Source organism: Nuphar pumila, chromosome 8 (assembly GCF_984573655.1).
Source record: "Nuphar pumila chromosome 8, dmNupPumi1.hap1.1, whole genome shotgun sequence".
In the NCBI taxonomy this organism is placed as follows: domain Eukaryota; kingdom Viridiplantae; phylum Streptophyta; class Magnoliopsida; order Nymphaeales; family Nymphaeaceae; genus Nuphar; species Nuphar pumila.
Genome location: NC_143256.1, coordinates 12269835 through 12341923, shown reverse-complemented (window position 1 = coordinate 12341923; position 72089 = coordinate 12269835). Strand labels below are relative to the sequence as shown.

Genomic DNA, 72089 nt, shown 5'->3' with positions numbered 1-72089 from the left:
GTGTAATCACCATGGTGTTTTCTTTTTAATAAATTTTGATTTACTTGAAAAAAATACAGGTTTTAAGCTATATTAGATTGGCTAAGCTTGTCATTCGTTTATTTCAAATAATAAACAAATACAAGGATGTCTATCATGAATTCTATCTGAGGGCGTTTGAACCTGAATGTATATAGTTCAGCACGCCATCTCTTACACCTTAAGATTCCCTTAAAAAATTCCATCAGATAAACCCTTAAAAACTCCAACATGTAACATGATAGAGATGATTTATTTTAAAAAACAAGAGAGAGAGAATCAAATGAGGCTCAACCGTCTTCATTTCGATTAGCACGACATCATTGAATAATCAGTCAACTGCTAGAATATTTCTTTTTATTCTTTTCTAGGAAAACAACCGTTAGAATCGTGAATAAATAAAAACAATATTGTGGGAACACAAATACAGTAATCAAGGGTATATAGGGAAGGGCGTAACAGTTGACGCCCTTCCGTCGAACGAATATCGGACAAGCTTAGCACGCCCGATTGCATTTTTTTTAGATTTATGGTCTTTAGCGACGGTTTTGAAAGGGCCGGTTGAGAACTGCTGCTAAAAGTCTGTTTTGTTAAATCATAGCATGCCGCTGGTGCGTGTCCAATAACAGTGGACTCTCTCTCTCTCTCTCTCTCTCTATATATATATATATATATATATATATATATAGGAAAATGCATAGCTACTTGAAGAATAGGTGCTGAACCCGTGCTTAATCATGCTGACCATCTATTGCACGCGCAATGATGAACTTTCACCATGAAAAAATGATAAAAAAATCGACTTTTTGCACCAAATAATGCTTTAGTGGGGTTTTTGATGGTCCACAAGGACACACACTGCATTTTGAAAATGGTTTTTAGCGGCATTATTATACGCCATTAAAGGTCCCAATGGAACTGAGATGTTTAGCGGTGCTGTAAAAGCGGAGTACTGTAAAAGCGCATACTCCTTTTCATCCATTTTGTATAAAAAAAGGCTACACTCGCAGCAGGTGTTCAAACACCTATTGATTAAGCAGCTACACATCTCTCTCTCTCTCTCTCTCTCTCTCTCTCTATATATATATATATATATATATATATATATATATATATATATATATATATATATAGAGAGAGAGAGAGAGAGAGAGAGAGAACTGAACATATTAGGCCCCATTTCATATTATGCCTCATTCTGCCATATAGGTTTTAGGTATTTTATGATAGATCTAAACCATTAGATGTGTTTAGCATGATCAATTTAGTAAAAATAGACTCTTGGAACATGTTTTTTTTTATGAAAAAACATCATTTTATGATCCGGGAAAACTGGTACCTTCATAGCCATTGATTTTGGATCACCGGAAAAACCTGTATATATGTCAGATTTCAGCGATCCAAAAGCTGGTTCCCAGTAAACAAAACCTATATATCACATCTACGGTGTTAGACGTGAAAAAAAAGCTTAAAACTATGATTTTTGAAGGTGTCCAACGAGACCTAATGAAAAAGGGGCCTAAAGAATTCATTACTCATATATATATATATATATATATATATATAGAGAGAGAGAGAGAGAGAGAGAGATTTGATTTTTCTAGTGCAACTTTTGTATCAGTAAAAGTCTTTACTGACACAATTGTTGTACCAATAAAAGCCTCACCGGTAAAGATTTTACTTGCGCAATTTACATTCACCAGTGAAAATCCTTTTAACTTGTGAAAAGCTTATTTTTAACTGGCACTATTTTTGCAACGGTGAAAACTGGTCACTGTCACAAATTCAGCCCCAGTTAAACATTTTCACTGGCGTTGTGTTTGCACCAATGAAAACATTTTACTGGAGCAAATTCAGTGCCACAGAAAATATGCTTCAATGTGAAAACATTTTCACTGGTGCTGTGTTTGCACCAGTGAAAACTTTTCACTGGCGCTGAATTTGTGCCAGTGAATTGGTTTTACTGGCATATACAAAAATTAGCATATACAAACCTTCCACAAGTTCCATAAGTTTTAAAAAGAGGCCAATCCAAGTTACATAAAATAGCATCATGATAAATTGCAATAACAATTTAAAAACCAAATGCTTGAAGAGGATGTGACTCACACCTCACCTTGAATTGTTATTCCTAACAGTCTTAGCATTGCCAAATGCTTATAGAACAGGATATGACTGCAAATAACAATTTAAAAACCAAAAGAAACCTTGTGTGAGAAAATTTTCTGAAGTAAGCAACCACCAACTGAAGCAATAATTCATCTTCAAAGATGTAAATCCTAGTAAAATTCTAATTGTTAGAAAATAAAATGGAGAGGTTCACATATCCAGTACTTGTTGCTCCACGGTCCTTCCATCTGAGACAGACCTCCCACCTATAAATGCAAGATAACGTATAAGCATCTTTGTGCTTTCTGTTTTCCCTGCACCACTCTCACCACTAAAAAGAATAGCCTAGCATTTCCCCTCCTTTGACAGTTTTCTCAGGAATTCAGTAAGATTTTTATTGCTGCCCTATTACTAAATAAAGAATTAATAAACCAACCTCCACAATAAGCAAATGCAATTTACAATTGATAATCTAAAAATATAAATTGGAGGGAGAGAGAGGAAAACCACATCCTTAGGAAGAGGATGGTAGAGAATGTCAAATGAAACCTTTTGCTATTTGCTTAGTGAAATTGCATTTTAGTTGAATTGGACAAAGCAAGCTCAAGATGTACGTTTCACTCAATAGATGATTCCACAACTAGACCATAGTGACAAATATCTCAAGATTTATGAAAATCTCATTATAATATTGGGAGAAATTGCTTGAAAATTTAAAAGGGCAACTTCTCGCAAGATTTTCAAAATATCACAAGATTTTTGAAAAAACATAAATAAAGCGATTTAAATGTGATATTTATATTTTAAACGGCTATTTATCATGAAAAACCTATGTATTTTTATTTTTAAATATTTTTATTAATATTTTCTTATAAAAAATATTTTTTATATTTTTTAATTTATTTTTTATTGTCGATATTTTGCCAAAAAATGCAAGATTTATAAAAAAATTTCAATTTCTCATGAGTTTTTGGAAAATGAGATTTTGCCAAAAAAAAAAAATTGTCACTATGCTCACAACCAACCAAAAAATATCATGGGCCCGACTCACGTGGTTGTGGTTATCAAATCGTTATAAAGGTAGGGGTGGTGGCAATTCCTTATCGCCAAACTCAACAGGTTGTGGAGGTGGGAGAAACTCTAACCATGTGGTCTGCTAACTGTGTGGGAAGGTTGGATACAATGCTCAACAACATTATAATCTGTCTAAGTATGCTTAGCCACTGTCAGATTTGGTTCAAATCAAGCATACTATGTTTCAACACAATGATAATCAATCTCACGTTGATGATACAAAGTGGTACCTAGACATAGGGGCAACATGTAGCACCCCGATCTGGGACCTCGAGAGGTTGAGTCCTGTTGGTATTACTTCTCAGAGGGAAAGCATACAGAGTTCACACAGAGAAAACATGGCTAAATTTTTTTCATTCTTTTTCCAATAACCTACTTTCTTTCATAAAGTTTACCATTCATAATAAAAGAAAATCACAAATATATGAGTGTTCAATGACAAGAAAATAAAAACTATCATGTAATCTACTGAATTTGTCGATCACGTCCTGCCTGCGCTAGTATGCTTGAAACCTACAATTGTAATTATACAAAGGGTGAGTCTACAACCTAATAAGAAATAATTATAAATAAATAATAACTTTAAATTACAACTGTAGTGAGCTCTAAGCCCTTAGTCTAAGTTTAGTTTTTTATACACCGCACAAGGTTTGCATGTTTTAATTTTTTCTCTTTAAACTATCTCAAATACTCACTCACACCAAATTAAAACACTAGATTAGCTATACCAGTCATAGCCATTTATGGGTGTATTAACCCATGTAAAATACCCCAATTTTATATGTTGGTCAGACTGTAAACCATACACTCCCAGTGATTCTTGAATCATCATGCACTAGAGTGAAACAAAAAGGAGTCCCCATCGATAGCTAGCCGGGAGGTCAGGCTCAAACTTAATATCTGCATGACTCATACTACATCCTAACCATGATGTCTTTCAATCATTCATGGTTGTCTAGAGTTCCAAACACTGTGTGAATATAACCCTAAGTCATATCTTAAGTTTATACATTGAACAATATTCTCAAGCTTGTATTTTACTCATTCTCTCATGAGTGATATCACAAAATGATCACGACAGATCTTACTCTCAATGTCATAATGACATTAGGGTTCACACTTATCTCATACTAAGCACACAATGATGTAGAGTTCCAACATCGTTAAATCACCAGTGACCCACTCTCCATGGTGGTTGCACTCTAACCGTGAATCAGATAGCTCATTCCACAGGTTGTCACTTTCAGAATTTAAGAGATTATGCATGTTAATCTCAATGTAAAAGTCACATGATATGACTAGAATAAAGAGACAAGTCTAATCACAATCTTATCATGATACATGTTATTTGTAAATTATAACATAGATATGTTATCACAAAAACAATATCTTTCTAATATGCATGACATATCACTACTAACATGTGTATGTAATCATCTCATTGCAATCATTTCATGCATGATCATTTTATGCATATCATGTTCACACTTAAGAGTTATATTTTTAATCATGTTAATAGACAACATCAACAATAACATGCAATGCAAAAAAGTTTATTCACAACTAAAATTACTTATAATATCCCTTATCTTGAATACAAATGTTATGCTCTGGTCACAATCGAGTCTCAAGAGGCTCTAGCAATAGGATCTGACCATCACATAAGCATATTCGTATTAATATACATAACTTCTTATATTTTGATAAAATTACCAAAATACCCCTCATGAGTTGACTCGTCAGACCTTAATTTTTATGCTTCTGATTTGACCAGAACCATAAGACATGGAGGTTTCTCTACGGTATGAGTCCAACGTACTAAACTTTACTCAATTCTGAGTTCAAAGTTATACCCATTTTACTTAATCAGATCTTGGGTACACACAAGGATAATTTAGTCATTTCAACTCTTATGATCTGACCTGACTCATCCTAAGTCAAAACAGGTTCAGTCTGAGCTTAGAGTACTAGGTTTACTGAACTTAGTCTCAACCCATCTGGGTTTGGTTTAAAACTCAATTGGATTATCAAAATTCATAATTACTCACACTCTAGATCCATTTCTGATTTGGATCCCAAAACTATCAGACCGGATCTAGACCCAGTTCTGATCAAGATCTAGAATTGATTTATCCAGTTTAGATCTAAATCCAACTCTGATCTAGATCCAAAACTATCAAACTGGATCCAGACCTAGTTCTGATCTAGATCCAACACTGATCCGAACCAGATCCAATTCTGTTATGGATCTAGATATGTCAGACAGAATCCAAATTTGGATTTATCTGGATCCATTTTTATTTGGATCGGTTTAGACTGACTGGACCCAGATTCGGTTTGGTTCAGATCAGACCAAATTCATACCGAGAACCGAGACCCAGTCAGATGCAACTCGGTCTGGTTCACACCCAGATTGGTTCAGTTTGACTGAATTGGTTTGAACCGGTTTGACCTGAACCAATTTTTTTTTCTTACCCGGTTTGGTCTGGGCCGCACCCAAACCAACCCTGTCTGTCGTCCCATATAAAAAAATAGGGCGAAAGGTGTACAACCCCTTTCGTCTTTCCTTTCTTCTCAGACGCAAAGGGGTCGACTGCCAGAGCTGGCCCTCTTTCTCTCTTTCTCTCTGTTGCAGAGGGGCCGACCACCGGCGCTGGTCGGTCGACCCTCTCTCTCTCTCTCTCGACATTTGAGTCCCTTTTTTTTCTCACCTGTTACTTGCCGGCAGCCATGACTGCCAACCCTCTTTTTGATAAAAAAAACACAAGGATGAAGAAGAGTTTTACTTGCATCATCAGCCGAATTTTGGTATGCTCTCCCTCCCTGTTGTTCCTCATTTTCCCTTTTTTTTCTTTACGCCTCTCTCCCTCTGTCGCTCACTTGCTTGATCGATGGTGAGGGAGGCGTACCATAAGGGCGTTTTGTAGCCCTCATGGTGGTTGAGAATAAAGCTCACCCCACCCGTCGATCATGGGAGGTGAAGTTTATCCTCATCCCCCACCCGTCGATCATGGTGGGTGAGGTTTATCCTCATCCCCCCTAACGGTTACAGGGAAGGCAGTTCCTGCAAATAGGGAACCATCTTCACTGATCTTTTAATTTTTTTTTTTAATTTCTCCACACCCACCCCCCCCCCCCCACCCCCCACACGATTTCATCTGGAGTAGTTTTATACTACACATCATGATTTAAACAACTTGCCTCTAAAGGTCGAAGATGGTTAAGGTTTGGGTATCAAGCATGTTGGCTCATCTATTTATTTAATGTATATTCTTCATCTACGATAATCAGAAATCTTTTATATGTGCAAAACTTTACTAAAGATAATAATGCTTTGTTTGAATTTCATCTAGATTGGTGTTATGTGAAGAACAAGGTCACAGGGAAGGTGCTTCTTCGGGGACAAAGTGATGGAGGTCTTTATCGCATGCAATTTAAGTCCAGGCAGCACGAGTGTTCACATTGGGGAGAAGGTGTCTATTGATCAATGACACCAGTGGTTAGGTCATCCTTCTTTACATATAGTTTAGCAACTCATTGATAGATTTGATTTACCAATAGAACATGTTGCTGAGAATAAAGTTTGTGAGGCAAAGGGAAAAACCATAATCTCCCTTTCAATAACTTTATTAGTATTGTCTCCTGACATTATTTACTCTGATGTTTAGGGTCCTGTACCCGTTTTGAGTTTTAAACAGTATTGTTACTATGTTATTTTTATTGACAGTCTCTCAAAGAATGTATGACTATATCTTCTTAAACACAAATAATATGTTTTAAAAACCTTTCAATTCTTTAAAGGTCATTGTTGAAAAAATGTTGTTGGGAAAATTGTTATTTTTTTTCTTTGATTGGGGAGGAGAGTTTCAAAGTTTATCTAAGATGAATAGGGCATAGAGCACTGAATTTGTGCCGACATACACATGAGGAAAACTGTGTTGCTGAGTGTAAACACTGTCATATACTTGATTATAGATTGGCTCTCATGAGTCAAGCTAATATCCCAGCTCATTTTTTGTCGTTTGCTTTTGCTACGACTGCCTATTTAATAAATCATACCCCCAACGAAAATATTGAAGTACAAGTATCCATTTTAGACCCTTTTTTATATCAAACCAGAATATAAATTTCTCAAGATTTTTCTTTGATCATGTTATCCTTGTCTTGTCTTCATGAATACAGAGGACACAAGTTGGATTACAGAAGTGAAAAATGTTATTTTTATTAATATGTCCCACATGGTTATTATTGTATGAATCTAAAGAACAGAAATTTTGTTATATCATGACATGTTGTCTTTGATGAACTGAATTTCCCTTTCAAGTAAAATTGTCATAGTGAGCAGTATATGGTTCAAAATTGGACTACGGTCCACTAGAGTCTACTTGTTGCGGTGTCATACCTAGTCAGGGACAATTTAGTCGAAGTGCAACCACCCAGTATTGTTGAATCTATTACCTAAACAAAAGCTTTAGCTATGATGATGATTCTATCAACCATTCCACTAACAATTCTTGTTGCAATGATTTGGCCAGTGATCATGAAGTTGTGTCTCAAGTTCAATCTCTTATGAAGTCATCGTATAGTCACTGGATTCAAAGATGGAACTTTGAAACCAAAAACATATTTGTCAACTAAGTACCTCATTCCTGAAGCTTTGTTGGCCATTTGTTTGCAAGATGATGAAAATATTACTTTTAATGAGGTTTTCCAAGATCTGGTGCCATGCAAGTCGAGTATGATGGGGTAATGAAAAACCATACTTGGGCCTTAGTCGATCTCCGCCAAAGATAATAAACATGTTATGGGGTGTAAGTGAATATTCAAGATTAAATGAAGAGTGTTACTCTTAAGAGTTAAGAGATACAAAGCTCATTTTGTTGCTAAGGGCTATAGTCAGAAAGAGAGCTTTGGCTACTTTGAGACATTTAATCCAGTTGTCAAGCCCACTACTATTATATTGGTTTTGTCAGTAATGGTTGGTTAGTGAAGCAACTGGATGTTCAAAAACGCTTTCTTACATGAATATTTGTTTGAAGAACTTTATGTAGTATAACCACCTGGTTTCGAAAACAGTAAACATCCTCGTTATCTTTGTAAACTCCAGATAGCTCTGTATGGTATGAAACAAGCCCACAGAGCATGGTTTTCTCACTTAAGCAATTATCTTCAAAAACCTGGATTTGTTGGTGCTAAAACATATACTTCTTTATTTGTATACCAGAATGGTTCTTACATAGTTTATATTTTAATTTATGTGAATGATATCGTAGTCACTTGAAATTCAGAAGAGTTCATTCAAAATCTCATTTCAAAACTTGGGATTGATTTTTCTTTGAATGATTTGGGTTCTCTACATTATTTTCTTGGAATTGAAGCATCTTCTGGTAAAAAAGATTTGATATTATCACATCTTGTGCTTTTGGAACGGGCCCAAGTGGTCTACTCTGTCCAGGGCCTGTACTGCGGTTTCAGGGTCAGGGTGGGCAACCCGATACACCTATGAGGGGATTTTTTGTCCTGGCCCTACTGCCAATTGATATGCGTTTGACACATTTCGAACCATGCCTGTTTGCTGGTAAGCCCTGGCGTATCATGTGCAATTACACTCTACAAGAAAAATGTGAAGCCCCATTTCATTGGGCAGCGCTTGTTTCTGGACCTTACAAAACATGCCAAGCGCCAGTTAAAGTCCGTGGGCTGGCTCTATGAATTGAACAGGTGTCATGAATCCGTGCCGCGTACATCACAATTTTTGTGCAATGCTATTGTACCTGATCCGCAAAGTGCGCGTGGGGGACCTTCCTGACCAAAACGGTATTCTTGGTATTGACAAAGTCGCCTGACTTCAGCCAAATCGGAGGACAGCCATGTGTTTGCATTGGACACGCTTTTGAGTTCATGACGTACATGCCTTCCAACGGTTGGACAAGAAAGCTTGTTGGCAGTATCAGGTCACCAAGACATTGGCATCTTCGTAACGCCATGCATCACATACATGACTTCTATTTTATTGTTCTCGTGCAGGGTGGACAACGTTTGCTTGAACGGAATCACATACGATGCACTTATAAAATATCAGTTAAAATAAGGAAGACATATGCAGGAAGTGACACCAGTCCCGAGCTCCTGATCTACCCTTCTTTAGACAAAAAAAAGAAATAACAGGAGTTGTGATACAGAAGTGAATAGATTTGAACAGGGAATGTAGAGGGAGCAGAACCAGCACTCAGTCCAAACACTTGAAAGGACACATGAAAACAGCAAAATTCATTGTGCACAGTGATTTTTAGTTTTTTCAAGCAATGATTCTCCCTGATAATTTGCATGGGCTGCACCATGAAGTAGCTCCAATCCAAACTAAATTATCAGGGAAACTTTAGGCTTAAAACAAACGATGAAAGTGACTTTTGAAAGAAAGCTTCTTAATTCTAGACGTGGCAAAAAGTTTTTTCTTTTTTTTGAAGCAAAAAGTTGGATTCAATCTCACCCACTTGACATGGAAGCATTTTTGGTTAGAAAGTATGAGGGCTTGCTGCACGTTAATACCAGTAAACAAACATAAACTCACGTTCACTTTTCATGTGGCCTATGCGTTATTCAGAACTAAGAAGAAACAAAAACTGGTAAGTTAAAAGTAGTGGCTACCAACAAGGAAAAAGGAGAACACGTTGCTTCCACTTCCCCAATCCGAGTCTGGGTGTAACGTAATTGCCAAAATAAATGTGACGCCCCATCTTGTTGCACAATGCGTGTTGATGGCCGAGACCAGTTACGATCACATTGTATATAACTAAAGGCTGGTTATATTCAATCCCCACCACACATCTGAATCATGAGATACGTAAGAGTGGGGCCACCCACAACTTTATATATATATATATATATATATATATATATATATATATATATATATATATATATATATATATATATATATATATATATATATATATATATATATATGAGGGTAACTGCAAGGTTTCATACATCTCATTGATGGCCCCACAGACCATGCAAAGGGCTCAGTTTTGTGGGGCCCACAATCTGAATAGGGCACATATTGTACAATCGTTAGGTTATGTTCAATCCCCACCACACGTTGCACTTGAGGACCGTGAGATGTTTGAGAATGAGCCTAATTCCTACCACCATTCAGTGAGATGTTCCGTGGTGATGAAAATGGTGATGAAAATAGACAGTATGAGGGTAACTGCTCTCTTGGTGGGCGGGTCACATTTTTTTGTGGAATATGTTTGCACTGGATCCATCTATTTCGAGGGTGAATTAGGTGCAATCACCGAAGCAGGTTATATGTTACCCCCCCTGAACAGGGCATCTCATGCTCGGGGGTCCCAAAAAGCACCACGTATTTAAGCATGTGTGTCTCGTATCCCCATGTTTGTCAACATTAATTAGCGTTGGAGTTTGATGCGCTTGCAAAGACTTAAGTACCCACTCCTCCATTGGTGCAAAAAAAAAATGACGATTCTAGAAAACGGAGTGGTTGTAAAGACTTAAGTGCCCCAAAGATGATTATTTAAGACCCAGTCTCTGCACTGCAGGATTATCCGAGAAAGAAATCTCCCCTGGAGGAGGCCATGAACATCAACCCTCTCACTCTCCCGCTCCCTTCTCTTTCTGCTTCTATGCACATCCAGCAGAAGATCCTACATTGCTCCATCAAGCACCGACTGACCTGCACATTGACTGTTGTGGAGCCTGATTCAGAGTTTTTACCCTTACAGGAGAAGGATTTGGGGGCTCCTCCCAGCGTGGGTAGCATCATTCAACTTGATGAGTTGTGGATCCTGATTTAGAGTTTTTACCCTTACAAGAGAGGGGTCTGGGAGCTCCTCCCAGCGTGGGTAGCACCATTTAACGTGAAGAGTTGTGGAGCCTGATTCAGAGTTTTTACCCTTACAGAAGAGGGGTCTGAGGGCTCCTCCTAGCGTGGGTAGCATCATTTAACTTGATGAGTTGTGGAGCTTGATTTAGAGTTTTTGACCTTACAGGAAGAGGGTTTGGGGGCTCCTCCCAGCGTGAATAACATCATTCAACTTGATGAGTTGTGGAGCCTGATTCTGAGTTTTTGCCCTTACAGGAGGGGGGTTTGGGGGCTCCTCCCAGCGTTGGTAGCATCGTTCAACTTGATGAGTTATGGAGCCTAATTCATAGTTTTTGCCCTTACAGAAGAGGGTTTGGGGGCTCCTCCCAGCGTGGGTAGCATCATTCAACTTGATGAGTTGTAGAGCCTGATTTAAAGTTTTTGCCCTTACAGGAGGGGGTGTCCGGGGGCTCCCCCCCGGACCAAATTTTTTTGGGGCCTTTTTTATTTTCTTTCCCTCTTTTAACTATCGAAAAAGAGCAATAAAGCGTTTTGTTTAATCATGGGGCTCATGTTTCCTTCGGTTGTTTCTTGCTCGAGGTTTTCGTAACACCCCTTCCCACGATTTTTCTATTTTTTTTTTCTGTTTCTTTCACACGATTTTTTCAATGACTCCCCTACAATGATTTTTAGTATTGTCGGGTCTCCAACGAGCCCCACAACGATTTATAGTGTTATCCGGTCTTTCAACAACGATTTGTAGTGTTTTCTGTAAATCAGTATAACGATTTGTAGTGTTTTTGGGTTGCACAATATAGAATAATAGGGGTCTGGTTTTTAGTTAAAATGGAGAATGAAATGACCATAGAAATCACTGAAAATTTACAGTACTAAACTCGACTCAATAACAAAGACACCACTTTTTACGGATTTGGAATATGACCTCTGGTTAGGGAGATATGACCCTAACAAGTTGGTCCAAATTCGGGTAGCGATTTACAGCGATTTGCTTATTGAATAACACTACAAATTGCTATAGTGATTTGTGGAAGACACTATAAATCGCTGTGGGGCTCGATGGAGACCCAAAAACACTACAAATTGCTATAGTGATTTGCAAAAGACACTACAAATCGCCGTTGAAATACCAAATAACACTATAAATGGCTGTGGCGCTTGTTGGAGACCCGAAAACACTACAAATCGCTGTAGGAAGGCCCGACAATACTACAAATCATTGTTGGAAGGCCGGATAACACTATAAATCGTTGTTGGGCTCGTTGGAGACCCGAAAATACTATAAATCACTGTAGGAAGGCCCGACAATACTACAAATCGTTGTTGGAAGACCAGACAAAACTATAAATCGCTGTGGGGCTCGTTGGAGACCTGACAACACTAAAAATCATTGTAGGAGAGTCATTGAAAAAATCGTGGGAAGGGGTGTTATGAAAACCTCGAGCAAGAAACAACCGAAGGAAACATGAGCCCCACGATTAAACAAAACGCTTTATTGCTCTTTTTCGATAGTTAAAAGAGGGAAAGAAAATAAAAAAATTATACAAGGCCCCAAAAAAATTTGGTTCGGGGGGCGCTGTCTCCTAAGCCCCTCGCCAGGGGCGCCCCCTCTGGACCCCCACCCGCGGTCAGCAGGGGGGCAGACCCCCGGACCCCCCTCCTTTAAGGTCAAAAACTCTAAATTAGGCTCCACAACTCATCAAGTTGAATGATGCTACCCACGCTGGGAGGATCCCCCAAACCCCCTCCTGTAAGGACAAAAACTATGAATCAGACTCCACAACTCATCAAGTTGAACGATGCTACCCATGCTGGGAGGAGCCCTCAAACCCCCCTCTTGTAAGGGCAAAAACTCTGAATCAGGCTCCACAACTCATCAATTTGAATGATGCTATCCACGCTGGGAGGAGCCCCCAAACCCTCCTCCTGTAAGGGCAAAATCTTTGAATCAAGCTCCACAACTCATCAAGTTGAATGATGCTACTTACGCTGGGAGGTGCCCTGAGACCCCTCTTCTGTAAGGGTAAAAACTCTGAATCAGGCTCCACAACTCTTCACGTTGAATGATGCTACCAACGCTGGAAGGAGCCCCCAGACCCCTCTTTTGTAAGGGTAAAAACTCTGAATCAGGATCCACAACTCATCAAGTTGAATAATGCTACCCATGCTGGGAGGAGCCCCCAAACCCCCTCCTGTAAGGGCAAAAACTATGAATCAGGCTCCATAACTCATCAAGTTGAACGATGCTACAGTCAGTGTGTAGGTCAGTCGATGTTTGATGGAGCAATGTAGGATCGTCTGTTGGATGTGCACAAAAGTAGAAAGAGAAGGGAGAGAGGGTTGATGTTCATGGCCTTCTCCAGGGGGAACTCTTTGCCTCCCTTGATTTCTTCTCTAGAGAGAGAGAGAGAGGGTTTTACAGTGTTTTACGGAGAAGGAAGAAGAAGAAGATGACGATGAAAAGTTCAAACAGACATTTTTGATGGCTCAGGTTCGTTTCGCCGGATGACCATCGGATCGCCGGCTCACCATTGGATCGTCAGCTCACCATCGTTTCGCCAAATCACCATCAGCGAAACAATTAAGGTTCGTTTTGCTGTGTAGACTTTGAAGAGTCATCATCCTCGACTTTCTGGATGGAGGACATGTTTGTCCTTTTTTTGAACCGTTTGTTTTTTCTTTTTTGAATGAAGGACATTTTTGTCATTTTCTCAAACTGTCGTTTTATGAGAAGAATAGCAAGACAGGGTACTTAAGTCTTTGCAACCACACCAGACTCCAATGCTAAGTGATGTCAACATACACGGAAATACGAGCCCCATGTGCTTGTATACGTGGTTCTCATTCAGACCCCCGAACACAGACGTGAGATTCAGTGAATCATCGGGGGAGAACATACACCACCCTCCCATTGAACACTTTGAGTTTGCTCCTACAACTGACCTGTGGGGTACATCCTGTCAGTTGGAGAGAGGATCAGGTGCAGCTCCACACCAAAGTGTAATGTGATTGCACATTCTTTCTTGGATTAGTCCCGTCTTATGTTTTCCTATCAAAGGAAGAATATAAACAAACATTTTATAAAGAAGCAGAAAAAGAAATTACCTAAGGGCCTCACTCATCTGGTAGGGGCGACTTGTGAAAGCCACCAAGTTGACGGGATGCCACAAGTTTGAAATCCATGGTGGCATCCCTTGCCGCCAAGTCGAAGCTGGTGTGTTCTTAGGTGGGAAGGGGTAGACACCGGGCTGAATAGCTTGTAGGTTGTTGGGAATCATGTGCAGTTCAGGTTGGGCTTGCACTACATTTTGCAGTCTGGGCCCGATTGATCTCGGGTTGGGCCCATGTGCAAAATGCACAGGGCTCGACAGACTTGGCCTGACCCGAGCCTGATTTTAAATGGGTCAGGCTAGGCTTGGGCCAGCTTGATGTTCACCCCTAGGCAGTGGAGACCTCAAGGGTTGTTGAGATGTTGAGATCTGCCTCTTGAAGATAAGGATAAGGCTCAACCTCATCCATATGTACATTGGGAAACCATCCAAGATTGTGTATCAACTCGATTTTTAGAAAGGTAGTTTTGTATAGAAATTGTTCTTATTTGTACATCCTTAAATCTATTTGTTATTGTTCTCTGAATAAATCAATTATCGAGTTTTATTCTCTCAGGTCTGGTTCTCCTTTTCTCATGGTATCAGAGTTGAGGTCTACCTAAGGCATATTATCTCTACTCTGATCGAATTTTGAGGTTGGTTGTTGTATCCCGAGGATATCGTGCAATAGCCCCCCTACAATGGTCTTCTTCCAGTATTTGGCTGCCATGTAGCCAGTTCAACATCATCTGCATGATTGTGTAGCAAATCAGAATCATGTAGTCGATTCCCTGCAATGGCCTTCTTCTTGTGTTCGGCTATCATAACCAGTTCAATGTCATCTATGCAACCAATGCCACAGAACATAAGCTAAGTCTCTTTCTTGCTCTTTTTTTTTGGGTTTACATGGAGAGTTCTCCTCTTGATGAGTCTCTAAGACCATTTTACTTGCAATATCCCAACAGTCCTAAGATTGTTCTCATGACTCATTCCTTTGATGGAGACAATTATGCTACCTAGAGTCGCTATGATAATGATTGAGTGTCAAGAATAAAATAGTTTTTATAGATGGTTCTATTTCAATACCCAAAAATGGATCACCAGATGTAACGTCCCTAAAAAATCAAACCTTTTTAAAATTTTCTCAAACCCCAAATTTTGAGAAAAATTTAAAACTTTTTATTTATATAAACAATTCACATGGTCCTCAAAAGTAATATGCCAATAAGTTTGTCTATGGTCACATTCCAACTGTTCTAAATAATAGACAGCCCACCTGAGCACAAACACGAGTGTATATTAGCCTCCTAGTATCAGATCCAGTACAAAATCATCTATAGACACAACTTGATTAAGACTATTACTTTAAGGGTTTCTCTCATGTGAAAAAAAGAAATGCAGAAGACAAAATGTTTCAAGAATTAAGATAATTGAAAAGTTACATCAAAATTTAAAGTTTTAAAACATATGCAAGACATAATAGGAATGAAATGACATAATTTAAAAATATTCTCATTCCAAAAGATTACACTTCTTTAAATATAAGGATTCAGACAAAAAGTAAAATTTACACAAGTTTTTAACTCTCTCGAAGCTTTCACCTGATCCCTCTAGGACTCGTACTAGGTATGAGTAAAGCTTTCAACCATGTAGCAACCTGCGCTTCACTTCAATCCTCTATGAGGTTATCTGTAAATATTGTATGGCATTAACCACACGCTCGTAGAAAACCAAAACTAAACTTGAAGAATGCAATTCAAGTTAAAATGATGCAATCAAGTGAAATTCTCATCATTTTAGAAATGAGAGTCAAGGAAATTCACAACATAATAAGAACATGATATTTAATCACATAAACCAACATGCATTGCATGGCATTCATAATCACATCACTTGCATGCATGAAAACTCAAAATCATTCTCATTTTAATTCATGATATTCAATTTTATAATCATTCATATACATGATAACCATTTGCATAAATGAATGAAACTAACAATTTATAGCATACTCCAAAGTGAAGTAAAAGTGTAATCTATTATACAATATCATTATTCACTTTCTTTAAAACCCCAAAAAAATATGCTCATGTCTAACTTATGACTAAGGCATGCATTATTTTAAATACATATTCACATATCACTTATCAGAATATTTATTAACTTTGCAATTCAAATATCAAAATAGAATAAGTTCTATCTTGACCCTTCTTGTGTGCCTCGCACACACAAGCACCTCATATGCATCAACCAAGCCCTTAACTTATAACAATAGGTCAAATCATATGACCAAGCATAAACATATCTTTTTTATTCACATGTAACAAAATTCATATGCAATAATCATGCAAACTTAAAAGTCTTTACATATTCACAATGTATGATTATGAATATGAAAACAGTTATCCTAAAAATCTAATTAAAACACATCTGGTACAAAAGAGTGTATAGACATCCAGAAATAATCATAGGAGTATTCATTATTTTATGTATTTTTTATTTCCCTTCTATGACTTAACTAGGTCTTTTTCGAGCGATTCAACCCTGCAGTGCAGTGGTTGGAGGAACGGATCTATGGTCTCAGGTCTTAGCTTACGCCAAACCAAAATCGTCGATAAAAAATCAGACATGCATCCCTAACTCTGCAGAGCTGTGGTACTACTACCTAGGACTCATTGGTAGACCTATGTCCTAACATTCATGGGACGGGGACAAAAGGAGCCTTCAGCCCTCGAAACACATGTCCCAATGAGGCTTTTACTGTCCTTCCCTCTCCTAGGAGGACACACGATCAGAATGGATCCGGCTAACTTAGAGAGCCCAACCTTGCTGATGCCTCAAATGGTCCCATAGTTAAGGGTTATCTTCATTATTAAGTCATAGGCTAGAGCCAAGCATTATATACTCACAAGATAACCCTCTTATGCCCTCATGCATGAATCCAAAAGTCTGCCACTTGCATACTTAAAATTATATGCTCTCATGCATGATATCAAAATTTATGCCACTCGCATAATTCAAATTTACATGATCTCATGCATAATATAAAAATTTATGCCACTTGCATAATTCAAATTTATATGCTCATAAATGTTTATAACAAATTTGTATTTACTTTCATGCGTGACCCTATCATGTCATGATTTACTATACATGCTCACATGCATGATTCAATTTTTTAACATGATTGCATGCATGCTTTAATCTCATTCATGCTCAATATAAAATATAATCACATAAATTATTATGCATGCATAGATAACTCAATATTTTTATGTGCAAAACCATCACATCATATTTACACTCATTATAAGGACATTTAAAAAGAGGAAATCACATTCATAACCATGATACATTCATTTTAAGCATATTTTTATGATATAATTTCACATGAAAGGCATAATCAATTCAAAAATAATTTCATGCAAGCATGGATACAGTCACGTCAAATATGACAATATATTTAATCATTAATACCACAACAATGTCAAACATGTACCTACAACAAACACACTCCAATATCCCGCTAACTACAACCATGTCCAACATGGTCTATAAATTAAAAAAATAAGAGCATTTCTATTCTCATGCCCAGCATGATCTCCAAGCTCTAGCAGAACAATCCTAGATATTCATAACTAAGTGAGTGTGTGAGCAGAAGAGTGTTGCATTTAAGAAAGTAATTAACCTGTGGTGTGCTTGCACCACTTATTTACCATGGGTATTTACCCGATTTGCATACTTTTGCATTTTACTTATTTCTTTTTGCATGACATTTTTAGCCGCATGCGATGCTTAGCACTAAGCATCACGTGATAGCTCCACTACGCATCTGCCAGTCACAATTATATAGGCAATACAAAATAATTTTACTAATTTCTAACATTGTGCCCATGGTGTGAATTTAATGTACGTACAAACAAATTTTGAGATTCTATCATACAACATGAATAACATCCTATAAATTTTAGTTTAAAAATCCTACCTTTTCGATGCGATGAAAAGTAAAATAAAATTGGGGGTCCTGAAAGTCCAGTGCAAGTGCTATACGACACAATCTACTCATCCCTCTCACAAGGAGAGAGCGTTACAATTGAACAAACAATAATAAATCCTAAATATGATTTCACTCATGAGCGATAAGAATCAAAACACAAATCGGTAACCTAATTTGTGAAAACCTCAAGGTGACACACTAACAAGTTCAAAGTAAGTTTGGATAGCACCCTATGGTTCCTGGTAAAACCCAAGCCATAATGTAAACAACTTAAATGGCAAAACAACTCCAAACTACTCATGTATAAGAGTCCACATGTACCAAATAATCAATGCGTAAAGGTCTATTATCATGTGAATAAAATGTACACTTGATAGTCTAGTTGAACATTCTTTTTTCATGATGTTAAACATTTTTTTGAAGAAAAGAAAGTTCATTATCAACATAGTTGTGTGTCTACTTCCCAAAAAAATGGGGTGGTTGAAGAAAAATGTAGGCACTTGCTGGAAGTAGCAAGGGCTCTAATGTTTCAATCAAACTTACCGTTTAAGTTTTGAGGAGACTGCATGTTAAAGATAACTTATCTCATAAACCAAATTCTCACTCTACATCTTGGAGGGAAAACCCCTTATGGGATTTTGTTCAATCAAAAGCTGACATATCAACATCTCAAAGTTTTTGGATGTCTATGCTATGCAAATAACACAGACTCAAATCCAAATTTGATCCAAGAGCTAAAAGATGTGTTTTCAATGGTTATTCGTTTAGACAAAAAACTTATAAGGTGTTTGATTTAAAGTCCAACTCGGTGTTTTCGAGTCACGATGTCATTTTTTCTTACCATACAATAAATGAGGGTCGCCAATGAAGTTGTGTTACCAATCTCTGCATCTATGTATGAACCTTCCATTAAGCATGGGCTTGAAAATCGCCAAACACCTAATTTTGTTCCTAACAACTTTACTCCCATAGTTGAAAACAAGAACCTTGTCCCAGAACCACCCATTATCGAAAGTACGTTTTGGCGCTATGTTAGAGAAACATGACCATCAGTTTTGCTGAGAGACTTTTACTGTACAACCACTCAATCCAAATCCAAATCCAATTTGGTCTTCACTTTAAGCCAAAGAATAAAAAATACATATTTTCCCTTGATTAATTTTGTATCATTCCAAAAATTCTTACCTTCTTATCATAAGTTTCTCTTAGCCATATTTGCTATCAATGGGCTTATATCTTTCCAATAAGTTGCTCACGAGTCTTGATGGCAAGATGTCGTGAGTACAGAAATACAAGCGCTGGAATAGAACAATACCTGGTCCATTATTTTCTCTACCTAATGGCGTAAAACTGATAGGATGTAAATGAATATACAAAATGAAATACATGTTTGATGGGTTCATTGAACAATATAAGTCGAGACTAGTGGAAAATGACTACTCCCAACAAGAAAGGCTCAATTTTCATGAGACTTTCACTCTAGTGGCAAAGTTAGTTTCTGTCAGGTGTTTTCTTTCCATTGCTACAGTAAAAAAATTAGACTATTCATCAAATGAATGTTCATATTGCATTCCTTCATAGAGATCTTGACAAAAATATATGCATGGAACTGTCTTTGGGGATTGCCAAACTGGGGGAACATCTAGTCTGCAGACTGAATAAGGCATTATACTGACTCAAGCAAGCTCCTACAAATTGGTTTTCAAAATTCTCCACCACTCTCGTTTAATATGAATTTTCACAACAAGGCTTATTACTCCTTATTCATGTTTTTCAAAGATAATGTATTTGCAGCAGTGTTGGTTTATGTGGACGATCTTGTGATAATCGAGAATGATGCTACAACCATCACATAATTGAAGGAATATTTGAGTCAAAATTTTTGCATGAAAGACCTAGGACCATTGAAATATTTTCTAGGTATTGAGGTTTCAAGGTCTTAGGCTGGTATATATCTGACTCAAAGGAAGTATGCACTTGATATTTCGGATGAAACAAGGCTGTTAGGAGCTAAGTTAGTTGAGTTCCCTACGGAACAGAGGTTGACATTGACTTCTATTGATGGTGAAGAGTTGCATGATCCATCAATATACAAAAGATTGGTTGGACGTCTGATATATCTGACCATCACTCATCCTGACATCATATATGTCATTCATATGTTAAATAAGTTCATGCAGACACCGAAAAAACCTCATCTAGAGGCAACAGTGATTCGATACTTGAAGAAAAGATCTGGTCAAGGAATTTTCTTGTCAGCTACATGGAAACTTTGTATTAGAGGGTATTGTGACTCAGATTGGGTTGGTTGTTTTGAGTCTCAAAAATCAATCACAGGCTATTGTATTTTCTTGGGAGATAGTGCAGTATCATGGAAAATACAAAAGTGAAATACTATTTCATGGTCATCCACAAAGGCAAAATATCGTGCAATGGCAGATGCCACGTGTGAAATAACCTGGCTATCATATCTCTTTAAAGATCTTCGAGTTGAGTTAGCATTTTCTACTGATCTTATGTGTGATAATTAGATGGCAATCTACTTTGCTGCCAATCCGGTGTTCCATGAAAGTATAAAACAGATTAACATCAATTGTCATCTTGTTTGAGAAAAACTGGTTGAAGAGACCATTAAATCAAAATTCATTCAATCAAATGACCAAATTGTTGATCTTTTCACAAAAGCTTTGGGAAAAGAGCAATTCTCAGATTTGATAAACAAACTAAGAGTTTTGGATCTTCACTCTATGGTTTGAGGGAGAGTGTTGAAATGTCGTTAAGATTTGCTTCTTGAAGATAAGGATAAGGTTCAACCTCATCCATATGTACAATAAGAAACTATCCAAGATTGTGTATCATCCTGATGTTTAGAAAGGTTGTTTTGTATAGAAACTATTCTTGTCTGTAAATCCCTAAATCAGAGGGAACCAAGTATATTTATTTGTTTCTCTTCTTTGAATAAATCAATTATCGAGTTTTCTTCTCTCAGGTTTGGATCTCCTCTTCTCAAGGGTTTTACCAACTGAAGGCCTACTGTCAGACCCTCAATAAACTGGGTGCAGCACACACGGCATGCAGCGCACACGGCATGCACAACGCGTGACATGTGCAGCACGCGGCGTGCGCGGCATGCGCAGTGCACGGCATGAGCAGTGCATGGCATACGCGACATGTGGGGCATGCGCAACACGCGACATGCGACATGCGGCATGCACGACATGTGTGTCATGCACGGCATGCATGGCATGCACGGCCTGCGTGGCATGCGCGGCGTGCGTGGCATGCATGGCGTGTGCGGCATGCATGACATGCGTGACTCAGACTACGAGGTGGCATGCAGAATGAGGTGTGACAAGTGATGGTTGATGGCGTGTGGCAAGGAGTCGCCCGCGTTCGCCAAGGGGGTGCAATCCAAGTGACGGTTGATGGCATGGGGCGAGGAGGCACCTGTGTTCACCAAGGGGTGCGACCCAAATGATGCGATGCTTGGAGGCATGTCTCTTATAAACTATAAAGATGTAACATCTGGGCATTGCAAGGGATGCAAGTTGGACCAGTGAGATTGTATTGTATGTGTGAATAATACAAGTGTTGGGATTCTTTGCATTCGGCCTGTGTCAAAGAAAGTCTTCCGTTGCTGAGAGGTTGAACAAGGTCGTGGCGATCTCGTGCCGGCGCAAGGCAAATTTCAAAGGTGAAGTTTGAACTTGTGACAATCGGACTCAGAGACAGGTTAGCCTATCATGTCGAATAAGACTGCGGAAAGGATAATAATCTTGGAGGAGCGACTGGATGCATGGGGCACTTGGTTGATGCTTTTGGATACCCGAGTTACTGAAGTTGATGTCTGCATGAGATCTTGGGAGGAAAGATTTGAGAAGTCTCACGGGGAGACTTCATTTCTTACCATGATTCAAAATGATGTCAAGTCCATGGGGGACAAAGTAGGCCTTTGAAAATTGGCTCTACTTAGTAATTCGGCAGGCACTGAGATGAGAAAGATCAAAGTGCTAGAACCCAAGGCATTTACGCGTGTGCATAATGCCAAAGAGTTGGAAAACTTCTTGTGGGATATGGACCATTACTTCAAAAGCATCAAGACACCAGACGCTGAGAAGGTTGCTATTATCAGTATGTACTTGGCTGAGGATGCTAAACTTTGGTGGCGCACTCGGTCTTGGGAAACTGGATGTCCAACCATTCCCTCGTGGGAGGACCTTGTTCGAGAAATAAAAGAGCAGTTCCTGCCTAGCAATACAACATGGGTGGCAAGGAATGCTTTGAGAAACTTGAAGCAGGTTGGTTCTGTTTGGGAATATGTCAAGCAATTCTCTTCGCTCATGCTTGCTGTCAAGAATATGTCTGAGGAGGACAAAATCTTCAACTTCATGTCTAGGCTGCAGGGTTGGGCTCAGACTGAGTTAAGAAGACAAGGAGTGAAAGATCTCCAGGCGGCAGTAGCAACGACTGATGCGCTTGTCGACTATAAAGTCACATCATCTGGTTCGAATGACCAAGATGTCAAGGGCAAGTCCAAGGGAAATGATAAAGGTAAGGGCAAGTTTGAAAAGAAGCCCAAAGAAGATGGGGGCTTTAAAAAGACGGATGAAGGTGGGAAGAACGCTTCTGACTGCTACATCTGTGAAGGGCCTCATTTTGCTCGAGACTGCCCAAGGAAAGAGAAACTAAATTCTTTGGTGGGCGAGGAAGGACCCACAAAGCAAGTCCATGTGAATCCTCTCCAACTTCTCAATACGTTGAGAAAGAAGATTGTGCGGAATGAGTTAATCTATGTGGAGGCAAAGATTAATGGAAAACCAGTAAAGGCTATGGTCGATACTGGGGCGACCCATAACTTCATTTCTGCAGAAGAGGTGAAGGCGTTCGGCTTGCCATTGTCCAAGGACGGAAGTCGAGTGAAGGCAGTTAACACCAAAGCGTTGCAGATCAATGGCATTGCCCATGTCCAATTGCAAGTTGGGGAATGGGTTGGCGGTTGCAGTCTGATGGCAATGCAATTTGACGACTTCCAGGTTATATTGGGGATGGAATTCTTGGCAAGGAATGCGGTCATTGTCATGCCGCATCTAAAGAGCATCCTCATCACAGGGATGGGGGTGCCTTGTCTTGTTCGGGGCTTGGAAGAAAATTCAGTTGTGGGCTTGGTGTCAGCTCTACAACTCAGGGATGGAGTCCGAAAAGGGCTTCCTACCTATGTTGCAACCTTGATAGAAGATGGTGGATTGAATAGTATGGAACAATCAGGAGAAGTGAACGATATTCTGCGGGACTATGCAGATGTGATGCCGAATGAGTTGCCAAAGAAGTTCCTCAAGAAGCGAGATATTGATCTGGTTTCAGGGGCACTTCCACCATCCCAGATGCCTTACAAGATGCCTCCTCCACATTTAGTTGAGTTGCGGTGGCAATTTGATCAGTTGCTAGATTCTGGATTGCTAAGGCTAAGCATGGCACCATATGAGGCGTCTGTGTTGTTTCAGAAAAAACAAAATGGATCCCTTCGAATGTGTGTGGATTACCATACTCTCAATAAGGTAACCATCAAAAATAAGTATCTGGTGCTTAATGTTAAAGATTTGTTTGATCGCTTGGGGAAGGCACGGTACTTTTCAAAGATGGATTTAGGGTCAGGATATTATAAAGTCAGAATAGCTGAGGGTGATGAACCAAAGACTACCTATGTGACTCGGTATGGGTCTTTTGAGTTCCTTGTAATGCTCTTTGGGCTGACAAATGCTCCTGCAACTTTCTACACTCTAATGAACAATGTCTTTCAGGAATACCTTGATGTGTTCATAGTAGTGTATCTTGATGACATTGTGGTTTATAGCCAGTCTCTTGAGGAGCATAAGATGCACTTGAAAATGGTTCTGACCAAACTACAAGAGAATGAACTCTATCTTAAGCAGGAGAAATGTGAGTTTGCAAGTAAGAAAATTCACTTTCTTGGGCACATTATCGGAGAAGGCACAGTAAAGATGGATCCATGAAAGATTCAGGCCATTACGGACTGGCCCGAACCAAAGAAGGTCTTGGAACTGCGGTCGCTCCTTGGCTTTACAAACTACTATCATAAATTCATGAAGAGTTACTCTAAAAAGATGGTGGCGCTTACTGAGTTGCTCAAAAAAGACAAGACCTGGGATTGGTCTGCTGAATGCTAGGAGGCATTCACTAAGTTGAAGAGGGTGGTAACGTCAGAACCCATCCTTCGTTTGCCAAATTTTGGGAAGGCTTTTGAAGTCCACACCGATGCATCAGACTTTGCAATAAAAGGGGTGTTGGTCTAGGAGGGACACCCATTTGCCTTTGAAAGTCGAAAACTCAATAATACAAAGTGGAGGTACTTTGTTCATGAGAAGGAGATGACGACGATGATATATTGCCTACGAACATGGGGACACTACTTGTTGGGCTCCAAGTTCATAGTTTGGATAGACAATGTTGCTACAAGTTGTTTTGCGACTCAAAAGAAGTTGATGCCTAAACAGGCTAGATGGCAAGACTTCTTGGCAGAGTTCAACTTTGAGTTGCAGTATAAGCCAGGGAAATAAAACTTAGTTGCTGATGCCTTAAGCCGCAAGGAGGAACCTGAGGTGGTTGTCACTTCAATCACTCAAGTATCTGGAGATATCTTGTAGAGTTTTAAGGAAGAAACTCAAAAGGATCCAGTCACTATCCGCTTGTTGAAGCAAGTGGAGGAGGGTGTGACAGGGCAGTTTTGGATAGAGGATAGTGTTCTCTATGCTAAAGGAAGGCAACCCTATGTGCCTAACGGTGGCGGCTTGCGAAAGTTGTTACTAAAGGAGGCACATGACGCTCCTTGGATGAGGCATCCCGAACAGGAGCGCACGATGGCTCTCCTATCATCGAGTTATTACTGGCCGAGGATGGAAGAAGACATTGACTTATATGTCAGAACTTGTCTTGTATGCCAACAAGACAAGACAGAGAGGAAAAAGGTTGCTGGGTTGCTGGAGCCCCTACCAACGCCGACCAGACCATGGGAAAGCATATCGATGGATTTCGTCTCTGGATTGCCCAAGGTGGAAGGGTTTACATCGATTATGGTTGTGGTGGACAAGTTTTCAAAGTATGCAACGTTCATTCCTGCTCCAAAAGATTGCACAATGGAGATTACTGCATAATTATTTTTGAAACATATTATGAAGTATTAGGGATTGCCGCTGAACATTGTGAGTGATCGTGATGTGCGATTCACAGGAAAATTTTGGACTACCTTGTTTGAGATGATGGGCTCTACACTCCACTTCTCGACAAGTAATCATCCACAAACAGACGACTAGACGAAACATGTTAATGCTATGTTGGAGGAATATCTCAGGCATTATGTGCTGGCCAACCAGCAAAATTGGGTGGATTTGCTGAACATTTCTTAATTTTGCTACTATCTGCAACAGACCTCGACGACGGGTCAGAGTCCCTTTGAGTTGGCAACGGGACGATAACCTTTCACTCCTCATGAGGTAGTGAAGCAGAAGGACCAAGGTCACTGTCCTGCGGCATACCGGTTCGCAAGAATGCGACATGAGAGGATAGAAGAGGCATAAGATTGCTTGGAAAGAGCAAAGAGGCAAATAAAAAAGTGGGCAGACGAGAAGCGTCGACCACTTGAGTTCCAAGTTGGGGAAAGAGTATGGCTGAAACTCACTCCTCAGATTTGGAAAAAGATCCTAAGGAAGACGGCACACAAATGGCTCATTGCTCAGTATGACAAACCTTTCAAGGTAACCAAACGGATTGGACGCTCGGCTTACAGGCTGGAACTTCCAAAAAGGATTAAAGTACATCCAGTGTTCAACGTTAGTTTTCTAAAGGAGTACCATGAAGACTTGGAGGAACCCTCGCGGATGGTGCCACAACGTGCTCCACCAAATATACGAACACAGTTTCGGAAGCAAGCTGAGTTCATCATGGACCGAAGGGTGGAGGGTCAAAGCAAGAAGAACCGGAGGACTTACTTCCTAGTCAAATGGAAAGGACTGTCGATAGAGGAAGCAACGTAGGAGAATGACATTACTTTATGGCAGTTTGAGGATTTGATCCAAGCCTACTTAAAGAAGATGAACCCGACGAGGACGTCAGATTCAACTGGTGGGGAAGGCTTGTCAGACCCTCAATAAACTAGGCACGACACGCACGACGTGCGCGGCATGCGCAACATGCGGTGTGCGCGGCATATGCGACATGCGGGGCATGCACGGTGTGCATGACTCAGACTCTGAGGTGGCATGCGGAATGAGGCACGACAAGTGACAGTTGATGGCGTGTGGCAAGGAGGCACCCGCGTTTGCCAAAGGGTTGCGATCCAAGTGACGGTTGATGGCATTGGGCGAAGAGGCACCTGTGTTCACCAAGGGGTGCGACCCAAATGCTGCGATGCTTGGAGGCATGTCACTTGTAAACTATAAAGATGTAACGTCTGGGCATTGCAAGGGATGCAAGTCAAACCAGTGAGATTGTATTATATGTGTGAATAATACAAGTGTTGGGATTCTTTGCATTTGACTTGTGTCAAAGAAAGTCTTCCGTTGTTGAGAGGCTGAACAAGTTCATGGCGATCTCGTGCCGGCGCAAGGCAAATTTCAAATGTGAAGTTTGAACTTGTGACACCTACCATTGTGCGGTGCAAACAATAGATCGTAGAAGGAGAAAAATGAAAGGAGATCTTGAAGCTGCTAAGAAATCCGGTCTTACATTTATCGATGTGGATATGTGCGTCCCAGCATGTCTTGAGTTTCTTTTTCTTTTTTGTTGTTAACCTCTGGAACAATGGTTGTTTCATGTTCCAGCAAGCATGCTAAAAGTCAGTGTAATTTACATTGCAGGTGATCCACCCTCTGTCAGGTGCTTCTGCACATGTATTTTGTGCTATCTGATTTCACCTGATTCCAATGATCCCTTAACCGTCACGAATGCCAATCATGTGAGAACATTCTGTGGGGCCCCACAAAAACGGAATGAATGAGGCAACACAAAACGCGTTATGACATATGGACCACGGCTCCATAGCTGATGAGTTGAGACTTGAGAGTGCAATTCAAAGAAAGCGTTCACGATTCCTCGGATAACTAACATTCATTCCCAAGATGAATGGCAGCCAAGAACCCAGCAAAACCTTCAACCTCCAAACAAATCACCACCGTCCATCTTTCCGCGGTAAATTTTGTTGGTCAGGCCCGTACGCCTAAAAGATCATGTGCAATATGATTGCCCAAATATTTTTGTGCATTAAGCACGATCACCCTCCATCTTGGGTACAGGGTCCGTCAGTTGTAGGGCCCAAGGCCTGTTGGAGGGCGATCAGGTGCTAAATGATCCCGACTCGGTCCGTACATACATGCATATCGAGGGTAGAGAGAGAAACTAATCTTGAGGAAGCAAATTCTCATTGGAGACCATTTCCATCGCTAACGCACGCAAATGACAGCATGCAAACCCCGTTGAAATCTGCAACATATAAATTAAGCAAATCGTTAGCTCACACTGATAACCATCTTATCTGTTTTTATTTTTAAAGATCATTTTATTTTGAGAGACAGATAACCATCTTCTCAACGTCCAAATTTAATAAAAGCTCTATCTCAATCTTGTAAACAAAAATTGCAGTCTCTAAGCCCATAGTTTGACAAGCCACAGTTACTTGTCTTCGAAGTTTTTGCTCACAAAAGTGGTATTTGTTTCTTTTTTTCTTTTTCAGTAGCGTCTATATAAACTCACTCGTCTCCTCGAATTCACCATCTGCTAAACTTCCTCTCTTTGATCCAATTGTCTTACTGAAAGGAACTAAAACGATAGAGAGTCCAAATGGGAAAGTCCTTCTTCACTTTGGTTCTGTTGTTGGGCCTCTTGCTCACTGGTGCTGTAGAGAGCATCACGTTCGATGATAATGATTTAGCCAGCGAAGAGAGTATGTGGGATCTGTATGAGAGGTGGAGGAGCCACCACAGCATCACCAGGGAAGTAGATGAGATGCTGATGCGGTTCAACGCTTTCAAACACAACATCAAGTTCATCCACGACTTCAACAAAAAAGGTGGCTCCTACAAACTCAAACTCAACGAGTTTGGCGACTTGACAAATCAAGAATTCAGGTCGCTTTATGCAAACTCCAAGATCAACCATCACAGAATTCTCAAAGGTACCCCACGTGGCTCCACCACAGATCAGCACGTGGCAACAGAACCACCTCCTTCCATTGATTGGAGGGCTTTGGGAGCGGTAACTAACGTCAAGAACCAGGGGAAATGTGGTAAAGTATAATAGCTTGATAGAATTAGAACCCTTGCTAAACTTCAAAAAAATAAGCTAGCACTTCCACACACACACACACACGCGTATACACACCTTTTCTTTTCTTTTTTTTTGTTCAGAAGAAAATAAATGAAAGTTTCAGGTTGCCAGCGATTTCAACGTTTCCAGGAATTGATGTGATATAACATGTGTTGTGTTAATGGATTCAGGTAGCTGTTGGGCATTTTCTACTGTTGTTTCAATTGAAGGTATAACACAGATTAAGACAGGTAAATTAGCTTCCTTATCAGAGCAAGAGTTGGTTGATTGTGACACAAAGGATAATGGCTGTAATGGTGGTCTGATGGGAAATGCCTTCGAGTTTGTTGAAAAGAATGGAGGAATGGCGTTGTATGAGAAGTATCCTTACATAGGGCATCATGGCATTTGCAAGGTCTCCAAGGTACTTACAGCTCTATGCATTTTCTTCCTTCTCCGTTGGAGTTTATCTCAAGAACGACTTGTGACCTTTCGTTCTTTTAATTGTTTGTCTGTGGGTGCGTTCTTATAGTTGAAAATACATGATGCAACCATCGACGGACATGTGTTCGTGCCTGAGAACAATGAGGCAGCATTAATGCAAGCGGTGGCCCAGCAACCTGTTTCAGTCGCCATTGAAGCCAGCGGTTCGGCTTTCCAATTCTACCATGAGGTTTTTTTTTCGACTGCCTAAACTCCTCTCTCTCTCTCTCTCTCTCTCTCTCTATATATATATATATATATATATATATATATATATATATATATATATATATATTTAATTTTGTTTTTCTATTTTGTTCGGTTGATGGGTTCAACATTTTGTTGATCTTCATGAGTGATAATGTTGATCCTCTTTCGGCTGAAGATCAACCAAATGTTGAACCCATGAACCCAACAAAATAGAAAAACAAAACTAATATATATATATATATATATATATATATATATATATATATATATATAAGAAAAGTGGCAGCTCCTTAATCCATAGGGTCTTAGACTAAAAACACTCGCGATGGATTGTCAGCGCACAAAAAACAAAAAAATGCCCAAAAAACCATAGCCGCAAAAAAACAATTCTTTTAGTGGCGCTTCAAAACACCGCTAAATGCCCAGTGAAGGATACGCCCGGTATTATGGAGATTGTTTTTAGCAGTGCTTTTGAGAATCGCTAAAAGCATTTTTTTTTGTGCTTGACCGTCCATCACGCTCGCACGAAGGACAGTCAGCATGAGTGATTTTTGTTTAAGCACCTCTTGATCACGCAATTACCACTCACTATATATATATATATATATATATATATATGGTAAATATTGACTACTAATGAAGGTATGAAACTAATGACTAGAAATAACTTTTTTCTTCAAAAATTTTCATTTTTTTGTTGATCAAATGTTACTGATGTTATCTACATGGTTTGTTCAGTAAGAAATTTGTTTTAATCATGTGATTATGACATGTAATTAGGTTTTTAAAGGGGTCAAAAAATCAACATCCCACAATGTGCCAAAATTTCATAACTCAAAAGATCATAGTTTTACACCAAAAAAGCATAATCCAAGGCTTGAGCGTTAGCAAACAAACCATGTTAAACACATCTATGTGGTAAGATTGAGTCGATACAACTTGCACATATGATTTCAAGCTCATTAGTTCCGTACCTTCATTAGTAGCCAATATTTACCATATATATATATATATATATATATATATATATATATATATATATATATATATATATAATGTGTATGTGTTTATTTGACACACTAAACAATTAATACCCAAAGCCTAGTAAGTCAGATTTCTATTAACATCTGAAACAATAATTAATAGTCGAAAGGATAAGGAGCACCACTTGAGTCCTGAATTCAAATCGAGACATAAAAATTAGTTGTCTTTACTATTCACAAATGTCCAGTGTCGTGTATATTTGATGAAAAATATAGTTTTGAAATGCTTCAATATTTACGAAAATTATGAGCTATTAATTTTAAAGCCTTAAAAGAATCTCATTTATGCATCAAAATCGAATGATTCAAGAGCGGGTTCTTATAAGACCAAACATGTAGATCACATCTATGTGGTTAGATTCAAGATAAAAGAACAAAAAATCAAAGAAAAACATGATTCACACATTAATTCTCATATTTTGATGACTCTCTCTATACATACATATATATATATATATATGTATATTTATATGTTGAATAAATTTAGATGACTAGCAAATACAGAGAGGTGCACGACATACACTATTTTTTGTTGGGAAAGATACTTGGCTTAGATTTTTATGCTAGCTAGTGAGCTTTACATGAACTAATTGGCAAGTGAAAATCAATCGAATTGCAGTAATAAAAGTATAAATTGGTTGTTGGCAGGGTGTCTTCACAGGACCATGCGGCACGGATCTTGATCACGGAGTTGCAATCGTCGGATATGGAAGTGGAGACAATGGAACCAAGTATTGGATAGTGAAGAATTCATGGGGGCCTACCTGGGGTGAGAATGGGTACATAAAGATGGCACGTGATACATCAGCAGCTGAGGGACTCTGTGGCATAGCCATGTATGCAGTATATCCCACTAAAACCTCTGCAAGTCACCGATTTGAGGATGAGCTCTAGTAATAAATCCCACTACCGCCAAACTGTGAAAAAAGATCATGCATGTTGCTGAAACGTTAGATTAGCAGTTTGGCAATCCTTTAACATCTTTCACAACTAGAGCAGTTGTTGTAAACGTTGGTTTAAAGTAATACTCATTGGGTTATTTTTAAAATTACCTGCTGTGGTTATATGTGATTTCATAGAGATTTTCCTTTTCTTTAATGGCCTGTTTGGAATTTAGGATCTGGGATAGGAGTTGATGCATTTGGCAAAAAGTTGGTCAAACTACCACCTGATGGCTGTTTGGAAACTGGTAGCTGGGATGGGAGTTAATGCATTTGGGATGGAAAAGTGGCATTGTATTTACACTAAAGCATGGAATTGACAGTAGCTGCCAAATGCCACTTCCCATCCTAGTTACTAGTTTCCAATCAAGGCCTAAAATTTTCTTCGTTTTCTCAAGTCAGATGCCTACAGTTCTCGAGTGACATGAGCGGTAAATATTTAATATAACACGTGATTCTGCTAATGATGATCTAGGGCAAAAAGTGTGTGGTGATTAGGGGTGGCAAAACCTGACAAGTCCCGCCAACCCCCCTCTTAGGCAGGTTCGGGTTGGGCAAAAATGAACCCGTTTAATAAACGGGTCAACCCGCCTAACCCGTTTATTAAACGGGTCGGGTTCGTGTTAGGGGTATGCCAACCCGCCAACCTGGCTGACCCGTTTAATAAATAAACGGGTCAGGCGGGCAGGTCAACCTGCCAATCTGCCAACCCCTTTACCCAGCCCAACCAGTTTATTAAGCAGGTTGATGGGTGGTGTCAGGTTGACCGTTTAATAAATGGGCCGGGTTCGTGTTTGCCACAGCCGACCCGCTTAATAAACGGGTCAGGTTCGGGTTGAGGTATGCTGACCCGCCAACCCGACCCGATTGCCACCCCTAGTGGTGATTATGATGTACCATGAATGACTATCATGAAATAGAGATTGGATCAGGTCTTAATTACCCCGATGGTAATCCGTTAGCGGTCTTTTGATGCATTCATCCATGGGATGAACGGCGTCAGCAACACCATGGCTGTATTGCTTGTATTCTAGATGAGCTCCACAATTTTTAGAGGCGTTGATGCTCAAGGAAATGGGCATCTAGGACGTAAAAAATAGTTTGTATAAAAGCAAGAACAGAGGTTTAACTTTCTCGATTCCGCACATGGATGAACATCATCAGAGGGGCCGAGGATACCCCTGACCTGAAGTAGCAACGATGATATAACTGGGATGTTCTTTTGATTGACAAGTTGGGGTCATCGTCATGGGCATTAAAGCAATGATGGTGGTGCATATACTAAAAGTAAGTAAAATTTACTTAATTATTAATCTGTCAGTGATTCCTTCATGCACATCTCTCGTCCACCATTCCACAAACATTAATCCTGACAACCGGATCTAAAGGGAAACCCAGTTGGTCGCCTGGAGTTTCAGTTTCATGCCTGGAACCCATTGATGAGCCACCAAGGTGAGACCCACGATATTTTAGGGACCTTCATAGAGAATTCGAGACATGTCTTCAACACTGTTCAATCTGATCGTGAAAAGACCTTGATGGATTGAGGCGAACTTACTTAGAGAGTGTAGTTCTTGAAATGCAAACTGGTATTCAAGATGTTTCTGTGGGTTCCCTTCGGAGAACACTGCCAAGAGTGTCCATTGGAAAGGGATAATCATTTCGTCATGGCGTTCAGGAGAAATTTCCAGAAGAAATATGTCGCCAAGTTCGACCATCATTGCTTTGGGAGAGGATCCTGAAGGGGGAAACAACCTACACAATGTTGGCCCATGAGCTATGGGTAGCTTGCTGGAATGGAGACCAGGGTTATGAGAAGTATCATGATTCTCTCCTCCCACTGGAAGGGGATGAGAGTGGTTAGCAGAGACCTTCTCCGTTGATTCCCACATCAAACCGGTGGCCCAAACCAACGCCCTATAGAAGCATGAAGGAACCTCTCCCCAATCAATTCTCGGCGTTATCAAATCTCAAAAAAAAGGGAAACAATTTCTTTGGTGGACCAGCCTACCCTTCAACCAGGAGAGACTGATACCCAAGCTCAGGAGGTGGCCATGGATATAGAGCCACCACTGACTGAGAGGAAGAGATCAGTCCCTCAGGTGAACTCGAGCCAAGTGAATTGTTCTCCAGCTCAACTTTGGCAATGGAATCCCCTACAACCATACCCACTTCCGCAGGATCCAAGGGAGAACCCACTTCTGTCAACAACGTTCAGATTGATAAAACGATTGCTAATTTGCAATCTCAGGTCAAACAAGGCCATTCAACTGTTATTGAAAAAGATATTCATCCTTAAGATGAACTCTTGGATATTCTTAAATTAGAGGAGGCGAATTGGAGACAAATTTCCAGATGTAGATGGCTCAATACAGGGGATCCGAATACCCACCTTTTCAAACCTATGGCCAGCAAAAACATGTAGAGAAAGCAGCTGCATTGGCTCCAAAAGGAGGACATATCTAGTGTGGTTGGACGGGAAGACATTTTCTAAGAGGCATCAGACTATTTCTCCAAGTTATTTACTCACACTTCGGTCGATCCTAATACCTTCGATGGAATCATGGACCCCCTTGTCACTGCTCAGGTGAATGATGGTCTTCTTCATCCTGTTTCAGAAGAGGAAATATCCAAAGTGGTTTTTAGCCTTGATGGGGATAGCTCTCCTAGCCTCGACGGATTCCTAGGTTGCTTCTTTACTTCTTTTTGGTTTATCATTGCTAAGGATGTTTGAGAGAAAAAAATCAGTACTTTTTCTTAAAGGAATAATTCTCACAAGCATATAAACACTACACAGTGCTTATCACGATGGAGGAAGGAGCTCATTCTCTGTCCAAACTTCATCCCATTAGCTTGTATAATTTTTTATATAAAATAGTTACCTAGATAATGGTGTCTAAAATGGCTCCCATCCTACAATGCATCATTTTCCAAAATTAAAGAGCTTTTTAAAAGGGATGTAATATCCCAGAGTGCATTCTCATTGCTCACGAATTAACGGCTTTATGGCACATGGCAAGACTCTCTCTCTCATGCTCAGGACAGACCTTGCTAAAGCCTATGATTGTTAACAAAAGAGATAATGTTGATAATATCAACTATCAAGATCCCGATAATATCGGGCAAGATAATGGGACTCTCACAAGAGGTTTCGATAAGGCCAAATGTGAAAATTGTTACAAACGAGATCACGACAATATCAAGCATAAGAGTGGGACTCTCACAAGAGGTTTTGATAAGGCCAAATATGAAGTCGGTTATGATAGAGATCACAATAATATCAGGCACGTTAATGGGACTCTCACAAGAGGTTTTGATAAAGCTGTATGTGAATCTAATATGATCAAGACTTGACAATATGACACTCACAAGCAGTTATAATATAATGGAGACCAAGAGTATCAACACTATAAAATGTGAAGCCAATATGATGGAAACCAAGACTATCAATAATATCAAGATTATCGATAATAATGATAATCTTAATATTGGAGCTAATACAGTTAAAATGAAGAGAGATCAAGATAACAAATGTAACAATCTTATCAAAAAGAAGAATCTAAAAAAATCAACTCAGAAAAGTCGATAAGCCATGTAATACCTTTAAATAGTGGAAAACTCCACAAATGATGTGTTGAGTGGAGTATCGTGGATGTAAGTGATAGTTCATCAAACCACGTTAATATTGTGTGTTGCACTTTTTTTTATGGTATCAGAGCATTTTGCATCCTGGGTGATTGTTGTATCCTTCTCAATGGCATCAACATCCATCGACTGCTCTATTAAATTCTCGAACCCCTTCAACCTGAATGTGGTAAATTTTATCACAATTAAATTCAATCATTCGAATTTCTTATTATGGAAGACACAGTTTCTTAGTCTTATTGAGAGCCAAGACATGATTGGCTTTATAGATGGCGAAACTCCAATCACAGTTCAAACCATTGTTGGCATCTCAAATCTAGAGTTTATTGTCTACAAAAAGTCTGACAGGCTGCTGTGGAGATGGATCACGGGAACTCTGTCTGAGGAAGTGTTGGGTCTCGTCATTGGCCACTAAACATCGAGTGAGGTATGAAATACTCTTATCAAGGCCTTTACTCATGTTTCAAAGGAACGTAAATTTCTATTGACGCAAAAGTTGCAGTCATATCGAAAAAAAAAGTCGTAGTAAATAAATATGTCAATGGGTTCAAAAAATTTTGTGATAAACTTGCGGCCATTGGCAAGCCCGTGGAAGATGAAACCATGGTATTATGGCTCCTTAATGGGCTTGGTCATGAGTACAATGCATTTATCACAACTATGTTGAAGCTGCTCATTCCATCATATGATGATGTGGTTGGCTTGCTTTAAGGGCATGAAACCATACACGCCGTACATGAAGAAGGTTGGAATGAGTGCTCTGCCTTTTTTTGGACAAACATTTACCAATTAAAAAAATGGATTTAACACAAAGCAACAATTTAACTCAAAGGGACGTGGCTTTATCCAAGCTAGATAGGGCGACAATCGATTAAATCAAAATAAAACCAAAATCAGTTTTAATCAACCGAATGCCAAAGGCAATCAAGAAAAAGAAAAGGGGATTCTATGTCAAATATGTGACAAAATGAATCATAGTGCCATCAACTGTTGGCACTGCTTTAATCACGCCTATCAAGCTGAAGATGTCTCGCATGCTCTTTCTGCCATGAAACTTACTCATAGCCAAGATCAAGATTGGCTTCCTGACACATAAGCCACCTCGCACATTACTACTAATCTAGGTAATCTCGACACTTGTTCCAAGTATTATGGTTAAAAAATATATGGTTGAAAATGGTGCCAGATTAAATATCACTCATGTTGGGTCCACAAAAATCAAGAATGCTAATTATTCTCTTCACTTGAACATCTTGGTCGTTCTTGAGATTAAAAAGAATCTGGTGTCTGTAAGTCAATTAATTTCTGATATGCCCTATTTATTTGAATTATCATCTGATGGTTTTGTAATTAAGGACAAGAGGATGAGCAGACAAGTAGCAACATGGAGTAGAGTAGGAGACCTATATGGATTTGACAACTCAAGAAATAAGGTTGATCATAAAAAGCAAGTTTTCTTTTCTTCATGATTTAGAAACTCAAGTTGGGAAGTCTGGCATTAACGACTTGGGCATGTGCATGTACATGTTGTTGACTTTCTGGAAAAAAACAAATCAATTTCAATAACACCAAAGTCTGTTAAAAGTGCTATATGTGCAAGTTGACAAATGGGTAAAATAAGTAGACTTCCTTTTCTTTCTTTTGATGATCATTGAATGGAGTTGTTTAAAAAAGTTCATTGTGACATATGGGGACTTGCTCCTGTTACTTCCCATCAAAGTTTTAGATTTTATGCAGTATTTATTTATGAATATTCTTGTTTTTCTTGGATATTTCCTATAAGACATAAATCTGAATTCTGCAATAAATTTATTGAATTTCATAAGTATGTTCAAACACAGTTTGAAAAACAAATAAAGATTTTTCAAACTGATGAAAGGGGCGAGTTTGGGAGTATTGAACTCGCCACTTAAAGTGAAATGGGATTGTCTACTATGAAAGTTGCCCAAAAACTCTAGAGCAAAATGGTATGGCTGAACGGAAGCATCAGTCCATCACCGAACTGGGGTTAACCATGCTTTTTCGTGCTCAAATTCCAATCCAATTCTAGGTGAAAGCTTTTTTAACAGTAAGATGAATAATTAACCAACTACCTATGCCAAACTTATATGTGAAAACTCCTTATGAGAAGGTGTTTAAGAAGAAACCCGATTATACAAGCTTGAGAGTCTTTGGATGCTGATGCTTTTCATATCTTTGGGACTATGCTACCAATAAATTTGATCAAAAAATGTTACCATGTGTTTTTCTGGGTTATAGTGATCATCACAAGGGCTACCGTTGTCCCCCCCCCTTCCCACTAGGTGTGTTCATACATTATGACATTGTTTTTGATGAAAATATCTTCTCATATCATAAAACTAGGACTACTCTTCTCTGCCAACCAACATAGAAGTGAACTTATAAGTCTAAATGAATGGTTCGCTAAGTTTGACTCCAACTTGGTCGAGTCTCATGACTCACAGGATCCAAGAAATGTGACATGTGAGCCACCATAAAGATGTCACAATCCCACAACGTGAACAAACTCAAACTTGGTCAGTATTATCTCTACGGGGTCTCAGCCCTGTGATTATTTTTCTACTGGTGTTAGACAGTTAGTTGCCAATGAAGATAGTCTTAAAGGCACCTATGTCATTCAACCCTCTCGAATCTATCATATGGTCACTCGTATGTAGGATGGCATAGTTAAGCCCAATCCCAAATACTTTATTGCTCTCTTTGTGCCTCTAGAACCAAAGAGTCGCAAGCCTGCCCTTGCTCATAATGGGTGGCGTGATGCTATGCTTAAGAAGATAAGTGTTCTTTATCTCAATGAGACATGAAAACTTGTGCCTAAGGAGCCTGGCATGCATATCATCCGATTTAAGTGGGTCTATAAAACCAAACTCAAAAGTGACGGCTCTATCGAATGACTAAAAGCTCATCTTGTTGCTAAAGGATTTTATTAAATCCTGGGTGTTGACTTCCTGAAAACCTTTTCCCCGGTGATCAAGCCAACCACCATATGTATTGTTCTCACCCTTGCCTTAGCTTATAGCTGGGATATTCGCCAATTGGATGTTAAGAATGCCTTTTACATGGTCATTTAAATAAAATTATGTTTCTTGACCAGCCTCCAGGGTTTCAAAATCCTCAACAACTGGATTTTGTTTATAAACTGAAAAAAGCCCTGTATGGGCTCAAGCAGGCTCCTCGGACATGGTATGATCGGTTTTGCACATTTATTCTCTCTCTTAGTTTATTTTCAAGTGTTGTTAACCCATCCTTAATTATTTGCAAAAGTGGATCCATGATCATTATTGTTCTACTCTATGTTGATGATATTATTCCGACTGGCAATGATTCTCAGTCTCTTGGTCAGTTCATCCACACTGTCAGTCAAGAGTTTGCAATGAAAGATCTTGAATTCTTACACTCTTTTTTGGGCATTAAAGTCCATTGGTCCTCTGAGGGTCTATTTCTAAATCAGAAGAGCTATGTCTATGAACTTCTTGACAAAACCCAAATGGTTGGCATCAAGCCTGTCTCAACACCCATGGTGGCCCATGCTGCTGGCATGATAAATGGTGACTTGCCTTTTCAGGATGCCACCTTTTATTGAAGTCTAGTTGGAGGACTTCAATACCTCATAATTAATGACTCAGCCTGATCTCTCTTTCAGTGTTAACTTTGTCAGTCAGTTCATGCATAACCAGATCAATACTAATTTTCAGATGGTTAAGTGGATTCTTCATTTTGTTCATGACACTACTGATCACGGTATCCATCTGCTCTCTAATAAATCATTGCCTTTATATGCCTTCTTCGATGTCAATTAGGCAGGATGCCCCATTACCTGATGCTCTACCTTCAACTTTTGCATGTTTTTTAGAAACAATTGCATTTCTTGTAGTGCAAAAAAAACAACCTACTGTTGCCCGTTCCAATTCAGATGCTGAATACCGTTCAATGGCATCTACTATTGCTGAACTTATGTGACTTACGTTTCTTCTACATGACTTCGGCCTCTTTTTCCGTCAACGTCTTGTTCTCTTTTGTGATAATATTTCAGCACTTCAGACTACCATCAAACCCGCTTTTCATTCTCGCATAAAACATCTTGAAATCGACTATCATTTTGTTCAAGAAAAAGTTGCCTTGGGGACTCTCATCACTCATTATGTGCCCTCGTCAAAACAACTTGCCAACATTTTTACTAAGCCATTATCGCACACTCACTTCCTTAATCTTTGAGTCAAGCTGGGTCTCTCCACTCCGCCTGTGACCAGTTTGAGTGAGACTGTTAACAAAAGAGATAATGTCAATAATATCAACTATCGAGATCTCAATAATATTGGGCACGATAATGGGACTCTCACAAGAGGTTTCGATAAGGCCAAATGTGAAAACGGTTACAAACAAGATCACGACAATATCAGGAACAAGAGTGAGACTCTCACAAGCGGTTTGATAAGGCCAAATATGAAGTCAGTTATGATAGAGATCACAATAATATCAGGCATGTTAATGGGACTCTCGCAAGTGGTTTTGATAAAGCCGTATGCGAATCTAATATGATCAAGACTATCGACAATGGGACTCTCACAAGCAGTTATAATATAATGGAGACCAAGAGTATTAACACTATCAAATGTGAAGCTAATATGATGGAAACCAAGACTACCAATAATATCAAGATTATCAATAATAATGATAATCTTGATATTGAAGATAATACAGTTAGAATGAAAAGTGGCAATCTTATAAAAAAGAAGAATCTAAAAAAACCGACTCAGAAAAGTTGATAAGCCATTGTAATACCTTTAAATAATGGAAAACTCCACAAATGATGTGTTGAGTGGAGTATTATGGATGTAAGTGATAGTTCACCGAACCACATTAATATCGTGTGTTGCACTTTTTTTTATGTGTGGATTGGTTCTTTTTAAAAGATACCCTTTGTCGGATTGAGTTTGGGGATGCTGAGATAGATCACATTATGAGATGTATGTCAACTCTTAAATTTACATTAGTGGTAAATGGAGAGCTAGGGCCGGTGTTTTCTAGCAGTAGTGGTGTGAGGTAGGAGGGATCCTTTATCCCCATTTTTTTCCTTGCGATGTAAAGGCTCAGTCGTTGATTAAATCAAGCGAAAGATGCAAACCTCTTCCATCCTATTTCTATTAAGAAATTTTGTTGGAGTCATTCCTTCTTTGCAGACGATGACCTATTTTTCATTCAGAACAGAAGGTATTTCATTCATAATTTTCTAGACATTATTCATGAATTTGAATCAAAATCTGGTCTCATAATTAATAAAAAAACGTTTATATTCCTTTCAATCTTACTCCAAGTTGGATGCATTTAGTTAGTCATCTTAGTGTGAGGCAAAGAGCTCACCTTTTCATCAAATACTTGTGTTTGCTTTTTTTTCAAAGGATATTCGAAGCTATCTCAGCAGATTAAAAAATTGGAGCACCAAAATCCTATCTATCTTAGTAGATCCCTTATCAAGTACTTTCAACCTCTTAAAGTGGCCGAGGATTGGATCTTGATATCCCTCTCAGCATCGTGCAACGTATAAAAGAATCTGGGTTTCAGTTAGAGCAGGCACTTAAGCAATCAAACCTAAAATGATTAACATATCATGATCTGGCCCTTCACTTTTCTCTACTAAAACATCATGGGAGACCATCCAAATGCACCATATCAAGATTCACCATGCCTATCTTATTTGGCAAGGGACATTACCCTGGGGTAGCCCTAACCTAGATGTTTGCATACTATAACAAGCTTCTCACCCATGACAAGCTCCAAAAATTGGGTTTTTCCATGGCTAACAAGTGGTGTTTCTGCAAGAAATCAGAGAAAATGACAAAATATCTCATCATTCGATGCAGTTATTGCCAAAAAGTTTGGAAGAAAATGTGCCAAAAAGATTGATTTAAGAGCCATTAGAAAAATGGGGTAGATGATGGTTTAATTGCAATTTTTTATGACGAACATGGTTCGTGGCCTTCCAAATCATTATTTAGAATATTTGGGTTCTTCATAATTCTGTCATTTTTGAAAATCAAGCAGATCACATTTTATAAGAAAGAGTCATGTAGTGCATCTGGGCGAGTGATGCACACCTAAATTATGAAGACCCAAATCATAATTTAATGCTCTAAATGTTGGAACTTGGCACCCAACTAGGGGTGTCACCTCCTAAGTCTGGCAGTGAAGACTTTATGGGGGGCCACCAACTCCATGGAACTCGTGTAAGGGTCTTAAGGGATCCTATAAAAAAGGAAATTGGAAGTCAAAGAATTCTATTTCTGGAGTGTCTAAAAATAGGTGAGCTAGAAATAAAGAGTTAGGTGGGACCCACTTTAGGATGCATCCTACCCTATTTTTATAGCTCTCTAAAAATTGTGTAAGGGGTTTGAATGCGTCTCTAAGAAAGAAAAAAGGTAGTAAAAAAAGAAATTTAAAAATGAAGATGAAGACCCCTATTTCTGGCTTGATTCAAATAAATTTAACCAAATTTAGTCCTAGTTCATTTTTAGACTTGGCTAGCTTTAAGTTTTCATTTATATTTGCTTTTGTAACTTGTAGAGGCATTATATACCCCTCATTGGCCTATATATAGGGATGCCTTGCTCCATGCTTGAAAATAATCAAATGAATTATGAATTTAATCAGGCATCTCTCAATCTCTCAATTTCGTCCCTTCTCTCTTTAAAGGATGACACTCTCTAGCTCAAGTCCCTACCTCTTGACTCATCTCTCTCTCAAGGGCTAGTCTCTCTCACGTTCAGATGTATAAGTCCCTTGTGGTCTAACTCACTGTAGTGGACTAACACTGCAACCAAGGCCCATCTCCATCTGGTGGTTTAAACCCAAGTCCCTATCAGTCTCACCTTGTCCAAGTTGATCCCATGAAGCCATGACCTAACCCCAACTGAACCAGCCACTATAGTAAATGCTAGCCAAGTCAGCCTAAGTCTAGCAAAACCCCTTCCCTTAACCCTAAACATAGCTTAGAAGCCACTTAACCTAATTTAGCTAAGGTTGAATTTTGACCTACCTTGAAAAGTAGTTAGATTTCATTAAATTGTCTAGCCCTAACCTTAAGGTGTTTGAATCTCAAATTTGTACCTAGTATACTTTAAGGGTGTCTATTGTCTACCCTCTAAAAATAATAATTTATTGAGCTCTTTTTAAAGAGATTTAAAATTTATAAGTTGGTATATTTGTCCCCCAAACCCAATCTGTCCTTGTCCTATCCAGTTTATCTTGCCACCCATCTGAGTCAGTTATTCATGTTCCTATGTTGTCTGCCTTTAAAATTTCAATTGTACATAGTCCAAGGTGTCTAAAACCATCCCTTAAAATTTGGGATTTTTGTGTGGTTCTGTTTGGGCACACTAATTTTTCTACCAAACCTTGTTAGAATTCTGCATCCTCTGCACTCGTGTTAACCTATATCTAGACCTAACCGAGCCTACCCGTTGTCTAAAATTCCTAACCTTGGCCCAAGAATGCATCAAGTGGTATCAGAGCGAACAATCCTTCATTCTTCTATTTAAAAAAAAAATAAATTTTGCCTTTATTACCAAGATCGTCGACCGATTCGCCAAAAGACCAACACCAAGCACGATATTGTTGAAAACCACATGGCCAACCTCCAAAGCATCTCAAGATTGCTGCAACAAGTCTAGGAGGAAGTCTAGGTAACAAAACAATATATTTGACTCACTTGCCAAAGGTGATGATGATCTCAAGAAACATGTTGATTCCCTCACATGCGAATTGACTTTGTTGCCGTAGTCCATTGATAAAACCAATGAGTGTGCTCTTGCCATTGTTCTTAATGCCGACACGGCTACCGAAGGAATGGCCATGGAAGTCCCAATGAATAGAGAGATTGAGGAAGCTCTCATCTTTCCTTCTCTCTCTCTCTCTCTCTCTCTCTCTCTCTTTCTCTCTCTCTCTCTCTCTCTCTCTCTCTCTCTCTTAAATAACCCTCCTTGTCACTTTTGGCTTATGAAGCAAGAAGAAGTGATAAGCTTCGTAGTCAAACGAATAAAATACATAGCTTCTAGCAATTGAATGCAAAATGTGTTGATCAATTTCTCAAACCAGTTGCACTATCATCATGCTCATATAACCAACAGAGTGCATAGAATGCATTCTCCTTTCACGAGCCTATGATATATGGTGGCCCTTGCACTGACTGAAATATAAAAGCCAAGAGCACCAACTCTCCAGCATGCAAGAGAGAGCTCTTCTCGCCGAGAACCATGAGGAAGAATCTCTACATATGGGTTGGGTCATTGATGCTACAAAAGATGGCCACCCCATTCTTCAAAAATCTCAAGCTAGATGTGTTAGTTGCATTAAGGTCATGCTTTTTTGTTGCTGATGTTGTCGTTGCCATGAAAGCTGGCTTCTATGACCTTGGCATTGGATGTGGGTTAGAGTCTATGACCACATATGTCATGGCTTGGTCAATCCGTTGTGGCAAGGAAGCATGGTGCCAAAGTGATCATAGTAAAAGGAAAATCTGTTGCCAAGCGATTGTAAAAAATATCAATTAATTGCTACAAAAATATATTCAATTAAAGTTGTAGTGTGATAGTTCTGGGAGTGACCACATGCAGTCTATTGATGCAGTAGAAAACTCTTCTACAAATCCAGAATTGGTTGCTTTTGAATTTTTTCAATAATAATCATGGTGCTGAGAAACCAACTGTGATTGAAGGAGTACTTGATCACATGGACTAAATGACCTCTAGGGGATGTGATAAAGGACAATTGCAATTAACTACTATCATTTCCAATGTTGGATCTATGCCTTGCAATGGCCACATTTGGTGACTATCCCAACCATCCTATCAGCTAGGGTGGAACAGGCTCGAGTGCATGAGCTCAGGGTGGTCCAAGTCAGTCTAGTGTCAGTACCTCTAGTGGTAGAGGATCCAAATCCAATGATTTAGGAAGTGAGACCGGACTCCCCAGTGACATTTACTACTCTCCTTGGATCGCCAAAATATACACCAACATCACCATCACATTCTTCGATGCCTAAGTGGAGGCATACCATGAACAAGCTCAAATACTACAGGCAATACACTAACCACCTGTAGGATTGTGATCGTTGCAAAAAAAATTCTTTTTATTCTTTTTCTCCTTTTGAGGGAAAAAAAGAGACAAAAACTTTTTGCAGGGTCTCACTTGACCTTTTGAAAAAGATATTTTGAAATTACTAACCTCCGTTTTGAAATTTTGCAGGAGAAATTTTGAAAAAAAATTCTTTTTATTCTTTTTCTCCTTTTGGGGAGACAGGATTCGCTCGTCGGTACGACGTTCAACCCTTCCTGCTGCCTTTACTAGGGGTAATTGAACCAAGGATCGAATTCATGCCTTTGACTTACCAAAATTTATCTAAGTGATTATTCTAAAATCCTAAATGCACATAGAATCATGCTTGTGTTGTCATGTATGCTTTTGGAAATATTTAAGAAATTTGGGTTTTTCAATTAATTTTGAAATAGGTTTGAAAATATCTCAGTGATCCAGAATTTGAACTTGATTTAAAATTTTGAATCTAAATTTTGAACTTTATAGTTGGAATGAATTTTGAGATCGAAAAAAAGGAAATTTGGAATTTAAGGAAAAAGAATTAAAATTGCAACTAGAAGAGATATAAGGGTTTGGGAATTTCAAATCTGAATTAAAAATGAAATTTTGAAATTGAAAAATGGAATTGAAAGAATGATATTGGAAATCGAAAGACTAAGTTTGGAATTTTGAGATTGATAATGAAGTTTGTTTCTGAAATAAAATTTGAAATTGAATCAGGATTTGAAATTAAGACTTTGAAGTAATTCTGAAATTTGATTTGATGTGTAAAATCAAAATTGAATTTAGAAATTGAATTGGGAATTTAAAATGAATTTCAGAATTTGGTTTAGAATTAAATAGAAAATTAAAAGAAAATTCAAAATTTTTGAAATTGAACCTGAAGTGAAAATAGAATTTGAAGTTGGGAATTTTTGAAAGGAAATAAAGAATTTTGAACTTAATATATGAAATTAAAATGGAATTCCAAGTTAAAAGCGAGAAATTCAAAAATGGGAAGTTTTAGAAATAAGAATCAAAATTGGAATTCGAAACAAGTTTTAAAACTGAATGAAATTGAAAATGAAGACAAATCTGAGTTCATAAATGGAAATCAAAAATGGTTTTTGAATTTAGAAATGAAGACTGTTTTTGTTTTTGAAAATTTATTTTAAACATCACTTAGAATTTTTGAAGATAATTTGAAATAACTTGAAAAAGATGGAAGATAATGATGTAATTCTACACAAAAAGGTTTTATTTGAATTTGAAATTTAAAAGCAAATTTCATTCTTTAATAGAATTTAAATAAAATTAAATCTTAATACATTCATCACTACGGTCACAACATATTCTAATCTAATCTTTATTTGAATTCTAATAAAGAATAAAATGAAATTTTATGCCTTTATAGGATTTAAAACAAAATTAATTTTTAATATATTCATATTTTTTAATATATCTCAAATTAATTTATATTTTAAATTCTGATAGAGGAAGAAATGGAAATCAGTTTTTAAAAAATGTGATGTTTTTCGAAAAGGACGTAAAGTGTTGGTCAAATTTTATTCTATAAAAGATAAAAATCCTAAGTATTGTTCGCATTTTGACTATGACTACAAATACGAATCATTTACTTAGGGTTATTTACCTCTATTTGGAATGGTGCATGTCATTCATGTTATACCATAGTTTCCTTTGAAGAATAAACTGAAAATGAAATGCCACAAGCAATTACGAGAATTTTAAAATGCAACTATATGCTCATACATTCTAATTTAAACAGAAAGGTAGAAATTCTCATTAATATGAAATTATTACAATCTTAAATTAAAATTGAACATGAACATCTTCTAAAAGTGAACTTGGGGTCTCCCCTGCTTCTCTGCAAAACTCAAAGTAGCATTGAGTAGCAAAATACCAAAAGAAATTGCAAATGCTATACTAAAACTGAAATACATAGGATTATGCTGAAATAAAATGTTTAAACTTATGCCAGAATGGAAATGCATATGCCCATGTTAGGTGAATGTGCCTATGCTTATGCTAAATGAAAATGCATATGATACGCTAAACTAGAAATGCATATGATATGCTAAACTGAAAATTCATATGTTTATGCCAATAGAATGCATACGACAAAATTGCAATGTATATGATGAAATTCATGTGCTCATGCAACTGCAATGCATATGACAAAATTGCAATGCATATGATGAAATTGCATATGCAAATGCAATGCATATGACAAAATTGCAATACATATGATGAATTTCATATGCTCATGCAACTAAAATGCATATGATGAAATTTCATATACAAATGCAATGTATATGATAAAATTGCAATGCATACGATGAAATTGCATATGCAAATGCAATATATATGACAAATCAAGCAAGTTCAATTTTGGAAGCTGGTACAATGAGGACAACCCATTAGGACCAACAGATGGACATGACATCAAGATCAAAGACTCGGTGTATGGACAAGAAGAAGTTGTAGCTGAGATGCAATAGCCCTGAAGTTAACTGCAAAAAGATGCATCAAGAGAGAGCAAGCTTGGACAATTTATTGCAGCTTGACACAGCACATCGCACCCCTTCAGTTCCAATACTGTCATTTGTGATGCTTCAAGCTTAAGGGCATTCAATTTGGGACAAATGCCAAGATTAAGTGACCTAAGCCCAACGGGGCAGAAAGATGCATCTTCGAGATGATCACAACCATCAAGGAAGACTTGCTAAAGGTTTGGACATCCAAGTTCAAGGCTTTTCATGCCACGACAACCAACTAGTGAAAGACTAACTAATGAAGCACTCTTCTGCCCCACCTTTGTCAAGCTCTCACAACTATCAAGAACCAATGATTTAAGCATTGGGCAACCACCACCATAAATAAAAAAAACATCATAAATAGAAATTTTCAGGGATTCACACTCACTAAGGTCCACCTTTTGCAATCTCTAACATTGTAAATGAACAAAGGTTAAACTTTCCTGCTTGTGCAATACCAATTTCTGAAGAGCATTCGAGGTGATACTGATCTGATTAAGAACAGAGAAATTAGATACAGTGATAGATGAAAGGGATGGGCACTGCAAGTTTAAATCAACAAACTTGCGACAAAGGACAAGACTAATGTTCTGTAAGTGTGTCAAGTCTAAACTGACCAAAGTCAACATCAAGTAGCAGTAAAGCTGCAATGCCTCTAGCATGTAGCAGTAAGACAAAGTTGTCATGGAAGCAGAATTAATACCATCACAATTGCGTAGGTTCAGATCTGTTAGCAGCAGTAGTCTGACAGACTCGAGTGAGATATTTGGGCAATAAGATGCATCAAGAACACGAAGATTTGGGCATGCAAGTGCAAATTTCTCTTAATATTTCATCACTAACAGAGGAACAAATTGATATATTTAAGGACATCAATCGTAGCTATACTGTATTGAACAAGGATGGTTAAGGCAGGTGGGGGCTCAAGGGACTTGGTTGCTTACTCAGATGATGGCCTGCTCATGTTTGCAATGAAATTCAAACTTGAATCCCCTAAGGATGTGATACAAGCTTCGCTGAAGTCAATTATTTCATCTATTACATTTGAGTACACTGATTTCAGGTTGGATTTCACTCGATATCTATTGTATCTGAGTTTCGTTTCTCTATAACAGATGTTGAATGCTAAAGATGAGTAAAAAAAAAGGAAACGATGATGTTAATCTGATGCTATGCAATAAAATCAAAAGAATACAATGCAGTGAATGAGATGTAAAAATATAACAATGTAATGTAATAGAAATCGAATGCAACAGGGAAACAAATAATGATTCAGTGAAGCAATCACAAGAATTGTAAACAAATGCAAGATGGGAAGGCAACACAGTTTACACCATTGTGTAGGTACAAAAACCAAAAATCAAGAGGCATTCGGATGCTATGCAATGTGATATGAATAAAACGAATGCTGATAAAAGGGGAAATATAGCAGGGGAATGCAGCAAAACACAGAAGATTGATGCAACAGATTGAAGAAATACGATGGTGCAGGGATGATGCTGAATGAGGTGCATATATGCGTGGTAACACAGTGGGTGAAGGTGATGTGTTGTAAGAGATGCAAAAACCCCACAAAACGAAGGGGAACAAATGCAACTGATGCAGAGAAATACAGAGATAATAGCAACTATAGAAACGTGGGGAAATGGAACTGATGCAGAGAAAAAAAAATGAATGCACTTCACTAAAGGAAACTGATGAAAAAAATCAAGGTTCGATGAAAATATAAAGTGTGATATGTGACACACAGTAATGCAACAACACAACACTGTAACAGAATGCTACACTGAGTGATGATGCGCAAGTGATGTTCAGTGAAATGTGAATGCTCAGTAAAATGGTGTTGATGCCTAATGAAGGGAGCCGGTGAATCTGTGTAGGGTATGCACGAATTGATGCAGCAAAGCAATAGGCAAGACATGATACACAATGATTATGAGATAGTAAGAAAATGAGAAATGCTGGGTGCGGCTAAAACAGAGGATAAAATGATGATGCAACGATGCTGGGGAAATAAAGATAAAGATTGAATAAAAAATGACTACAGGAAAAATGAAAATTCAATGATGCAAAACAACAACTACACGATGCAGAAAAACAAAACTGAAACAAAGAACAAATAATGCATGATGCTGGAATAGAAAATCATGGATGATTTAGATGCAATATACGAATGAAAAATATATGAGTAAAACTAGAGATGCGATGAAATATGAATGATGCCTAGATGATGCCAATGGATCGAATGTTTATGCGCTGAACAAAAATCTTAAAACGATGATGTTGAGATGAATCAAATGCTGATATATGGGAAATGATGCTGATGGAACAAGATTTTGACACAGATCTGAAGCTAGAGAGCTTGCAGATATGATGTTTAGTTAAATGATATTGGATAAAGATGCAATATGAATCGGTGGAAGAACTTCTCAAATGTAAACAAAGTGCCTAGTGGGTGAATGCTGATGAATGTGATATGATGCAAATCACTGTCATCGAGTGAGATTTTAATGACTATGAGGAACAAAGCATACTGAAAACGCAGTAGAAAAAAGGAAAACAAAATAAATGAATGCTAGATAATCCTAGCAAAAGATTGAATTAATCAAACTATTCTAATAAAATATCTGAACAAAACAATCAGCCCAATTCATAAAACAAAAAGATGAAGGGAGAGAGTTGATGGTTCTCATTGTAGATCGACAGAGGTTTGGAGGAGAGAGGTATTTCCTCTATATGCTACTACTAGATCAAGCTCCTTCGCTACTCAAGAAGAAGGATAAGAGAAAATGGGAAAGAGGAGGGAGAAGGAAGGAATGAAAGGAAAAAGAGGGTGATCGGGAGAGCTCCTTGCAAGGCTCGATGGTCCCTTCCCTCTCTTTCGATGGTGTTTATAAAGGGGGAAGTCGTTACATTTTTTTCAAAAATGGCCCCTCAAGCTTTTAAAAAAATTCAAGAAAAAGGTTTTAGTTACGAGGATTTTCAAAAGGGGGGCAAAGTTACTTTTTGAAATTGCCCCTTTTATATTTTTGAAAGAAAAAATCTAAAAATACAAGGGAGGGGATCCGGATAAAGTTTTTAAAAGATTTTGTAAAATATTTGCTTTGAAATTTGAGGATTTTTCAAAAAGAGGGTTTGTGAAATAACAGAGTGAATTTTAAAAATTGAGTTTCAAAATAGATCTGGATCTGAGGTTTTGAGTAAATATCGAGTTTGGATCTCGAACTGAGTAAAGCTGAGAGGAATGGATCCAAATAAAGATTGGATCTGAATGAGATATCTGAGCCATACGGAAATTGATTTTGGATTTTTAGATTTTGAATTGAAAATAGGAGAATCGAGATCAAAATTGGATTTGGATATCTGATCTGGATTCGAGATTGGGTCAAGTGTAGAAAATGAAATTGGGCTTCGGATCTTCAACAAGGAAGTGAATCTAAGAAATAATTAGAAATTGACCCGATTGCTCTTCTGACTGGCTCAGAAGGTGGGACCTAGGGGTAAAAAGGGAAATTTTGAAACTTTGAAAAATTTGGGGTGCTCACAAGGATGTATGGACACATCTAGTTTATTTAGGAGTTAAAAACTCCTAAATTTTGTTAATGAAATAGGTTCAAGTTTTGCCAGCATTGTTGGGTGTTCTTTTGACATTTTGATAACCTATTAAGACATAGTAATACATATGACTTGTTTTACTTATTACTGGTGTGATAATTGTTTGATTATGAGAGTAACTCTATAAAATGTATGACACCAAGATCAAACTTTCTTAACTTTTAAAAGTGCTTTTCTACATGACTGTTAGATGGCGTGGCATGGATGGTGCAACACCATTATGGATACCCTCAACAACCTGACAGAGATTGTAGGGCAGTAAGCAAAAGCTATGTATACTATGGGGGACAAACTCCAACAAATGGTGCATGATCTTAAAACACCTGTGCCAATAATGATTGGTGGAACTTCGTACAAGAGATTCATGGACATGAATCCTCCCTCTTTCACTAAAAAGTTTGATCTTGAAATGGCAAAAAACTGGATTCAATAGATCGAAAGGATCTTTGGAGTTTTGCGAGTCCCCGAAGATAGCAAAGTGGACTTTAAAACTTACCGACTCAAGAAAAACATGAAAAGATGGTGGGCTACAACCCTAGAAGTGAAATTCTTCAATGGATCAATGCTATGAAAACAATTTGTTGAAGTTTTCTATATGACTTACTTTTTGAAGCACCAAAAGAAGTCAAAAGATGCAAAAAGTTCTTAGATCTACAGCAAGGAGGAGCAACATTGGAAAACTACATCATTAAATTTTAGGGCTTAGAGAGATACTGCCCCAATGTGTATAACACATATAAGGAACGTGCGATAAAGTTCACATGTAGGCTTAAACTAATTTTGGGAACTAAGGTGTACACTCATGGACCAAAGACATTGGATGAGGCCATCGAGGTAGCTACTCTCTTGGATAATGATTGGACATAGTCTCAGAAAGCCCAACCTAATCAAGGTATACAATAGTCAACAGGTCAGAGAAGCTGGCCTATGAGAAGATTTTTCTAGAAGAACTCAGGTGGTAGAAAGTTCATACCACCAACAAAGAATTCAAGACCACTAGGAGGCACGAGGCCTCAACATCAAAGACCATCACAATCTTGCCCAAAGTGTAGAGTCGACCATCCAGGACAACTTGTCCCCGTGAGACCGACGGATGTCTGTATTGTGGCAAAATGGGTTACTATGTCAAGGATTGTCACAAGAAGCAATACAATGAATGGAGAAAGGGTCCCAGAATATCACAACAACCTTTTGAGCGACAACTAGAGCAGCAACAACATCAACAACAGAAGCCAACTCGACAGAAAGTAGTGTCGGGATGTGTATATGCCACTACCATGGAGCAATTAACCAAGGGCGAATTTGTGTAAGGTACTGTACTAATCGTTCGACAAGCGACTCTTTATTTGATTGTGGTTCCACTCATTTTTTAATTTTGGAGAAATTTGTAAATTATGCCTCCATTAACCTCTGCCTAGCTTGGCACTCGACTTGTTCTTTAGATCATAAGACTATGACTAAGGGCCTATTTGGGACCATTAAGTGCTGCATACGACCTGCTCATAAGGCCAAAGTTGGGCTCAACTTTGCTAGGAAGCTTTTTGAACTAGTCGAGCAACATTTTCCCTCGTATGCTGACATTGTCTAGCTTGCTAGAGTTGTTGCTAAGGGCATGAGTGAGGTACAATCCATGACAAGGTTGTATGATGATGTTAAATCATATAAAAAATTGCTATATTGTGAGACAACTTGTGCTGTAAAGCTATGTAGTGGGGCCAACCATGCTGATTCACGAACCATTTAGAGATTGATGCTCATAATGGTGGAGCAAATGATTTTGCATTTACCAATCCAAACCAACAATTGTGTCTTGTAACTTGTAAAGATGATAAAGGTGTGGGGTCTAAATGGAAGAAGACTTGATACTTCTGAAGGACATTGGGTACGTGTTTATTTTTTGTTCGTATATAAAAGTTGAGGGCAGTTTTAAGGCCAAGGCTCATGTTCGAAAGACCAAGAATGATCTTATAAGAAAAAGTGATATCATTAGTATCATGATGCTCACCTTGGCTTCACTCTACTACTTAGGTGAGCACTCATTGTGGCATAGGTCCATATCTCAACGGAAGTCCTGATAAAGAGAATGTCATCTTAAGAGTGCAACTCATAGCATTTTGGATAAAACCATTCACTATTTTTTTATCATGGTAGAAACCAACAACGGATCCACCACCAATGAAGTGAGCTCCTTCCTCTAGAAGCTCACTTGTGCAAATGGCTCATGTGTTGGAAGGATGCATGGGTGTTGCATGGTGTTCAAGGCTAGAGGATAGCCTGCCAAAAACTATAAAAGGGTGCACCAACCTTAGAGATTGACTACCTCCTTCCAAAGCATCCTCTTAAAATCTTGCCTAAGGGACTAAGCAATTCTCAAGGAAAAGGCAATAATGTAGAGCCAAATTATAAAGACCCAAAACCTGATCAAATGCTCCAAATGCTGAAACTTATGGGGCCTAACCAGGGGGCACCACCTCCTAAATTTAGTATTGAAGCCTTTATGGGGCCCACTCATGGGATACCCCTCCAATTTTAGAAGCTTGAAGACTCAGTGGTGCCCCATCTATTTCTAGAACTTCATGAAACTCATGTAAGGGTCTTAAGGGCTTCTCTAAAGAAGGAAATTAAAAGTCAAAGGACTCTATTTTTTGAGTCTCTAAAAATGGGTGAGCCAGAATAAAGAAGAGCCAAGTGAGACCCATCCTGGGGCCATCCTCCCCTATTTTTGGAGTTCACTAAAAGTCGTGTAAGGGGTTTGAATGCCTCTCTAAGTAAGGAGAAAGGAAGTCAAAAGAGAAATCTAAAGATGGAAATGAAGACCCCTATTTCTAGCTTGGTCCAAGTAGGCTTAACTAGTTTTAGTCCTAGCTCATTTTTAGACTTAACTAGTTTTAGGTTTTCATTTATATTTGCTTTTGTAACTTATATAGGCATTATATGCCCCCTCATTGGCCTATATATAGATTCTTTTTTTCATGCTTAAAAATAATCAAATGAATTATTAATTGAATCTTGCATCTCTCTCTAGCTCAAGTCCCTACCCCCCCCCCTCCTCTCTCTCTAAAGGGCTAGTCCCTCTCACATTCAGGTGTGTTGGTCTATTACGATTTGACTCACTTCAGTAGACTAAGGCTGCAACCAAGGCTGACCTCCATTCGACAGTTCAAACCCAAGTCCCAAACACTCTCACCATGTCCAAGTTAATCCTGTGAAGCCCTGGTCTGTCTCTAGCTGAACCAACCACTGTAGTAGATTCTAGCCGAGTCTGCCCAAGTCCAATAAGTTGTGCAAACCCTTTTCTTAACCCTAAACCTAGCTTAGAAGTCCCCAGAACCAATTTAGCTAAAGTTGAATTCTGACGTACCTTAGAAAGCAGTCAAACCTCATAAAATCACTCAACCCTAACCATAATGTCTCTGAGTCTCAAATTTGCACCCAATATATTTTAGGGTGTCTAGTGTCTACCCTCCATAAATAATAATTTATTGATCTCATATATAATTTACAAGTTGGTTTTTCTATCCACAAAACCTAGGCTTGTCTTGTTTGTCTTGCCACTTATCTGAGTTAGTTCTTCCTATGCATGTGTCATCTTTCCTGAAATTCCAACTGTACCTAGTCCAAGGTGTCGAAAACCATCTCTTAAAAATTAAATTTTTTCTATGGTGCCATTTGGGGGCACTAATTTTTCTGCCAAACTCTTTTAGAAACTTGCACCCTATGTACCCATGTTGACCTAGACCTAACAAAGCCTACTCATTGCCTAAAATTCCTAACCTAGGCCTAGGAACACATCAAGAGCTTTTGGTGATCCTGATGAAGGAACATGTGTGGCCAGCTTGAACCAAGACTACAAAGCTAAAACACCATTTTAGGCTTAGTTTTGAAATTTCAGAATTTATTTTGAGCATGTTCGATATTATTTTGTTCAAAAATTGGTTTTTGAATATTTAGATTTTTTATTTTAATCTTCAATAATTTTTATTTTCTTAGGTTTAGATCCAATAGCATGTTAGGATTCATTTGATTTATTTGGGGGTGTATGTAGAATTTTTGGATAGTTTTCTTATTTTTTATCTCTTTTATTTATTTTTATAGTTTATTTTGTAGGTGACAAGGTTGGATCCCTCCTTGGTTTGGATTGGATCCAACTGGTCCATTCTTGGGCCTTCTAGCCATTGGGACCAAAGATCCACCCCATTGGAGCCTTTCGGCAGCACTTGAAGTCCCAAGAAGGAGAGACATCTAACGTCCCTCCTCACTTCTTTGCTGATAAGAACCTGTAATAGTGGAAGGGGTTTTCATCTCTCTCTCTTGTTGTGTGAAACCCCCTTGTGAAACACCCATTTGTGAAGCCCTTGAAGGTGGAGATGTTATCCCTTTTCTCTCAATCGATGTCTTGTGTGGAAGCTACCCGACATAGATATGCCCTTAGGATGGTGGTCAGATTCATGACCCACGGTCTAGCTTAGTGTTGTGTTGGAGCTAAGGAGTTTGAATTGTGTTAGTGTGCGATTTCTCTCCAGAGCTAAGGAACATCTTCCCTACCTTGGCCGACACCTCTAGCTTCTCTTTTTATGTATTTTTTTTGTGTTTATTCCTAAAACTATTAGGACATTTTATGTTGAAGTTAAATCCTATGTTTTGCTTGATGAATAGATAATTAAATATATTTTTTATTCATTGTGGTTTAAATCTGATTTCAATTTCTAGAAGGTATCATTTATGATGGGGCATATTGTGGACTGTTTTGCATTTGATTTTTTTAGAACTTGAATCATTGATGATTGTGAATGCTCGCGTGTTTGAATTTGTGATTTTTATTGTTGAACATTTATAAGGTATTGTTAGGGTAGGTCAAACTTTTTTTCATGAAATTTTTGTGTTAAAATAATTAGAAAAAAACACTGCACAAATTTTGTTTTAGAGACATTCACCAAATGTTTGGTGAAATGCCTCAACGAATGTGCATATATCTTTGCATGCAGTTTTTTGGTAGCCTACTTAGTTTTAATTTGGTATTAATTAATATATAGTTGATAATCTTTTTTAGGTTGTTTGGGTAGTTGAATTGACATTTCTAAATTCCAAAGTTCTGTATTTTCTAGGCTTTGCTTAGGCATGCTAGTTGCCTATGTTTGTAATTGAAAATGTGTCTGTGGACCCGTTCCCCTAGTTAGGCATCACCACTTGGTATCAGAGCAAAACCTACCAAATTTTTTAATTTAGTAGATTCATGTTGTCTACAAAACCATGAAAAGGGTGTGACTTAGACACGATCATGGAGCTTTCTGAAACTGTTTAGGAGCTTCACCAACAATATTGTCTTCATCAGTGTCAGATCAATGACATGATGCAGGAAATGAATGTGCGAGAGCATGATATTTTACATAGGCAGAACTGCGAGCTCCAACGCCAGTTGGGTACAATAGTGCAACAAATAGTAGTTATAGAGGTTCAACAAATGCAAAGGGACAAGGGAGAAGAGGTTGATGCATCTAAAGTTTTCACAAAAGAACCTTTTCATGAGATCCTCAATGATTTGATCTTTAACGAAATCGAAGATGGCGAAGAAGATGTGGTTGTGATACCTCTATGCTTTTTGTGGATGGGCCTCATGGTAAACATTTTCACGTGATCCATGGTGATTTGATCTTTGGTGAGATAAAAGATGATGAAAACTAAAGGGAATGCTCATATGTCAAGTCTCTCATGAGTAATGCAACTCCCTTCTCACTTGAAATAGACTCGAGTAGGTGGAATGAAGATGAGCTAAATGTGTTTATCCCCAATTGCGGTGATGCTTACCCGATAGATACGAGTCATCTCATTCTAAGAAGGCCATGAAAATTTGATAGATCTATAATTCACAATGGCATGAAGGTAGGAAAATGATGTTAGGAGCTTCTAGAAACCTACCTACTTCATCATTCAAACCAAAACATGGCACAATTAACCCATCTGCTACACTTCTAGTTAGCCATGAAGTGGAAGAACCCATATGTAAAGTGCCTACATATTATTCATTTGTGGTTTTTTATCATGTATCTTACCTGCAAATTGAATTTTCCATGTGTTCGTAGTTTGCATGCAGTTTTTGTTAGCTGCCATTTTATTTCTTATTTTAGTAGCATATCAATTTCTTTTACTAATTTCACTTTCCAATCATTTTTTAGAATTAACAAATATTTTAAATTGATGACTTTTAGATTATGCTTTACTCCTTTCACATCTTATGTGCAAATGGATTTTCATTTGTGATGTGATAGAATTGTTTCTTTCTTTTGTTATGTTGGTATATAAACTCTTCTTATTACTTATATATAATTAAAACATTCCAATATTTTGTTAGCCTTATCTCAAGGATGACTTGTTAAACACTCTCTCCTTGACAAAATTTTGTGTAAATAATTCTTCTGCGAAGTCCAGATTATTTTTTGCCATTTAGTCTTATTGAAAAGTATACAAAGAAGCTCATTACAGTCATGGCCAATTCTATTTTGTCTATTCTTAGTTTTATTTTGGCATTAGTTAATATATAATTTATAATCTTTTTCAGGTTGTTTGGGTACCCGAATTGCCATTGCTAAATTACGAATATACATATTTTCTAGGTTTTGCTTAGGGCATCTACACTAGTTGTGTATATTTGTGATCGGGAATCCACCCGCAGACCCGTGAAAATAGAAAAAGAGACCTCAAGGTCTCTCTTCCTCTTCCCCTTTGGTTCTTAAAAGACGCTCAGCCATGAGAGGTAGTCATCTTTGTTGCTATTTGAATCTAGAACCCGTCCCCTTCGTAGAACACCGTTGAAGAAGAAGCCGGAAGGAGTCGACCCTCTTCCCCCCTTCTCTCTCTTGCTCGAGGTGCCTTGAGTGGTGCTGCCATCCTTCGTGGATGCCGCCATCCGGGAAGTCAGCCAGCTGAGTGACCCTGGGTCCAACTGCGATTTGAGTTGGTGCTAAGGAAGAGTCATTTCGGCCAGCGTCTTCACTAGAGCTAAGCCCCCTCTTTCCCATTGGTCAACACCCTTTTTTTCTCCTTTCTTTCTTATTTTTTGTTCGTGGTTTAAGGTTGGAAGAATCTGATTTGTGGATGCTGTGATTATATTTGATTTAGACTGAATCTAATACATAATGGTAGTGTTAAAATCTTTGTTAGAAATCATTTTTTGTTTTGTGATTTTTGGATTGTTCGAACTCTTATACCTCTAGAATATGGAAACTGAAATTGTTGAATCAAATGTAACTTTAGTATGTTGATTGTGCATAAATTTATTTTTGGGAACTCCATATCAAATGTTCACAAATTTTCGTATGGGGTACATAGAAAAATCATGCCAAAATTTTGTTTTTGAGGCGCTCACCAAGTGTTCGGTGAAACACTTCAGCGAGATTGTGTCTCCGTTAAACCTGAATTTTCTGCTGCATATCCAATATATCTTCAAGTTATATTTGCCCGTGTTCGAGTCGTTTGGTTTATTTTGATGTTCTTATACTCATTTTAAAAATTCAACCATAGTTATTTTATGGTGTTTCTGCCTTGTCACATATGTGCATTTGTACCCTATCGTGTTCGGTTTCAATCCTGTTCCCTTTCCCTATTAGGCACGGTGAGAGAGAGATGCCTTCTGGTGGGAACCACCTCAACCGTTAGAATTGCTATCAGTTGAGATCCTTTACTTGGGAGATTCACACAAGTAGTCGGCTCTCCTTTCCAAAATGGAAATCCTCAATTAAAAACCAAAAGAGGCATTTCCATGTAATTGTAAGAACATTTTGCTAAAAGCAATTTTGAGAACAATTTTATGGTAATCAACCTATCAATTAATAAGTTCTTGCATGGCGGGGGCATTTGGCTCAAAATAAATATTTTAAAAAAGACATGAAACCCACAACTAACAATTCCTATTAGTTTGTAATTATTACAATGAAAGAAATTTTTTGCTCACCACTAAGATCTGCATATGTGGATGTGGTTTGGTAATTAAGTTGCATATCTGGTTATGCAAGTAATTTTATTTTTGAACATAGCTTAAAATTTGCACTTGCAAGTGAATTCTTTATTTTTCGTTGGTTTACCAGAACGGGTGACATACATGCACATAATACACACTCACATACGATTTATGTACACTCTTTAACTTGAAAATTAGCTATAATTTATTCACTGGTTTTTATTAATAATGGTATATCTGTATGTCTCACTTTCTCTAGTTTTTTATTAATTTAATATCTACATATAGATAACTTTCTAAACTTCCTGACTCTCTCTCATATATTCATAAAATCCTCTCTCTCTCTCTGATGCCTGTGGGTGTAGAGAAGCAACTGACACGTCTACTGACATGCTTCCTTTGGTCTGGGTGTCATCTCAAGGGTAAGTGCCACCTGGTTGGCTGACGTTCGGTGGTATTGCCGCGTTCTATGGCCGGTTTAGGTGTCCCTGTGCCCAGACTCCGGAGTATTGCCTTGGTCTTTAAGCAATGTTGGCTTGTCATCAACCGGATAATCCTTGAGCTACTTTTCTTCTCTCTAAGTATGAGCCTCCTTCTCTCCTTCTGGTTTTCCTACGCTCGCGGCGTGGAACATTTTCCTATCTACGTAAGTCATGGTTGTCGGATTTAGTTTTCTTTAGTGATATTTTTTATGATCCTGCCAATATTCGTAACTGGGTACATTGGGCTATTGCTCCTACCGAGAAGTTCCTGACCAGCAAAGTCTATAGATCATTGTTTTCCCTGGGGGCGGCCTGGTTGGCTGAATCTACTCTATGGGCGAAGAACCCTTCACCCTGTTCTTGGGTCCTGGCTTGGTTAATCTTTCACAAAAAGGCCTAAACTCACTCTACCTTAAAGAGGTGGGGCTTTCAGCTTTCGAGCTGGTGTGTGCTTTGTCATGCTGCTGAATAATCTGTGTTTCACCTCTTTTGGTCTTGCCCTACCATTGTGGAGATCTTTCGTAGGACTTGGAAGCATCTAGAGGTCCTGGTTATGGAGAAGTTCTTTGCGCTAGACCTCATCTCGGGTTCGGTCTGCCTTTGGCGCAGTAAGTGGTGATGGTTAATCTGGCAGTCGTGGTTGTTTACCACTTGGTGGTTTGTTTGGATGGTGTGCAATAATGCTGTTTTTCAGGAATCTCTGGTCGACATTAATGATCTTGCTCAAAAAATCCTAGTGGATGTTTATACGATTATACATATTCATCTTCCCGATCTAACGTTTCCTCCCGCTGTCGATCCGCTCCTTTCAGATTTTACTAGTTTTGTGGCTCCTGCATGAGCCGCTTTTTTCATTTGTTGGCTTCTGCTTGTTTCTGTTTTGTTTTTGTTTTTTTGCTTTTGTTCTCTTTGGGTTCAACTCTATTGACCCTTTCTGTGGTTATGTTGAAATCCTCTCTCTCTCTCGTGTTCGTGATGGGGACATCTTTCCCTTAATAAAAAAAGTCTAAACAAATTTGTAAATGACTTGCATACGGTAATACATTGCATGTCATTAAAAAAAATATAACTTTGTCGATACTTTGCACAATAATGCTTACCATCTATCTTTAAGAAGTATATTAAGATTAAAGATTAAGTAGTTTTTGCTTAATTTGCACATATTTACCATAACCATTACCAATAATCATCATCACCATCTCCCTCCCTCTCATTTCCAGTACCATCCATCATTTGGGCTATGGGAAAAGCATTACCACCCTATTACCAAAAAATTGGGCACGAAAAAATTTTTGTCAACCTTTCTTCTAGTGATTGTGGCCATTGCATAAGCACAAAATAGTGAAAAGAACAAAGCATAAACTTCCCTTTATTTATGGCCCAATTCCATGGTTAAATGCAGAGTCCCTACACCCTACTTACCATTGGAAGTTGGATCCCAACTTTTGATACCCATCCCTACTTAGAAGGGAAATTTAATCTCTTAAAATACATTCCTTGGAACTTTTGATGTTACTAATATATTGGCTTGACTCATCACTCTATACGTGGACATGGAAAGGGATATGGTCCTTCTGAGGATGGCATGGAACCATGCCCTTGACAACTTCAAGACCTATCAGTTATAAGTTCCCTTTTTCTTCTTTGGATTTTGGCATGTACCTCCTCTGGGCTATTATAAGACTTGGGCCTGGTCAGACCAGATCCATTGGGGCCTGGTTGAACTGGATGTTCAACCCAAAGCTATGATATTGTGAAGTCGTAAAGGCATATGGGACTTTTAAACAGAGGATGGTTGGTTTGTTGAACAATAATGTCTTGGTCTAGGGAGCTCAGAAATGGTTAGTTTGGACTTATGCCAGGAGCAAGCTCCATTACCAAAACCTATTTCAAACTATTAGATTGATTTGAGGGATGCCCTCTATACAGCCAATGGTTCAGAAATTTGAAGGTGGATGATGTTTGGAGTCGTAAGAGAACATTATCATTCTTGCTATAGAAGATAAAATTGTTGGTGATGACATGTTGGGGAAAGGATTGGCTAACAATGAAATTTTTACTGTCACTACAAGAAATTTGGCCTTCAATATTGGTGCTATAAGACAAGTGTGTCGGTGGTGGTTTGCCTTCATTGATGCAAAATATGATGCATCAAGAAATAACAATATAGTGGGGCAACTTCATATTGCATCAAAGAAGGCAAGGTTTTATTGTAGTGAATACAAGTGCGTCGCCGTTCATCAAGGTTTCCTTGGCGCAATGATGGATACTGTCAATGAAGATCACCCTTTTATGGTGCGATTTTCAGTGCACCGGTGAAGCCTAAATATTTTGCGCGAACCCAGCTCCTTTGGGAGGGAAATAGAAGTGCTCTTTCCTGATTTCCAGCCCCTTCTTTCATAAAAAAAAAACAAAATTTCTCTTTTCCCAAAACCCTCATCATTTGCGGAGACCCTTGTTGTCGCGACATTCTCTATTATTGCGTCTCTGCCTCACTCCTCCCTTCACTAAGAGAATGCATGTTGGGATAAACCACCGCAAGTGGTGGTGGTTACCCACAATGTAGATAACATCCCCACAAAAGATGCTCATTTCGATAAACTTGCATAGAATCAGGGGAACAGTCACGCAAACTATTTCCTTCTTTGTCTATAAAAGGGGCATCATGAGCGATCCCGAAACACGATGAAAAATACAGAGAAAAAACAGAAAGGAAAACTGGTCGAGAGCCTTACCTTTTATCCAGTGTTTTTCCATCCTATGAGGGAATGCTGATCTTGCTCACCAACTGCATCCAGAAGTCTGCGCTTGTGGAGGGCAGCAGTCTGGCTGAAGAGCGAAGCCTCCCTCCTTCAGCCACCATCCGACATTTCCAATGAAAGCTTCAGGTATGTTGCTGCCTCTACATTTTTTTCACAGTTTACTATTTCTATTGTTTGTGTGCAGGCTGCCCGATTCACCCAACAATGGGTTATGGGCCCACACTTGCACTGTTGTGCCTATGCCCGTGAGATCAGAGTTTTTTCGGCGGGATTACCAGCTGATGTCTACCGGCAAACCCCTTTATTCCCCCTTATTGTCGACCTTGATAGGGTCGACCCTTTTTTTTTTGAGGGGGGGGGGGGCTGAAAGGGGGTAATGCCTCTAGTGGGTCCAGAATGGCAATCTGTCGCCATTCCTTCTGATGATGCTGGTTGTGTCACCGTTTTCTTCCCTAAAATGGAAAAAAAAATCTTACCTCCATTTTTGGGCATCCAGTCAGGAAGGACGGCGTCGAATGTTTTCCTTCTTCTCCGTCAGGGCACTGCAGAGCCGCCGAAGCCGTCGCCAGTGACTGTTGAGTCGCCAGACCTCTGTATTTTTTTGCCGCGGTTGATGTCGCTCCACCGTTGAAAGCCAGTGACCATTGGGCCATTGACGATGGTGGCTGCCACCTCCTTGTCGCCGACGACCAGTCGATTGCCAGACCGTCGAGGCTGGCAATGGCGATGTGCTTTAAGGAAGAAGAAGAAGAGGTGAAATAGGGTTTTCTAAAAACCCTATTTTGCATTTTAGGTTTTCCTTTTAAAATTGTCTCTGGGTCGAGTCCAAAGCTTGGATTTGGACCCACCCCACTGAACCAATCCATAAGGCTATCTGGATCGGATCTGAGATTCAGGTGGGGGACCCAGTTCTGTAAGGATCCTTGACTCATAGAAAATTGGGTTTGGATGGGGTCCATTACCAAATCCGGTCCATATTACCCGATTTGATTCATAAAAGCCTCTTTGGATTGGATCTGGTTCTCGGGTAATAGATCCAAATTCCATATGACCCCGACCTATTATGATTTTGGATTCGGGTCTGTGAAATTCGTTTTGGATTTCTGGAATCATACCTGATCCACTAAGTTCTTTTGGATTGGGTTACGGTTCAGACCCTGATCTGTTGACCCGTATCGACCTATGATATCGATCCAGGTTGGATCCAGATAAAGGTCTTTGGGTCTCAGATTTCGAATCTGAAAATCAATCTCTAGATCAGATCTGAGTAAGATAAACCTGATTCTTTCAGTGGTAGATCCAGAATCTGGTTAAAAGTGGATTATACAGTTCCAGATCCATCAGCCTGACAGAACCGGATCCGAATGGTCTGTAACATAGCCCAAACTGACTCAGCTGGTTCGGCCTGTTTCTGAACCAATCTGGGTCTCTCTAGAACCGGTTCTCAAACAATTGAGACCGGTTCACTGTAGCAGAGACCGATTCAGAGTGTTACAGACCTGGTTCAGTATATTCTGAACCGATTCAGAGCTTTTTTGACCAGTTCATCCAATTTGGGAACCGGTTTGGGGGTCATTTGACTGATTCATCCAGTTTTGGAACCGATTCAGGGGTCATTTGACCGGTTCATTTGTTTTTTAGACCGGTTCAGGGGTCCTTTTGGCCGGTTCTTTATGTGTTGAGACCGGTTCAAGGGATTATGTCACTGGTTCAGAGGTTTTATAGTCGGTTCATAAGGATTGAGAACCGATTCAATAAATTGGTGACTGGTTCAAGATTGCATTTCAGCGATTTATCAATTTTTTGATATAGATATTGATTTTTTCTTTGGTCTATGGGCATAAGCATTAAATTACAACATGTTTAAAGTGTTATTTTATTATTTTATGAATATTCAATATTGACATTAAGGATAGTTAGATGATTTAGTGTATTCACATCACCAAAGTGACTTAATACACGTATGTTGTCAAAAAAAATTTAATACTATCATACAACTTTAGCCAATATAAACATTGTACTTAGATTCGTGAAACGATAAATGACTCAAAGGAAGTTTTATCGTGTTCGGAATTTAAGTAGGGTAAAATAAGGTAAATATATCGAGATACATCGCACATGTGTATCCAAAGGTACCTTATGCTAAAGGTCTAACTTCACAAGAACCTTAGTTTTATCAAATATGGTTGGTAGATGAAGTGGTTTCGCATGTTGGAGCTCTTACCAAAGTAAGGCTTCAATGACCCCCTACACTCGCCTGAAGATAAGCATATTAAGGATCTTTATTTATTTGCTTTTTCCATTAAGTTTTGTCTCGTACGAATGTCTTATGATACATATATTTTGTCGTGCAGTTTATAGTCATGTGATTTTAGATGGCTCTAGTTGTATTCTTTTTCTAAATGGATCAAACTTTAGTGATTGGACAAAGACTGTTCTCTTTACATTAGGGTATATGGATTTAGATCTGACCCTAAGGATTGATGAACCCGTTGCTCTAACTGATCAAAGCACTGTTGATCAAAAGAGTGCTTTTAAGAAGTGAGAGCGTTCAAATAGGCTTAGCCTATTACTTTTGCAATCTAAGGTGGCTAAGAATACATGACAGTGAGAGAATTCTTAAGTGCTATTGAAGCATAATTCATGAGTTCAAACAAAGCCATAGTCAGTACCCTGATGTCAAAGCTCATATCTATGAAATATACTAGAGAGAGAAACATTCGTCAGCACATTTTAGAGATGAGGAACATAGCATCTCAACTGAAAGACATGAAGCTGACCATTTCTGATTCTTTCTTAGTGCATTTAGTTCTAGTGTCCTTACCCTTGCAATACAGACCTTTTAAAATCTCTTACAACACACATAATGATGAATGGACGTTTAATGAACTTATGTCCAAGTGTGTTGAAAAAGAAGAGAAGGTGCAGAGTGCACATATGACTTCTTATGCACCCAAGATAGGACCGAAGAAAAATGCATTCAAGAGAAATGCTAGGAAGAAGCCACCAGAGGATAAGATATTTCTAGGCAAACAATCTGACTCTGCTCCCATAAAGTACTTCTTTTGCAAGAAGAAGGGATACAAGAAGGTAGATTGCATAAAGTACAAGAAGTGGTTGAAAAAAAAAGGTAATTTGTTATTTATTTCTCATGAATGTAATTTATTAAAAAATTTTGAAAATAGTTGGTGGATTTATTCTGGTGCTACTGTTCTTATTTCTAACTATCCATAGTTGTTTCTGAGCAGAAGGGAACCAACAATGCATGAGAAGAGCATCTATTCGGGAAATAAGATGTATTCGCATGTGAAGAGTGTTGGGACTTACAAGATTACTTTAGATACAGGCATAGATTTGGATCTTCACGATGTCTTTTATATTCCATCATATAGTAGAAACTTTGTTTCAATTTCAAAATTGGATAAATTTAGATATTGTTTTAAGTTTAAAAATTCTAAATTAATCATTTATAGAAATTCTATTGAAATTGATTTTGCATCAGTTTATGATGGTTTGTATAAATTGAACGTGAAGATTCATACTCAGGAGTCTTTGACTTTTGAATACGTATTGGTTGGGAATAAACATAGCATGATTAATGATAAATCCCACATGCTTTGGCATCGAAGGTTGGGTCATATCTCTGAAAAGAGAATAAAGAGACTTATAAATAAAGGGATCTTGAAATCTCTAGATTTTACGAACAATGACCCGTGTGTTGATTGCATAAAGGCTAAGTATACAAACACATATAAAGAAGGTGTCAAACATAATAGTGTGATATTAAAAATAGTTCATACGGATGTATGTGGACCATTTTCCCCCTGTTAAACAGGCAAAAAATAGTTTGTCACTTTTATTGATAATTATTCACGGTATATGTAACTCTACTTGTTCTTTAAAAAATCTAAAGAAGTGGAAAAATAAACCGATAAAGTTGTTAAAATAGTCAAGTCTGATAGAGATGGCAAATATTATGATAAGGTTTTTGAGATGGGGCAAAAGAAATTACCATTAGTGCGCTTTCTAAAAGAAGAAGACATTGTGCTTCAATATACCATGCCTGATAGTGCCTACCAGAATGGTGTAGCTGAAAGAAGAAATCGTATGCTTAAAGAAATGGTCAGGGCCATATTGAATTATTCAATACTTCTCATAAAGTTGTAGGGCAAAGCCTTAAGGACTGTTGTGCATATTTTGAATAAGGTTCCTATGAAATCTGTGCCTAAAACTCCCTACGAGTTATGGACAAGTAGAAAACCATCACTGACTTATATGCACATATGGGGATATCCAGCAGAGGCTAAGTTGTATAACCCCCGCATTAGAGCCTTTGATCTAATAACAATGAGTGGATATTTCATTGGTTATCCAGAAAGATCAAAAGAATACAAGTTTTATTTCCCATCTTATTTACCACAAATTATTGAAACGGATAAGGGAAAATTCCTATAAGATGGTTCAATAGAATTAAGTGCACTTCAAAACCTTGGTTTTGAGGAAGTACACGATCCAATCTCATCACCTGTTAAAGAAAATACTGAAAGATACCACATTATTATTCCTAATGATGATGTGCTTGATCACCCGATTGTTGATACACAAATCCAAAGTGAACCTATTGTGGACAATGCAGAAGATCACGAACAGGATGATCAGGTTCAATCTGAGCCTAAAGAATAATCTGTTTAGAGATCCACAAGAATTAGGAGATTTTCCATACATCTTGATTATGTGGTGTACCTTCAGGAGCCTGATGATTTCATATATATATATGATGACTCGTTGACCTTTATCAAAGCTGTAGAAAGTAAACAATCTACATACTGGATAGAAGCCATGAAAGAAGATTTAGTCTCTATGGCTAAGAATCAAGTGTGGGATCTTGTTGAGTTACCTAAGAGAGTAAAACTCATAGGGTGTAAATGTGTCTTTAAGATTAAGAAGGACTCCAAAGGTAACATAGAGAGACATAAGGCAAGATTGGTTGCTAAAAGATTCACCTAAATAGAGGGCATTAACTATATATAATGAGACATTTTCTTCTTTCTCAACTAAGGAGTCTATGAGGATAATTTTGGCCATCGTAGCTCATTATGACTTAGAGCTACATCAGATGGATAAGAAAACATCGTTCCTCAATGGGGATCTAAATGAAGAGATATACATAGAACAACCTCTTGGTTTCTCTGAAGATGATCGTTTGGTTTGCAAGCTTAACGAATCAATATATGGATTTAAACAGGTTTCCCGACAATGGTATATTAAATTTTCTCAAGTCATTGTGACTTTTGGGTTTACAAAAAACATTATTGATCAATGTATATACCTTAAGAAAAGTGAGAGTAAGTTCATTATATTGATGTTGTATGTGGATGACATTTTGCTTGCAACCAACAATATAAAGTTACTTTCAGAGACAAAACAATTTTTTGTATCATATTTTAATATGAAAGATATGGGTGAGGCTCCTTATGTTCTTGGCATTGAGATCCATCGAGACAAATCAAAAGGTTTTTTAGGCATCTCTCAAAGATCCAACATAAATAAGGTGTTAAAGCGATATAGGATGAAAAATTATTCTTCTAGTTCAATACCCATATCAAAAGGTGACAAGCTGATCCTAAAGGATTGTCCACAGAATGATGTTGACAAAGCACATATGAGTGCTTATTTATATGCATCAGTTGTTGACTGCTTGCAATATGCAAAGACTTGTTCACGTCCAGATATCTTTTTCGCAGTAGGGGTGCTTGATCATGCATAATTTTTACACATAAATTTATATATTTTTCATGCATGATCATGTCAATAATTGCTTAAAAAATGCTTGTTTGCGAAGGTTTTCAAAGTTTTTATCAAATTTTAAATTGAGCAATGTGAATCCTTTCTGAGCCTTTTTGAGAAATTAATTAAGTTTTTGGAAAATACTTTTAAAAAAATGGAGTTGTTTGAAATATTTGAAAAATATACAGACCCTTTTTTAAACAAATTTCCAAAGCCTAATTAAACTTTTATAAAAAGGAAAGTTTGAGAAAAAAGAGGCGTCTTCCAATTTTGAAGCTCTCTCTCTCTCTCTTCCCATCCAGTTTCTTATTCTCCTCTCTTCTTCATCTTTATTCAACTTCTTTTCTTCTCTCTTTCTTTCCTCTACTCTTTTTCTTCGCCGACGTCTTCTTCGTTGTCTATCATCAAGGGGTGCAGCGTGATGAGCATAGATTGTGGGAGGCCACTCTTTCCTCAACCCATCCAGCTGATCTTGGTAAGTCCTTCTTCTTCTTCTCCCTCATCTTCATAGATTTTAGAATCATTGCATGCATATTTAAATTTTTTCTGCATATTTACAACATACAATCTGTACGTATTTTAGTTGTTTTGTGAACGTTGTTTTCATTATTTTCCTTTAGAATACACGTGCTGCAGTCATTTATATGAAATACAGTGATCAGATTCAGCATATTTGGAAAAGACCTGCATATATGAGTGGTATTGAAGTTCAATTTTTTTTGGTCCATGCTGGGACGTTTCTCTACAGATGATGCACATCACGAATCAGCGTGATGGGCATTAACTGAAGTTTAAACAATCTGCTGCACGGGTGTTTAATTGTTTAGCTTTTCATGAAAATGTGTTAGCCGTTAGTTTCTTTATGTTTTGTTTTTTTTGTGAAATACATAGCTAAGCATTAGTTTATTAGAGTATGGTCAGCATAGTTATAGGGAAATTCTGGGAATATGGCATGTTAGTTTAATTGTGTTTTTTTAGTCAACGTAGTATATAGGTTAGTTGATTAATATATTCTATATAGTTTAGGTTAGCATGCTCTACTTTTATTGATTTTTGTTTGACGTTACGTTGTTTAGTTTTTGTTTTTTGTTTTTCTTTTTACTTATTAGTTATAGTTACATGTTAATTAATTACATCTTGGAAGTTAGTTGAGTTATTCGTTTCAGTAGATGTGATTTCATTAGCCATGATTTGTTATTAGCTAATTGTTTTTCTTTAGATTTTTTAGATTAGCCATACTTCTATTTAACGTTAATTCTTTTGTTTAAGTCATTTAGTTGCTAAGTGATTCATGTGTTAGTTGTTGGGTTAGGTTAGTTAGTAGTTTTAATCTTGCATATAGTTCAATAACTAGTCTTACTTGATTCGGATTAGCTGATTAGCATAGTTTACTATTAGATGATTTTTTTTTTAGTTCTGGTTAATGTTTATTAAATTGTTGATATTAGAATAAATAAATTAATTAGTTTGCCATGTCCAGTTGATTGTCTTCTTGTTCTTTAGGTGTAGTTAGTTTCTTGATTTCTTGAATTAGTTAACCATTTATTTGTTAGTTGGGTTGTTTTACTATTTGGTCTTTTAGTGATAGTTTGTTATTAGGTTGTTCATAGTTAGTTCATAGTATTAGTTTGTTTTTAGTTAGTTGAATCTTGATTTTGCTAATTTATTTCTTTTTAGTAATTAATTAGTAAATTCTTGTTAGTTTTCTTTGTACTGCTTTGTTTTGTGTTATTGTGTTTTGCAAGGAAGCGTTGGAATGTACGGTGAGCCCCGTTCTGTGCCCTCAAGGTACCCTCTGAGGTCCCCTCAAGCCCTCAGAAGTGCCCTCATAAAAGCAAAAGTTTAAGAAAACATACATTACCTTAAAAAGGGATAAAAGGACTCGAAACACTGAAGCCTTTTCTTTTCTTTTTAGATTAGGGTTTTATTTTATTTTATTAATTGGGTTTGTAATAAAACCATTTATTTATTTTGTTTAAGCCCTCTGCGTAGGGCCGTACAAACTTAGTTAGTTAATTATTCTATTAATTCTTTTTAGTTTGGCAATAAAGAGTAGTTTAACTTGTATGTTTGAATAAAAAAAAAAGTGCTTTGTAGATTTCAGTCTAACCCAAGCATACTCCATTAGACGGCTGCCAAGAAAGTTTTAGGGTATTTGCAAGGGACAAAAGACTATATATTAATGTATCATAAAGTTGATCACCTCGAAGTCATTGGCTACTCAGATGTGGACTTAGGAGGATGCCTTGATAGTAGAAAGTCTACTACTGGGTATGTCTTCTTGTTGGGGATGCAATCTCTTGAAGGAGTAGAAAGCAGACGACCACGACTACTCACACCATGGAGGCAGAATTCATAGCATTGTACAAGACTACCTCACAGGCCATATGGTTGAAGAACTTCATATCACAGTTAAAGGTGGTTGATTCCATTAAGAAACCACTACAGGTCTACTGTGATAATGAAGTTGCGATATCATTTTTGAACAACAACAAAAGTACTACGTCATGCAAGCATATGGAGCTAAAGTATTTTGTTGTTAAAGAAAAGATAAAGAATCATTTAGTGCATATTGTTAATATTGGTACCAAAGAGATGATTGTTGATCCTCTTACTAAAGGGCTAGTACCGAGATTATATTATGAATATGTATTGAGGATGGGCTTGTTAAACTCTTTTTGACATATGCATATGAATAAAGTGATCACATTCAGTTCATTGATTCTCGTTATTACTTTTTATTGTTAATCTCATACAGATTAGAGATTCAACTAAGAATCTATAGTATAGATTATAAAGGCCAATCTATTTATCAGGTCATTCCCATAAAGTTTTCGGGTTAAGGGTTTATCGTCAGAACAAGTGGAAGAATGTTGGGATAAACCACCGCAAGTGGTGGTGGTTATCCACGATGTGGATAACATCCCCATGGAAGATGCTGCTTTTGGTAAACTTGCACATAATCAGGGGAAATGGTTACACAAACCGTTCCCTTCTTTGTGCCTATAAAAGGGGTATCATGAGCGACCCCAAAATACGGTGAAAAATATAGAGAAAAAACAGAAAGGGAAAACATGTCGAGTGTCTTACCTTTCATTTGGTGTTTTTCCATCTGGTGAGGGAACGATGATCCTGCTCTCCGACTATATCCAGAAGCCTGCGCTCGTGGAGGGCAGCAGTCTGGCTGAGTAGCGAAGCCCCCCCTCCTACTCCAGCCACCATCCGACATTTTCAATGACAGCTTCAAGTATGCTACTGCCTCTGCATTTTTTTTTTTGCAGAGTTTATTGTTTCTGTTGTTTGTGCACAGGCTGCCCGATTCACCCAACAATGTATGCTCTCTCTCTCCTTTTTCTTTTTAAATATTGTAGTAAGTATTTCCCTGGATGCCTATGAATAGTTGGTCATCGTAATGACGGAAGATGTTGGGTGCTCAGGTTGTGGGGAGTTTCAGGCATCAAGAGGGTCCAACGGTTAGCCATAAAGGACTCAATGGCAAAAAATGAATGGCCTTCAAGAGGTTCAATGGCTAGAAAAAGGGGTTTACCATGCTAGTTCAAGGATGAAAAAGGGCAGTTAAAGGGTAGAAAATAACCTTGCCAGTTCCAAAACGGTTCAAGTGAACTTTTTTTTTTTTTATGCAAAGGTCAAGTTCTCTTTATTTTCATGCTATTGTATGGGTGAATGGATCCCATAAAATAAACCCAATAAAGAAAGTATGGGAAAAAGCAAAAAATTTAAAGAAAAAAAGTGGCAATTTTGATTCTTTAGATAAATCATTGCTTTCGGCTTCATCACACTATTTCGAAGATACTGTTTATATCCCAAGATGGCATGCAACACTTCTGCACCATATAATGATTTTGAAATATATCTAAAATGCATTTTCAAGCATTAATTAAATGGCATATAATTTCTCAGTACAACCAATAACACAATACCGTATGTATGGACTACTACCATGCTTGAAAGTTTTGGTACTATGACTTCTGGCCATTGGATGTGATAAAAAAGGGCTTTTCTTGAAACTAAAACTTTTATATCCGTCCCATACATAGAGTTAAAATACCATTCCTTGCAGTGCGGCTACAATATATTTTATATAATTTTACCAATGTACTACTGTGGCTTTAACAATTACCTGTATTTGGACAGGATAAATCTCTAAACTAATTTCTGCAATCATACACTAAATAATGAACTTATTTATTGATCAACTTAACATACGGCCATTATTTTAACATCAAATGGTTTTCCAGAATAATAGAATTTATTTAATTAACATATATAAGTATTCCATAAATGGAATCATGACTTGAAAAGATCTCAGCTTCTGTAGTAGTTTATATCGGATAAACGGGACTGCTGGCGACTCCACAAATGCCTTCAGGTTGACCTACATTACGTGCCATTCGTATGTATCCACCTTCCCCCCATGTAACCCCCCATGAATTCTTCACTAACCAGTACTTGGTTCTTGCAAATGTGGTTCCATATCCAACAACTGTAACTGCATGTTTGGTAAGTGTTCCACACGGCCCTGTGAACACACCCTACAATTGCAAAGACAAGAAGGTAAGATAAATTCCGTACGATTGTAAAGGAAAACTTAATATAAATTTCTGCAATGATGATGGAAGAAACATTAAGGCGCACTTCATAAAATAAAAAAAAAACTTAGACACACGCACATCATTATTATTAATTTTAAAAGTTTTTTTTTTTGGCCATTTGAGTCAGGTGAACTCAAATAATGTAATCATAACTATTTTACCATTAGATAAGCTCTCTCTCTCTCTCTCAGGATAAATCTTTAGTACTAATGAAGGTAATGTACTATAGCCATCTTTTTTATCATACTTTTTTCAATCATTACATAAATCAGACCTTACAGATATGATTTGTTTAGTTGAGAATAAGTTCAGAATTATGTGATTGTGACATGGTCTATGTCACATAAGTGCGGGTGCAGATGTTAGGCACCAGAGTGGATGCAACGATGCAGTACTTTAAAAAAACTTGGGTGCCAAGGTAAGGAGAGGGTATATATATAATTTTGTACGTATGTATATATA

The 72089-nt window shown here is 38.1% G+C and overlaps 2 protein-coding genes, 1 long non-coding RNA gene and 1 pseudogene across 3 annotated transcripts in view; 2 read left to right on the top strand and 2 right to left on the bottom strand.

The window, feature by feature from the left end:
• Nucleotides 1–5774: 5774 nt before the first annotated feature.
• On the top strand, nucleotides 5775–6921 carry LOC149829622 (uncharacterized). The gene is made up of 2 exons (XR_016433582.1): nucleotides 5775–6009; nucleotides 6555–6921. It is a non-coding gene; the product is annotated as an uncharacterized LOC149829622 (long non-coding RNA).
• Nucleotides 6922–27982: 21061 nt separating this feature from the next.
• LOC149829621 (thiol protease SEN102-like) lies at nucleotides 27983–31077 on the top strand. Its single transcript, XM_090015598.1, has 4 exons — nucleotides 27983–28427; nucleotides 28639–28871; nucleotides 28980–29120; nucleotides 30832–31077. Exons 1-4 carry the CDS (start codon nucleotides 27983–27985, stop codon nucleotides 31075–31077), a joined length of 1065 nt encoding a protein of 354 aa, XP_089871724.1.
• A 2054-nt stretch (nucleotides 31078–33131) lies between these two features.
• On the bottom strand, nucleotides 33132–61880 carry LOC149829620 (uncharacterized; annotated as a pseudogene).
• Nucleotides 61881–71328: 9448 nt separating this feature from the next.
• Nucleotides 71329–72089, bottom strand: part of LOC149829619 (vignain-like) — a 4339-nt gene continuing 3578 nt past the window's right edge. The window contains exon 4 of the mRNA XM_090015597.1: nucleotides 71329–71567. Within this exon, the coding sequence (XP_089871723.1) occupies nucleotides 71358–71567 (210 nt within the window). The 3' untranslated portion in view covers nucleotides 71329–71357. The remainder of the gene's footprint in view (nucleotides 71568–72089) is intronic.

What these genes read in the sequence shown, in the direction of transcription:
- LOC149829621 (XM_090015598.1), top strand. Translation starts at nt 27,983, where the DNA reads ATGGGAAAGTCCTTCTTCACTTTGGTTCTGTTGTTGGGCCTCTTGCTC. An exon ending in GCATTTGCAAGGTCTCCAAG is followed by an intron (nt 28,872 to 28,979) that starts GTACTTACAGCT and finishes GCGTTCTTATAG; the next exon opens with TTGAAAATACATGATGCAAC. An exon ending in CTTTCCAATTCTACCATGAG is followed by an intron (nt 29,121 to 30,831) that starts GTTTTTTTTTCG and finishes GGTTGTTGGCAG; the next exon opens with GGTGTCTTCACAGGACCATG.